The 68,753-nt window shown below is 37.4% G+C and overlaps 1 long non-coding RNA gene across 1 annotated transcript; it reads right to left on the reverse strand.

Moving 5' to 3' along the window:
* Positions 1–45,041: 45,041 nt before the first annotated feature.
* On the reverse strand, positions 45,042–59,736 carry LOC119471129. The gene is made up of 3 exons (XR_005200128.1): positions 59,725–59,736; positions 55,760–55,772; positions 45,042–45,111 (listed from the first exon to the last, which is right to left on the reverse strand). It is a non-coding gene; the product is annotated as an uncharacterized LOC119471129 (long non-coding RNA).
* Between the last annotated feature and the right edge of the window lie 9,017 nt (positions 59,737–68,753).

Genomic DNA, 68,753 nt, shown 5'->3' on the forward strand with positions numbered 1-68,753 from the left:
AAGAAACCCCACATATATTCACCGTAGAATATACCTGATATCTCCATGTGACCACTTCATGGCAGAAGGAAATGAATGGTAAAATATGTAATTAGTCTGCATGGCAGGACTCTTCACCATCTATAATGAGTCATTCATGAATCCTTGACCTAATCTAAGAAATCTACTGAGCAGTGTTTAATAATAGTGCTGTTATACAGTAAGCAGAATTAGTTCTTGAAATGCCCTTCTTACTCTGTGGTATCCTGGCTCACTTCTGATCATCATGTTACTGGCTTTTCTTCACCCTTGGTACATTTGCTACCAATTATTTGGCCAAAACCCAGTGACTTCATTCTTTACTTTTGCTCAAGTTATTGAACCTGTGCTTTCTCACCATATTCTAATGTGTATTCTCTCTCTTTATACACATGCTCCTGAGCTAATCACTTATTAAAGAACATCTAGTCATGGTACCAGCCTCTCATACATGAACACTGCTCTTACAAACATCCCTACTGGTAGGTGACCCATTCGTAATTTTTATACACCATTCTACTGTTGGGGAAATATTAGGCACAGGTTTTAAAGTATATAGGGTAATTTCTTGGTCAAGAGGACTGAAGTTTAAGTCTGGCAGGGGAAGGTAGAGGTCCCAGTTCTGTATCTTATCAAAGAGCCAAGCATTTTCTCATTTATCCTTTTACACTTTTGTAGTCAATCCAATCCTAAAGCATACCTATCATGTGAATAAATATATATACGTCTAATAAGTGGTCTAGGGCAATCATTGTCATTTGGGAATTAGGGGCTTGGCAATGAGTGATGTGTATGAATCATAGGAAAAGTTCCCCTCAACACCACAATCTTCATATCAAGGTTGTAAGACCCTGATATTGAGCAGTGATCCCCAAATGTGAAATGTTTATCTGAAGCATATTCTAAAAGCCGATTTCTATACTCCAGCCAAAATATAATCAATCGAAATCTCTGAGTGAGAGGCCCAGATACTGGCATTTTTAAAAGCTCCCTAGATGATTCTGAAGATCAGCCAGGTTTGGGAATTACTAGGATATAGCATCTGGTCTCAAAGCAAAAAGAGAATTAGAACTCAGCAAGCATATGCTCCAATTGTACAGGCAGTTGCTTATCACCCTTTGCTTGCTTTGAATCAAAAATAACTCAAGCGTTTCTTTATTTGGGGTTTGAGCAGAATGCATTAGCAGAGCACCCACCCTGCAGAAACAACACATTCAAAGGTCCTTCATGGATGGATTAACTTTAATAGGAAAGCTGTTCTCAAGGCAGGTGACCAGCTGGATAAACCTGCCACCACACCACTTTACCAATTATCACCATGCCCTATTAAAAAAGTCAGGGCAAGTCAGTTTCCCATTTGAATGAGGCAGTAAAATTCCTCATGCTGTGTGCATTAATTCCACTTAGGTGTTCTTGGTTATATACTAAAGCCAAAATATAAAAAATAGGATAGCCTGTTCAATATAAAAAAATATTCAAGCAAATCAGGCTGTTTTTGTGATGTGGATTCAACCACTGGTGGATATTTTTATTTTTCCCATTTTTGTTTTAGTTATGCACAGCCTCTGAGAAATAAAAACATTTTTCACAACTTGAAAAATGACTGAACATATATAAATGTGCATTAATGAAGTAATAAGATAATTAAAATTTCATTTATAAATAAAAAGATATTTATGTGTGCTTTTGTAAAGTATCTATGTACTGTGAAGCACATAAGGCCTCTCACCCCCTGGGGTTGTTCCTTATTGCCTCTCTGGCCGCTTGACTTGGTCCTATGGCAGTTTCAGCACCTACAGACAGTCTTTAGCCACTGATATCTCTTCCAGCTCTGCCCTACTCCACCTACAATGCAGACCTAGCTGCTGGCAATTTTTTTCACAGGCTCCTGAAGCCTCAGTTTTCAACACCACTGAAACTCTTCCTTAGAGATATGTTTAAAACAGCAAGGCAATTAAGAGCCCAATTCTTTACATCTCTCAACTATGATAACCTCCCAAACTGTAATAATCTCCTCTATTCTTATCCCCAATCTGTTCAATGATATCCATCCTTTTTTCTGTGCACTGTGGAATCCTAGCTCCTCCCTAAATTATTTATTCATTTGCTGGCCATAGCTAAAACCAGGCTTTCTCTGGAAAACATAGCTCCCCTGAGTTATCTCCAATAAAATGTAACCATTCTCTCACTGTCCATAGACCCTCAAATCAGAAAATGAAATAGAGTTCCCCTCATTTTTTAAATCTGTTTCTATAATTCCTCTTCTTCCTTCCTTTAAATCTAAGATTTTTATAATTTCATTGAGCAATCTTGGTCCCTCCTGATTTCTGATCTTTACAAACTTGTGGTCACTCCTCCATATTCTTTAAACACTTACATACCATGATTCATTCCATGTATCCATCTTAATTCTGCCATCAATATGAGTGATTTCAATGCCCATAAGAACATACACTGACTTGATCATTATTTGACCTCAACGCTGATGATCTCCATTCAAGCCTGTCTTCAGTTTGGTCATCCATTCCTGTCATCAACTAAAATGGTTCTATCTTTGTAATATTGATTTTTAACAATGATTCCAATTTCATTGAATCTTTTGGTTCTTTGTCCACCGTGTCACTTTTAATCTTTGACTTCATTGAAATTTTGAGTTCATATTTCCTCTTATCTTTCACCTTTATTTATGCCCATCAAGGGCTACCTTTCACAGTTTATCCAGATTTGATGCTTGATCTTCTGAAAAACAAATTTTATAAACTCGGATACTCTCATACTCTTTTACATCAGCCTAGCAAAACCCCAACACTGAAATCATTCTAAAGCCTACCTTCTCCACTTGTAATATGCAGTAAATATGAAAAAATACACAGCTATGAAGGATTGTGTCATTACAATTCACGGTGACAAACCTCTAGCGGTGAGCACTAGTGGTTGATCACCATGAATTTGTAATGACACAATCCTTCATAGTGAGCACCCAGAATGAGCACTCAGAAATGCCCACCAGTGAGCACCCAGAAATGCCCACTAATCATTTACGTTTTACTTGTTCATCAACGTATCCTGCAGACTGCAATTCTATTCCAAGACTTTACAACTCTATTCAAGCCCCTTACTCAACAAAAGGAGACCCTTTTCTCTCAACAGTAATCTGGTCTCTGACTTTATGAAAACTCATAAATTGACAAGTATAATCTATAGCAATATTCTATATCCAAAACCTCAAATGTATTTTGATTCCCAATCATCACATAGCTTCCTGTCTTGGAAGAAGAGGTATCCCTTACCCTTTATTAAAGTAATCACTTAATCACTGCCCTTGACCTCATTTTCACCTGCTTCCCCTAGGATTAATATCTATTGATGTTCTCTTCCCTTTTATATAATTAATTCATTTTATTCTATATAAATGTTCAATGGTTTTCCATTAAAAAGTAAAAACATAATCCCTCATTTGATCTTGCTTCTATTTATGTCAAACTTTCTTGACTGGCTAAGCCTCCTGAACCGCTCACCCTTTACCTAGGATAAAGGCTTCTTGCCGTTAAGTCCCCAGCATCATAAGAAGGTTGAGCTTTCCCACCTACTTTCTACTTCTGATTGACTGCTGCAAATATTTTCTTAGGTTCCGGCTCTTAACCTTTCCCTGTTTTCTTAGACTTAATATTTCACATATCCCAAATTGACAAGTTGAGCTTTGGGTTTTATAATCTACATAGTCTGCACAAACAAATTATTGCTTTTGCTTCCCAGTTTGCTTCTCTACTGTCTGGAATCTAGTACTCTGACAGAATCTAGGACCTGCATTCGTGCTGAAGGATGGAACATATACTACCATCCATTCTTGTATATTACCATCTCCTGAAAATGTTTGCTTTTGCCACATATCGCTTTCATTGTTTCCAACCTAAAGCAATCTGGTCTTATCCCCCATGCTCAAGAAAAATTGCCCCCAATGGTCTATCAAATTGTCAAAACCAATTTGCTCCTAACTTATTAGGCTTACTAGTGTGAGCCACATAAAATGATCATTTTTGTAGTTTAAAATATTTGAATATTGTCATTTGACTTTGCTGATCATACCTTCTTTCTTAAAACTCCCTTAGTCACAATAAAAATGCACTCTACTTCCCCTTTTATTTTTTCCTTATTTTCTTATGTTTCCTTTATGGCCTAAACTTGCTCTGCCTTCCTCTAAGCTCACTCTGAATAGTATTCTTGTTGACCTAATTAATGAAACCATGTTTCCAACTGCTACATAAATGTTGAAGTATAAAGATTATTTATACAGTTATCTATCTATCTATCTATCTATCTATCTATCATCTATCTATCTATCTATATCATCTCTCTCTCTCTCTCTCTCTCTGTCTCTCTAATCTATCTACCATTCTCCAGAACTCACAACTTTCTCACAAATTGTAGTCTAGGTATCTCTCTCTCTAATGGCCCAAAGGCATACCAACTTCAAATGTCTAAAAATAAATTCATTATCTTACCAACAAACTATTCTCCCTCCTGAAAGTTAGCTTTTCTGGTGGCACTATTATCTCACATGACACAATAAACATGAGCCACCTTTTACTTCATTTGCCACACCCTAAATTTCACCAGAAACTGAATATTGCCAACATTGCTTTAATAGTTTTTAATAACTAATGCTATTTTTGTCTGAACTAGAGAGGGTATATTAGGAATGGGGAGGAAGAACGGACTTCTTTTCCATTTCTAATTACTCTCCATTTTCTAAGACTCTATTTCCTTAATATGCTATTATAATCAATCAATCTTTTTAGAAAGAAATATGTAGCCCAAAATTTCATAATTATAGTCTAAAAATTCAACTTAAGCTTACCTACAGTATACTTTTAAAGTAATGAAAGTATATAAAACATTTTAGAATGATTTGCATCAAGAAGTTGTAATTCATTTCTTATATATATAATTGCATTTTAGGTTTTGGGGTACACGTGAAGAACATGCAAGTTGTAATTCATTTCTAAAGAGCTTTGGCCTATCAAAGATTAGGTTTCCAATGCCTGGATAACTTACCCAAGTTAGGGTTGTCAGTTCAGCAAACAAAAAACAGAACTACTGGTTAAGTTTAAATTTAAAGTCCCAATATTTTTAGCACAATTATGTCACATGTGGTATTTGTCATATATATTAAAAAACCCACTGTGTATTTGAAATTTGAATTTAACTGGGCAATTTGGTTTTATCTGACAAGTCTAACCCAAGTGAAATCTTTCATTGTCATAAGAGGTAATTTATGCATCTCTAACATGGTACCTATAAATTAAAGAAACAAACCTAAGTATACAAATTCAACATCTACAAAATATAATGTATTTCTTTGTAATAATCTTAATTTCTGCAAGGTAGAATAATAATTTAAGTCAATTTAGGGTCCTCTCCACTTCTCTCATTTGCATTAAAGTTCTGGGGTTTGACATAACCCAAAGACATAAGGAGGCCATCTGAGCTAGGTCATTGTTGACTCACGCCTACATCTGCTAAGGGCTCCCCATTCTATGTCTGGACTATACTCAGAAGTCACACTGATCACCATTTGTATGCAGATTATTTTGTGTCTAACTCTCTCTCAGGTCAATTCTTTGTCCTTCTTGTACACAGTGCATTTTTCTATTCCTATGCCAAGGCTGATTCATAGAAAACTCAGAGACACTAGCTATTTCATTCCACTCACAGGAACATGGAATTTATTAGACTACTTCCGTGTTGAGACCCAGGAGAGCTCTGTGTGGCTGACTCAGACCATTTGCTTAGATATAGCATACAGCCATTACTAATCTAGGTCTTCCTACCTTCCTGTACTTTTCTTAGGAAAGGGCACAGATTTTCTCAGCATTGAGAAATCTCTAAACCCCCCTGAGTTTCTGTTGTCCCTCTCTTCCAGACTGACCCAAAGTTAGAAAAGCACAGTCCTCTTATCCAAATCTCTGTATCTTTCCTTCCTATATTTCCCCATCCTCTAGAAATGCAATTTAGTCTCAAGTACACTGGGGGAATAATCCAGAAACTTTTCCCTTACTTAACAAACAGTCTCTCAAATATATAGTTTATGCACTGAGTACATCCAGGTCCCTCAGACCAAGACGTTTATGCCTAATTTTCCTGTACTTTCTGAAATTGTAATTATTCTCTGAGAAAATCAGTTTGAATGCACAGCTAAAAGAATATAAAATATTTATAGGGACAAAGAGTATGAAGATAGAGAGAAAGAGAAGCAGAACAGGAATACAAAGCTATATGAATAATATACAGGCATATATATTTAAATGTATCATTTTAAAAACATATAAATGGGTATATCTATACATACACAAATAGAATGGGTGTGTGTGCATATATATGTAGGTAAATATGTGTTTGTATATATGTCTGTATATATGTATAAATATGTATATATTATAATGATATATATAGTATATATATATATAATGATTTTGTGTGTGTGTGTGTGTGTGTGTGTGTGAAATGATTCTAGAATAAACCCTCATGTTTTTGGGTTATCTTCCAATTAGAGGATAACATTTGGTTGACTGTATTTTTCTGCTTCCAAAGATTTAGAATGCCATGCTCTTGGTGTCTTAATTCCATTAGTACGTGGTATAGAGAGTCTGCCTTATTACTGTGTTCACTGAAGCGGGAAAATTCACCCCAGAGTCATCAGAATGGGTCCATGAGTAGTTAACACTCAAGAAAGCAGAATTTACTTAACTGGAATAGATAGTAAGCAGTTATATGCAGCTGATACCATGGGATTATAATACACAAAAATACAAACATGAATACCACAAGAAGAGATTTAAATGACCATGTTTTGTTTTCTCCTATCGTATGTTCATATTCTAACCAACTGAAAATGAAAGAGAATTGTTATTTCTGAATTGTGTCTAGTTAACAAGCATTATTATCACTCTTGTATTTTTCTGTTCCTAGAGTGCAATTCAAACAAAATTGGGCTTGGTATGTTGGATGCTTGCCTCACAGAACTATTTATGTTAGAAAGTCACAAAATCCCCTGGACTGCCATCTGCACTTTGCAACAACTCTTTCTAATTTCCTTTTACTTGCTCCACATTTCTTGTGATAGTCTATTTTTTGTCCCCAAAGTAACTTCTATAAGAATGCATCGGCATTCAGCCTGCTGCAAGCAATCTTTCAGTTCCCTAAGTGGTGGAAAAACATTTACTCTAGGTTACATGCAGTGTTATGACTACCATCATATTTAGCTTTTGTTCTAACATTTGAATTTATAATAAAAATTTTATTTGTTTTAGGATATGTGTAAGAAAAATAATAAAGTAGGAATATTGGGGATCTGGGAAAAACAGTGAGAGATGGTGAAGACTAGGGAAGCTCCAGCACTTTTTTAAATAGCTAAAATGTTTGATGAATCAAGGATACCCAGGTGCGGTGGCTCAGGCCTGTAATCCCAGCACTTTGAGAGGCTGAGGTGGGCAGACCATGAGGTCAGCAGTTCGAGATCAGCCTGATCAACATGGTGAAGCCTTGTCTCTACTAAAAACACAAAATTTAGCTGGGTGTGGTGGCATGTACCTGTAATCCAGCTACTCAAGAGGCTAAGGCAGGAGAATCGCTTGAACCCGGGAGGAGGAGGTTGCAGTGAGCCAAGATTGCACCATTGCACTCCAGCCTAGATGACAGAGCAAAACTTCATCTCAAAAATAAAATAAAATAAAATAAAATAAAATAAAATAAATCAAGGACTAGCTGTAATCATATCCTTGACTCAGTTTCATACCCTGCTATTTACAATGTAATTTTGAGTAGGATAATAAATGTGTGTCTACATTCTCTTTAAATAATATGTGGCATATAATTTACGGGTAATACATATTTATCCAGTGAATTATTTAGTACACAGAAGATAAAGCATGATTCAGTAAAATAAAAACTTTCACCATGACTGTTAATATGAGCCAAAACAAGCAATGGCAATCAGAGTATATGTTATAATTTCAGTAAAGTGTGACAAGTACAATTTTGACTAAAAAAAAAGCCTTCTGAATGTTAATGGTTTATTACATCATTTTCCCATTAAGACTTATAGGCCTGGAGAGAAAAATCAATCAAAAGCAAAAGCTATCTAATATTATTTCATTTTTAACTTATTTCATGTTAATATATGTGTGTATATGCTCTTGAGTAGTAAATTGATGCTAAACACATGTTGGCACACATATACATGCACCTGCATGCATGAACTTAAATTCATTCTTTAGTTTTGTATCGTGAACATATAAAGTCAAAGATTCATGGGATAGGAACCTGAAAGGTAAACTTAGTATGGGCAGAGAAGAGGAAGAAAATGCGTATTATACATAGAAAGGTAGACTGAAAGAAAATGAGAACTATGCCCTTATATAGTAAACTTGTAACAGACAAACACACACACACACACACACACACACACACACACACACACACGTACAATCCACCCTTGTGAGAGTAGGCATATAAGAGAAGGGTTTTATAAGTCTGATTTGGAGGAAATACTTTTAAGAGGCAATAAGAAGAGAAATATTAAACTCCCTAAGAGTAAGAAAATAAACATGTCAGGTTTCCCTCTCCCTCAGCTAAATTAGCAAGAGTTCAGCAATGAGAAATCACAGGTTGAGTGAACAGGTTAAGTAGCTGGTGATAATCACATGGTCTGTAGATTATTAGAAATATGTGAAGACATCAGTGTGGTGGAAGTGGTTCTGTTTAAAAAGGTTTTATACGCAGCCCTAAAATGTATACAAAGACTAGTCCCGGGAAATGGGTAATCAACATACCCTGTTGAAGATGTGGGCCAGAACTTGCCTTGAAACCTGTTCAAGTTACTGTTTTCAGTAGAATTTCAGGAAAGAGGCAGGACTTATATATGAATTGTAAAGCTGAATGCCTCCCCAGAACCCATTTCCATCATTCAGCTTGCAACAGGCTTGTATATGTGGACTCAAGGTGTATTCATTTTCTATTCCTGCTGTCAAAATTACTACAAATTTCATGACCTAAAACAATGCAAATTTATTGTTCTACAGTTCTGTAGGTTCTACAGTTCTACACAATGTAAAAGTCCAATGTGATCTCACTGAACTAAAATCAAGATGTCACCAGATCTGCATTCCTTTTTGGAGGCTCTAAAGGAAAATTCATTTCCTCCTTTTTCCACTTCTAGAGGATCTGTACATTCCTTGGCCTATCGTCCACATCCCTTTCCTTTGTCTTCATAGCCAGCAATCGCCGTCTCCCTGACCCGTCTTCATCGGTCATCTCTCTCTGATCACAGCCTGGAAATGCTCCCTACTCTTAAAGATGAATGTGATTAGATTGGCTCCACCTGGATAATCCAGAATAATCTCAACTAAAGGTTCTTTATCTTATTCACATCTGTAGAATTCCTTTGCCATGTAAGGTAACATTATCACAGTGTCTAGGGATAAAAACGTGGACATCTTTGGAGGCTATAATTCTTCCTATACCATAAGAATATGGAGTATCAATATAAATGAAGCAAATGGGCTTTCAGAAACAAGAGTGAGAAAAAAATGTTCAAGGCACAGTAGCACAACTATGCAGGGTTTAACACAGTCAGTGTTGATTACCAGTCTTCCTACATCTGTGTGATAAAAGATAGGAAATATTGGTATTTAAGATGTTTCTAGAAATGCTGGAGGAAAATACAATCACATGAAACTAATTACCCATATAAATTCAATGAAATAATTTGCACTGAAACAGATGCTACACAAAGCAAGGGAAAAGGAGAAATACTTTCAAATACCTACTTGCAGAGATCCAAGAAAGTCAGTAAGATTAATTCAATCCACAGTCCAGAGCCTTGCAGATACACATATATACCCACAGAGAGACATAAAACTTATCACTTTTTTTATATAATATTTTTAGGATATATATTTATTTGTAAATTTATTGTTAATTGACAAATAACTGGGTATACTTATAGGTAAAATGTGATGTTTTGATCTATGTATACATTGTAGAAAAGTTCAGTCCAGCTAATTAACATATCTGTCATCTCACCAATTTATCATTTTTTGTGGTGAGAACATTAGAAATTTTTAGCAGCTTTGGCCTAGTGCAGTGGCTCACTCCTGTAATCCCAACACTTCAGGAGGCTGAGGTGGATAAATGCCTTGAGGTTGCGGTTCGAGACCAGCCTAACCAACATGTTGAAACCCCGTCTCTACTAAAAATACAAACATCAGGCAGGCGTGGTGGTGGGTGCCTGTAATCCCAGCTATTCAGGAGGCTGAGGCAGAAGAGTCACTTAAACTTGGGAGGTGGAGGTTGTAGTGAGCCGAGATCACGCCACTGCACTCCAGCCTGGGCAACAAAGCCAGACTTCATCTCAAAAAAAAAAAAATTAAAAAATCAATTTTGATATATAGAATACATTATTGTTAACTGTGGGTACCATACACTGTGATAGATTACTAAAATTTATTGCTCCAACCTATCTAAGATTTTGTACCGTTTAATCAGTTTATCTCATTTCTTCCCTTGCCTCCCAGTCTCTGGCCACCACCTTTCTATTCTCTGTTTCTGTAAGATCAACTTTTTTATATTCCACATATAACTGAGATCCTACAGTATTTTTGTCTTTCTGTGCCCAGATTTCGCTTAGCATAATGTTCTCCAGTTCCACCTATGTTGTCATAAGTGACAAAATTTTCTTCCTTTTTTTTGACTGAAATGTATTCCATTGTGTATATACATACCACATTTTCTTTATGCACTCATCTACTGATGGGTACTTAGGTTGCTTTCACTCTGTTGCTATTGTGAATAATGCTGCAGTGAACATGGGAGTGCAGACAGCTCTTCAACATACCGATTTCAGTGCCCTTAAATATAAGCCCAGAAGTACATTTACTGGATTATACGATAATTATATTTTTTGTTTTTTAAGGACACTCCATACTATTTTCTAAAATGGCTATACTAATTTACATTCCCATCAACAGCATACAAAGATTTTCTTTTCTCCACATCCTCAACAACACTTTTTACATTTTGTCTTTTTGAAAATAGTCATTTTAAAAGGTGTATGGCAGTATGTCATTGTGGTTTTAATGTGCCTTTTCATGATGATTAGAGATGTTGAGCATTTTGTCGCATACGTGTCAGCCATTTGTATATCTTCTTTTGAGAAATGCCTATACAGATGTTTTGCTTATTTTATAATTGGTTTATTATTTTGTTGCTATTGAGTTGCTTGAGTTCCTTATATATTTTGGATATTAGCTCTTCATCAGATGCCTGGGTTTTAAATATTTTCTCCCAACCTATGTGTTATCTCTTTATTCTGTTAATCGTTTCCTTTACTGTGCAGAAGCTTTTTAGTTTGTTATATTATAAAGCTACTGTAATCAAAACAACATGAAACTGGCATGAAAACAGGCACATTGATCAGTGGAATGGGACAGAAAGTCCAGAAATAAACACAGGTATTGGTCAACTGACTTTTGACAAGAGTGATAAAAACACAAAATGATAAAAGGACAGTCTTTTTAATGAATGAAGCTGGTTATCCAGATATCCATGGTAGTTTAATAGGAATAACATTGATCTAAAAATTGCTTTAGCAGTATGGCCATTTAAACAATATTGATTCTTCCTATCCATGAACATGGAATGTTTTTCCATTTGTTTTTGTCATCTCTGATTTCATAGAACAGTGTTTTGCAGCTCTTTTTGTAGAAATCTTTCACCTCCTGGGTTAGCTGTATTCCTAGGTATTTTATTATTTGTGCCAATTGTGACTATGATTGCATTTATGATGTAGCTCTTGGATTGACTGTTGGTGTACATAAGTGTTAGTGACTTTGGTACATTGATTTTGTACCCTAAGACTTTGCTGAAGTTGTTCATCAGCTTAAGAAGCTTTGGTGCTGAGACTATGAGGTTTTCTAGACATAGAATCATGTTATCTGCAAAAAAGGATAGTTCAATTTCCTCTCTTCCTATTTACATTTTCTTTCTGTCTCTTACCTGACTGCCCTGGCCAGGACTTCCAATACTGTGTTGAACAGGCATGGTGAGAGAGGCCATCTTTGTCTTGTGCTGGCCTTCAAGAGGAATGCTTCCAGCTTTTGCCCATTCAAGATGATGTTGGCTGTGGTTCTGTCATAGATGGCTCTGATTATTATATTTTGAGGTATGTTCCTTCAATACATAGTTAGTTGAGAGTTTTCAGCATGAAGGGGTATTGAATTTTATTAAAAGCCTTTTTTGCATCTATTGAGAAAATCATGTGGGTTTTGTCTTTAGTTCTATTTATGTGATGAATCACATTTAATGATTTACATGTGTTCAATCAACCTTACATCCTAGGGATAAAGCCTACTTCATTGTGGTGAATAAGCTTTTTGATGTGCTGCTAATTCAGTTTGCCAGTATTTTGTTTAGAATTTTTGCATTGATACTCATCAAGGACATTGGCCTGAAGTTTTCTTTTATTGTTGTGTCTCTGCCAGGTATTGGTGTCAGGATGATGCTGGCCTCATTCTTCACAGAACTAGAATAAACTGTCTTAAAATTCATATGGAACCAAAAACGAGCCTGAATAGCCAAACAAACAGAACAAAACTGGAGGTATCACGCTACCCAACCTCAAACTATACAACAGGGCTACAGTAACTGAAACAGCATGGTACTAATACAAAAATCAACACATAAACCAAAAGAATAGAAAAGAGAACCCACAAATATGGCTACACACCTTCAACTATATGATTTTTGAAAACCAGACAAAAATTAAGCAATTAGAAAAGAATTCCCTATTCAGTAAATAGTCCTGGGACAACTGGCTAGCCATATGCATAATATTGAAACTAGACTTCTTTCTTACACCATACATAAAAATTAACTTGAAAATGATTAAAGAATTAAATGTAAAACCCCCAATTTTTTTTTTTTTTTTTTGAGACGGAGTTTCACTCATGTTACCCAGGCTGGAGTGCAATGGCGCGATCTTGGCTCACCACAACCTCCGCCTCCTGGGTTCAGGCAATTCTCCTGCCTCAGCCTCCTGAGTAGCTGGGATTACAGGCACGCACCACCATGCCCAGCTAATTTTTTGTATTTTTGGTAGAGACGAGGTTTCACCATGTTGACCAGGATGGTCTCAAGCTCTTAACCTCATGATCCACCCGCCTCGGCCTCCCAAAGTGCTGGGATTACAGGCTTGAGCCACCGCGCCCGGCCATTTTTTTTTTAACTTTTAAGTTCAGGGGTACAAGTGTAGGTTTGTTACATAGGTAAACTTGTGTCATAGGGATTTGTTTTACAGATTATTTACTATAAAAATATCCCTGGCAGACAACCAAGGCAATGTCATTCTGGACATAGGAAAAGGCAAAGATTTCATAAGGAAGAGAGAAAAAACAATGGCAACAAAAACAAAAATTGACAAATGGAATCTAATTAAACTAAGGAGATTCTTCACAGCAAAGGAAACTATCAACAGAACAAACAGACAACCTACAGAACGGGAGAAAGTTTTTTCAAACTATGCACCTGACAAAGGTCTAATATCTAGACTCTATAAGGATACTTAAATTTACAAGATAAAACAACTCCATTACAAAGTAGGCATAGGACATAGCCAGTTTTCAAAAGAAGACATACGCGCAGCTAACAGTTATATCAAAAAACAGCTCAAGATCCCTGATCATTAGAGAAATGCAAATCAAAACCAAAATGAGATACCATCTCACACAAGTAAGAATGGCTATTTACTAAAAAGTTAAAAATTACCAAATGCTGGTGAGGTTGCAGAGAAAAGGGAACCCTTATACGCTGTTAGTGGAAATGTAAATTAGTTCAACCATTGTGGAAGACAATGTGGCAATTTCTTAAATATCTAAAAAGAGAAATACCATTTGATCCAGCAAACCCACCACTGGGTATATGCCCAAAGAAATATAAATAATTACATTATAAAGACACATGTACACATATGTTCCCTTCAGCACTATTCACAATAGCAAAGACATGCAATCACCCTAAATATCCATCAGTGATAGACTGCATATGGTACATATACACCACAAAATATTATGCAGCCATAAAGAAAAGAATGAGATTGTGTTCTTTGCAAGAGCATGGATAGAGCTAGAAGCTGTTTTTCCTTACTGCAAAGTAACACAGTAACAGAAAACCAAATATTGCATGTTCTCAGTTATAAATAGTAGGTAAATGATGAGAACATATGGACACATAGAAGGGAACAGTACACACTGGGGCTTATCAGAGGGTGGAGAGTGGGAGGATGGAGAGGATTAGAAAAAGAAGCACCTAATGGGCACTAGACTTAATACCAGGGTGAAGAAATAATCTGTACAACAAACCCCATGACACAAGTTTACCTATATAACAAATCTGCACATGTTCCCCCGAACTTAAAATTTTAAAAAAACAATAGATATCCACATGCAGAAATATGAAACTGGATCCCATCATATACCACATACAAAAATCAATTTAAGATGAATGAAAGACTTATTAAAATGAGACCTAAAACTGTAAGTTACTAGAAAGAAGGGAAAAAAAAAAGGAGAAAAGCTCCATGATATTGTTCTGGGCAATAATTTCTTGGATAAGACTCCGAAAGCTCAGGCAACAAATACAAAATAGACAAATATAATTATATTACACAAATTTGTATTAATGTTAATTTAATACATATTTGTAAATCATTCTTTCAGATGATATATCTTGATGTGTTCCACAGTACAGAAGTCATAAATTTAAAGGTGGTCTTCAATCTATAAACCATAGCATCCTCATATTTTTAATAAAGCATGAGAAAAGTTAAAGGGATTTCTTACAAGTGTATTTCTTACAAGTATTTTATTACACAATAAAATTTCACCTAATCAAAAAGTGTTACTGGAAATAATTTTGTGATATTCTAGTTTCAAATTGTGGTCATGTTGTTCCAGTTCTCTTGGCTAGCTAGGTATGCCTAAATATGCATTATAGATTAGATAATTGAGGTCATTATGCTAAGAAAACACTATATCTTTTTCAATTGAATTGTCCAAGTAATTGAGGCCAGACATTTCAGTCACCTTAATAATTTAAAGAATTTGTTAACTTACTAAACTTTCTTTGCACAGAAACCATCTAAAGAAAGCAGACACTTGGTCAAGATTTTAACATCAGTTAGTCTTGAGTATTGAGAAATTCGATATGTTTGAGACTATCATGTATGTATATTCACAGGAATGTAATGGAGGAAGGGGACTAACCTTTGTAGGGGGCTTGTCATGTGCCAGGCACATGCTTTGTGCTTTTTATACATTTAAACATTATACCAATCTTGCACAGGATTTATATTGTTATTTTTTCAGAAGCAAAAACTCAAGCATAAGGAATTTAAGGAATTTGCTCAAGATAACATAGGTAGTAAGCAGCAAAACTGAAATTGAAATTTCTATTTGAAGAATGAAGACAAGTGTATTATTTTTAATTAAGTATGCTGCTTCCAAAACTACATCAATTGGAAACATAGACAACTTCTTAGGATCATTTCTCCCTACAATGTCATTAAAACCGTAACCACTTCCAAATATATTCATATCCCACATAAGGGTATTTCTGTTAAGGACAGACCACATATACAATGGCTATCTAATAAGATTAAAATACCATATTTTTACTGTACCTTTTCTTTTTAAATTTATTTTTATTTATTTTTAATTTAGTGGGTACATAATAGGTGTGCACGTTTATGGGATACACGAGATGTTTTGATACAGGCATGCAATGTGAAATTGGCACATGATAGAGAATGGCGTATCCATCCCCTCAAGCATTTATCTCTTGAGTTACAAACAATCTAATTATACCCTAACTTACTTTAAAACCAAGGTGGATCATCTGAAATCAGGACTTTGAGACCAGCCTAGTCAACATGGTGAAACCCTGCCTCTACTAAAAATACAAAAATCAATCAGGCATGGTGGCAGGTGACTATAATCCCAGCTTCTTGAGAGGCTGAGGCAGGAGAATCACTTGGACCTGGGAGGCAGAGGCTGCAATGAGCCAAGCTCATGCCATTGCACCCCAGCCTGGGTTACAAGAGAGAAATTTTGCTCAAAAAAAATACAATTAAGTTATTATTGAATATAGTCACCCAGATATGTTATCAAATAGTGGGTCTTACTCATTTTCTCTATTTTTTGTACCCATTAACCAACCCCACCTCCCCACCAACTCCCCAACTATCCTTCTCAGCCTCTGGTTACCATCCTTCTACCATCTCTATGTTTAGATATGCAAATATTTACCATTGTGTTCTGTTAGAAGAAAAACTTTAGCTGAATTAAATTTAAGGGAGTTTAATTGAGCAATGAACAATCTGCTAACTGGGCATCCCTCAGAATCATAGCATAATCAGAGAGACTCCCATGCAACCACATTGTGAAAAAAGATTTATAGACAAAAAAAGGGAAGTGACGTATAGAAATCGGAAGTGAGGTACAGAAACAACTGGATTGGTTACAGCTTCATGTTTGCCTTATTTGAACACAGTTTGAACAGTTGGCTACATTTGATTGCCCAAAACTCAGTGACTGGCACAGATGTGAGCTACGATTGGTTTACACCTCCACTTGTTATACAGTTCGTGAGGTACAAGAAAAACTTCAGGCCAAGCTTATCTAGGTAAGGAGGCAATTTTAGGCTAAACTCTATTTCAGTTTAATTGCCTATAGTATTCAGTATAGTGACACATTGTACAGGTTTGTAGCCTAGGAGCAGTAGGCTACACCATATAACCTAAGTGTGCAGCAGGCTATACCATCTAGGTTTGTGTAAGTATACCCTATGATGTGTGTGCAATGATGAAATTGTCTATTGACACATAGCTCAGAACATATGCCTGTTGTTAGGCAATGCATGACTATATTTTTCTTTCACTCCAGGGTGGCTCATGGGGTGCTCTCATGTGCCTATGAGTAGTTGCCACCTTCCATTATACCCACTGACTTTCCTGTGCTTGGTACCACAGCTGCCACACTAGCCAAAGGGAGAATTAAACTTCCCACCTACTTCCCAGAAAGGTGCTATTACAGGAATGCTTTTTGTTGTCAGTTCTGCTGTTACTTCCTATTGATCTTTCATGGACCTTGCTCTTCATTGGCTCTGGCAGACTTTGCTCCTATCTGCTTCAATGATTACTGTGCAGAATTGGTATGAAGAAATGCCCTTCTTCACTCGGCACTGCCCTGGGGCTCTGCTTCATTAAAGAAACTTTGATGGCACTACTTTTTAGGAGTGACTCTTTATTGAGGTCATTTCTCCTTGAGACATCAGCACTACTCAATGATAAAAACAGTTCCTCTCAGCTTGACTAAGCTTTAGACATAGTCTATCAGACAATGGACCCCTGATCTCCCTTTTTGTAAAGTATTTACTTTAGAAAATTTGCAATTGTAAATTCTTTCTCTTCCCTTTTGAAATATATGTCAATCTCTTCCCAGCTATTTGCCAGTTTTAGAGTCAAGGAAATGTCTTTCTCGAGAACCTGGGAGCCATCTCTTAGAAATGTAAAGACCGCACCACTGTATTTCAGTCTCTTTGAGAAGACAGGAACCTAACTTTGATGGGTAACAATTAGCAAACACAGATGGCCTATTTACAGAGAAAAACGTTTGCAAACTCAGGACTAATTCAATGTGATCAAACGATCTCATTGATCAATCTATCCCCTAATGTCAACTAGTACTTTTCCACTAGCTCATCCCAGTGCTTAAAAACCCTTCTAATTTTTGTTTCAGTGAAGGTCAGTCCCTCCCTTCTATTACAATAGTCATGAATTCAGTCTTCTTTGGCTGGGCACAGTGGCTCATGCCTGTAATCTCAGCACTTTGGGAGGCTGAGTTAGGCGGATCACCTAAAGATCAGGAGTTCGAGACCCGCCCGGTGAACATGATGAAGCCCCATCTCTACTAAAGCCACAAAAATTAGCTGGATGTGGAGGTGCATGCCTGTAGTTACAGCTACTCAAGATGCTGAGGCAGGAGAATTGCTGCTGAATGATCAGGCTGGTGGTCGTTGAAGGCTGGGGTTATTGTGGCAATTTTTAAAAATAAGACAATGGAGTTTGCCATATCAATTAACTCTTTCTTTTGTGAAAGACTTCTCTGGGGCATTTGATGCTGTTAAAAGCATTTTACCTGCAGTAGAACTTCTTTCAAAATTGAAGTCATGTCTCTCAAACCCTATCACTGCTTTATCAACTAAATGTATGTGTTATCCTAAGTCCTTTGTTGTCATTTCATCAATGTGTACAGCATCTCCACTAGGAGTAGGCTTCATCTGAAGAAACCACTTTCTTTGCTAATTCATCAGAAGCAATTCATCCATTTACGTTTTATCACAAGTCTGCAGCAATTCTGTCACATCTTCAGGCTCCACTTCTAAATCTTGTTCTCTTGCTAGCCCTAGATGGCATCTTCTTTCATTATAAAGCCGTTTTGTCTACAAGTAAAATCCGTTGTTAGTGTAGCTACCTTCATCAATTATCTTGGCTAGATATTTTGAATAATTTGCTGAAGCTTCTATTTCAACACTTACCCCATCACCTTGTACTTTCGTGTTATGAAGATGGGTTATTTTCTTAAACCTCATGAACTAACCTTTGCTACCTTCAAACCTTTCTCCTACAGCTTCCTCACCTTTTACAGCTTCCACAGAATTGAGGAATTGGTGCCTTGCTCCAGATTAGGCTTTGGCTAAAGGGAATATTGTGGCTGGTTTGATCTTCTATCCAGACCACTAAAATAGCCTCCTATCAGCAATTTCACTGAAACAGCAACGGCTGTTTCATTTATCATTTGTCTGTTCCACTTTATCATTTGTCTGTTCACTGAAGGAACACTTTAAATGTTTATTACAGAAGATTTCATTTGCCACCACAATTTTCCTAATAGTTTGGCACTAGTTTTTGGCCTATCTCACTTTTGACATGTTTTTCTCACTAAGCTTAATCATGTCTAGCTTCTGATTGTATGTGAGAGATGTGTGACGATTCCATTCCCATAAATAGAGGCCACTGTAGGGTTATTCACCCACCCAATTCCATGATTGTTGTGCCTCACGAAATAGGGAGGACTGAGGTGAGAGAGAGAGACGTGGGGGAACAGCTGGTCAGTGGAGCAGTCAGAACATACACAACATTTATTGAATAAGCTCTCCGTCTTACATGGGCACAGTTCATGGAGCCCCAAAACAATTACAATAGTAACATCAAAGATCACTGACCACAGATCACCAAAACAGATAGAATAATCTTTTTAAAAGTCTGAAATATTGCAAGAATTATGAAAATGTGACACGGAGATATGAAGTAGGTACATGCTATTGGAAAAATGGTCCTGATAGACTGGCTGGATGCCATGCCATGCCAGGGTTGCCATTTTGCCATTGCCTCCATTTAAAGAACAAAGTATCTGTGAAGCACAACAAAGTGAAGCACAATGAAATGAAGTATGCCTGTATGTTGCTCAACATTCAAACCAATTTCTACCTGGCACACAGTATGCACATTCAAGGCAAGCCTAGACAATGGAAATTTATCCTATGAATGTGGCTGAGACTTTCACTCTGGGAACACTGCTATAAAAGTAAAGAGAAGATCTGAATTAGCAGAAAATTCAGTAAACCTCAATACAGGAAGACTTGCAAATAATGTTTAATTTTATATCACAATATAGTCTAAATTTTTTTTATTATTGACCAACCCCATTATTATACAAAGAGGGGACAGACAAGAATCTACTGGCTTGAAAAGACAAAATTACAGAGATGGCTGCAGACACGTGAGATAAATAAATGTCTTTCTCCTCCAACCTGTAACATGAGGTTACACTCATTCAGAATTGTCTATAAAAAATACTCTATCACCTCTGTACCGTATCTACCAAATATTTGTGGAACATAACGCTCTGTAAATAAAACAGCATTCAGAGATGCCATGACACGAGAGGCACTTAATTCTTGTGACACCTCATGGTGCCTTTAACATTATTCATGTCCAAATACTTTTTATAATAATCATCTGTTATGAAATCACTTCTTAGTCGTTCAAGTGATAAAGAGATACATGCAAATGAGTTGCATTGCACCATACTTTGGACTTGAAATGGCAAATTTGCCAGTGGTTTATGGTAAGCATAACTCAGCATCCCTTCATTAAAACATTATCATCAATAAATATAAAACACTTGAGTAACTCAAAACCACTTTTGAGTCTGCAGAGAAAACTCTATTGTTATCGCTTTGAATATGTTTGTACTTTAATTTATCTGTAGATTCAGAGAAACAGGTGAGGCAGTGGCTGTCAGGAACGAGGCAGTGGCTGTCAGGAACTAGCCAGTTTTCTTTTCCACAGGAAATATAGCCTGGCAACTTCAATACAAACAGAGGCCTCCAATTAAATCTGTCTATTACTGAGGAAGGTAATTTTTCAGCCAAGCCCGGACTAAGAAGAGAAAAAGGCAAACAAGAAAAGAATAAAAAATAGTAGGGAGAAAACTACACAGTCCTTAACTGTGTCTGCACATCCAAACCACCCAGGGAACTTCCAGATAATACCAGTGCTGAGGCTCTGTCCTCGGGGATTTGAAATTGATTGGTTTAGGTGGAATTTGTGTCATATTTTCCAAAACTCTCCAGATAATTTTAATGTGGAAGTAGTTGGAAAAACTACTGAAATGGAAGATGTTCATGAGCCATGGGCTAACACTTGTTTGACTTTCTATTAATTTACGGGAATATTACTTGCTAAGATTTCTTAGATAGTGAAATTTTATGAATGTCACCGTACCTTCAAAGAATATATTAGCAAAATCAGAGTTGAGGCTTTAAGTGTCAACAGCAACAATGACAGTGCCTCTCTCACTTACCTAATTTGAATATTTGAACACAATATTAAGTATATGTTAATAACTACATTGATGAACTAATTAAGTAAAGTAATAAGCAAATCATATTAATAGGTAAATTACAAGCAAGTCTATGATTCTTAATCTGCTTCATTCCAAGGGAAACATATGACCCAGGTTAAAGAAACATAAGAGAAACTACTGAAAATGTGAATCTAAATACAGAGATACTTTACCTCCCTGGTTACCTGTACTTCTAGATATTTTATTTTGTTTTTGCCAACTGTGAATGGTATTGCATTCTTGATTTGACTCTCAGCTTGGATGTTATTGGTGCATAGAAATGCTAGCGATTTTTGTACATTGATTTCTGTATCCTGAAACTTTGCTGAAGCTGTTGATGAGTTCTAGGAGCCTTTGGACAGAGAATTTGGAGTTTTCTAGGTATAGAATGATAATATCTGCAAACGGAGATAGTCTGACTTCTTCATTACCAGTCTGAATGCCCTTTATTTCTTTCTCCTGCCTGATTGCTCTGGCTAGGGCTTCCAGTATTATGCTGAATAGGAGTGGTGAAAGTGGACATACTTAATTTGTTTTAGTTTTTAAGAGGAATGCTTCCAGCATTTGCCCATTCCGTATGATGTTGGCTGTGGGTTTGTTATAGATGGCTCTCATTATTTTGAGGTATGTTCCTACAATGCCCAGTTTGTTGAGGGTTTGTAACATGCAGTGATGTCGACTTTTATAGAAAAAAAATTTTGTCTTTGAAAGAAAATGAAAGACAATTAGTGGCCCAAACCTGTCCTTCTTCACCTGCAGTTGTTATCACTGTGCAGATAATGAACTTGCATATTATATAAACCAGATGTAGTCACAGAATTGGATGTTTATTTGGTCAAGCTTGGTTTAGTCTTACTATTTTGAGAAAAACATCTATTCCCACCAGCTGTCTAAGTGTGAAATATGCTCCGTGTGTATGGTGAAAAACCTCACAGATGGCCATGCCCTAGAGCCCAGAACCTGCGGTTATGTTTCATTACCTAGCAAACGGAATCTAAACTTGCACATGTTTTAAGATAATTAAGGTTAGTAATCAGATGGCCTGAGACAGGGAGATTGCCCTAAGATATCCAGGTGGGTGCAAGGGCATCACAAGGGACATTTTAAGTCAAAAAGGAAAGCAGGAGGCATGAGCCAGAGTGACGCAGTGTGAGAGTCAAAAAACCATTGCTGGCTTTGAAGATACAAGGGAGCTATAATCCCAGGCATGAGAAACTAGAAAAAGGCAAGGAAATGAATTCTCCCTTAGAGACACCAGAAACACAGTGCTGCTGGCATTGATTTTATCCTAGTGAGACTCATTTTGAACTTCTAACCTCCAGAACTACAAGACGATAAATTCGTGTTGTTTTAAACCACAACTGTTCGGTGATTTGGTACAGCAAAAGAGAAAACTAATACAGTGTGCATACACTTGGGACCTAAATCATCTTGAGCCCAGATTTGACCTCAGTTGGGCTTCAGTCCATAATATTCTTGACTGTCAGCCATGTGGTTAACTGTTCACAACTTGGTCACTCATTGGATACTTTGCCAAATTTTTCTCAGCCTTTGACTTTTGCTGTTCTGTTGACTTCAATTTCATTCCTTTTCTTGCCTGTAAACACATATAAATTACTACCTGGCTTAAAAAACTTCCCTTTCAGTTTGACCTAGCCTCCAAGAACACCCTTACCTAAGATACCCCTACAGGTATCCTGTGAGCACATACCTGATCTGTTTCAACTTCCCAAGTAAAACCCGCCTACCATATCTCAAGTATCTGTTTATGATAACTATTGTGAGTAAATTTTATATACTAAATAAAGCTATAATTTGTCAACAAAACATTCAATAGATGATAAATCTAAAAATTTGTTCATTTCCTGTTCACTGTCTAACAGAACTAAATGTAGCTGTCCTAAGATAAAGGAAATAAATCTGCCATCTGCTGGAATCAAATGAAAACTACAAGCAGAGGCCTTAAATTTAGAGTTGACACTACATTGCTATAACATTTAATTATAAAAGCAAAATTTTGTCAGCTTTTACCATTTTATGAAAAAAAATAACAAACAATATTTTGTTTTTGCATCAGTTGTTGAGACTCTGGAAATTCAATTCCCTTATCTCCTAATTGCTGAATATTAATTATATTAGCAGAAACTGAGTTAAGTTCTGAGATACGTAAATAAATTATGTTTATAATCCCATAATGTGAGAAGTTTTTTCAGGGTTGTTTCTGTTATTATTGCTCAAATCAATATCTAAAATAAATTTTTAAATGATATCTCGCTGTGTATAACCACCCATATGTATGCTGTGCCCAAGCACTTAAATGCACACAAACACACACACAGAGACACACAGACACACACACACACAGAAACATTTTTCTTCCATGTATCCTAAGTATCCTAAATCAAAACTGCAAAACTGCTGACTTAAAGAGGAAAGAATAATTTGAACATTATTGGGTAATAAAGATCAGCCTCTGATAAATAAATTATATCGTAATGGCAAAATCAATCCTTTTTTGACATTTATGTGTTTTTAGTTTTCACTGTCACTTTAGGAATACAATGCCGCTACAGTTACATTTATAATATTTAATTATTTAATTCACTTTGATTAACCTTTTATTGCCTTATTTTCTGTATACTTTCTTCCTCTGAAAACACACACACACACACACACACACACACACACATATACACACACACACAAATACACACACTATTTCTGTAGTTTAGGGTGGAGCTTCCAGCCAAGAGAAGATGTCGATTCTAATTATAATTTGACCTCTGTCCACCAAGTGACCGGGACTTGATGGTACACATCTGAAGGGGCTACACGATCATATTTTGATTAGTGCAGGAGTTAAGTTGCTCAGCATGCAAAGAGCTCATGACAGTGAATAAAATCAGCCCCTGTCATCTAGAAGCCTAGATCTCACACTGTAAAAATTTTCTAAAATTTCCAAAAGTGGGCATAAGTAAAGAGAGACCTGAAAATACTGAGGAAAGTTGTGAGAAATTAAAACTGGAAACCATTCTCAAGTGAGGTAAAACCCTAGTGACACAAGTGTCGCCCAGTTGCAGATGCACAGAAAAGCAAGCCACCTAATTGAGATATCTAAAATGTGAAGGCTGATTTGTGACAGCAGTTAGCATTACTGTCAGGAACAAACAGAGAGATTGTAAATCAAAAGGGACTCCAAGTTAATACTACAGCGGAAAGGGTAAGACATCTGGCTATTATGACTCTCAAAACTTTGGATACTTTATAAATACCCTTATTACCTAGTTTTGATTAGCAGAAAAACTTTAAAACCAAAAAGGATAATCTCCTTGTGTCCCTTCTTTGCCTTCTCCTACCTCTTGAACATCCCTTCTCCTCCCTCTTGAACATCCCTTCATGAACAAGTACCACAGCAGAGAGCTTAGGTATGAGTAGGTGGCTTCCTATGTCACAGCCAATCTAGCAAAGAGAGGAGCCTCAGGAAATATAAAGGATACTGACATGTTCATGTTAAAGTTAAATCTGGACAAAAGCACATTGTATCTCTGGGTCACATTATTAAAAAAAAAAAAAAGGAAGAAAGTATAAACATAAACCACAAAAAGTATCACTTAATTCCTTGAGTGATTTATTTGGTAGGCTTCTATTCTGAATCTTTATTTTCTTTAATAAAACATAATAAACCACTAATGTGAGTATACACTGGCAAAAGTACTTCAAAAAAAGTATTTGCCATTATCTACTACGTATGAAGATATGTCTGTCTTATATCCCAACAATTCCACTTCTGGGTATATCCGAAGAAAGTAAGCATAATCATATCTAAGAGATATGTGCCAGAAAGTTCAGAGCAGCATAGTTTATAGTAGCTGTGATGGTCAATATTAATTGTCAACTTGGTTTAATTAAAGGATGCAAAGTATTGTTTCTGGGTGTTTTTGTGAGGGTGTTGCCAAAGGAGATTAACATTTGAGTCAGTGGACTGGAAGACGCAGACCCACCCTTAATCTGGGTATGTCTGCCTCTTTGACAGCTGCCGGTATGGCTAGAAAAGACAGGCAGAAGGTTGAAAGAGCAAGCGTGCTGAGCCCCCTGGCCTTTATCTTTCTCCCTTGCTGAATGCTTCCTGCCCTCCACCATCAGAGTTCTTCCAAGTTCTTCAGCTTTGGACTCTTGGACTTACACCAGTGGTTTGCCCGGGGATCTCGGGCCTTTGGACACAGGCTGAAGCCAGCACTATTGGCTTCCCCGCTTTTCAGGTTTGGGGACTCCAGGCTGGATTCCTTGCTTCTCAGCTTCCAGATGGCCTATTGTGGGACTTCACCTTGTGATCATGTGAGTCAATACTCCTTAATAAACTCCCCTTCATATATACATCTATCCTATTAGTGCTGTCCTGCTAGAGAACTCTGAATAATACAGTAACCAACAATGAGAAACATTCCAAACGTCCATCAACTACAGCAATCAACACAAGAAGCGACAATATAGATTACCTGCATAGACAAAATATTTAAGGGGGGAAAAGATTATAGATCCATATACATAAAGCAAGGCAGAGAAGAGTACATTCTGTATGCTTGTATTCAGGTAAAATTCAAAAGCAAGCAAAACTAACATTATCATTTAAGAGGGTATATATAAATGGTAATACAAACAAAACAGCCAGTATTTTCTTATTGCATTTTAGGTTTTGGAGTACATGTGAAAAACATGCAAGATTGCTACATAGGTACACACATGGCAGTGTGATTTGCTGCCTTCCTCCCCATTATCTATATCTGGCATTTCTCCCCATGCTATCTCTCCCCAACTCCCCACCCCCCGCTGTCCCTCCTCTATATGTTTTTATTGTAAAATTCAGGATAGCGGTTATATCCAGAAGGGAGGGAAGAAATGAGATAGGTCAAGGGACTCAGGGCTTCTGTGTTCTAGTACTATGCTATTTCTTGATAGAAAGTATTTACGAAGACATTTATGCAGCCAACAAACATATGAAAAAAAAGCTCATCATCACTGGCCATTAGAGAAATGCAAATCAAACCACATTGAGATACGGCCTCATGCTAATTAGAATGATGATCATTAAAAAATCAAGTGATAACAGATGCTGGAGAGGATGTGGAGAAATAGGAATGCTTTTGCACTATTGGTGGGAGTATAAATTAGTTCAACCATTGTGGAAGACAGTGTGGCAATTCTTCAAGGATCTAGAAATAGAAATTCCATTTGACCCAGCAATGCCATTACTGGGCATATATCCAAAGGATTATAAATCATTCTATTATAAAGACACATGCACACGTATGTTAACTGCGGCACTGTTCACAACAGCAAAGACTTGGAACCAACCCAAATGCCCATCAACGATAGAATGGATAAAGAAAATGTGGTACATATAAACCATGGAATACTATGCAGCCATAAAAAGGATGAGTTCATGTCCTTTGCAGGAACATGGATGAAGCTGGAAACCATCGTTCTGAGCAAACTGACCCAAGAACAGAAAACCAAACACTGCATGTTCTCACTCATAAGTCGGTGTTGAGCAATGAGAATACATGGACACAGGGAGGAAAACATCACACACCAGGGTCTGGGGGGTTGGGGGCTAGGTGAAGAATAGCAGGGGGTGGGGGGATTGGGGAGGGATAGCATTTGGAGAAATAGACCTAATGTACATGACGGGGCAATGGATGCAGCAAACCTCCACCATGGCACGTGTAGACCTATGTAACAAACCTGCATCATCTGCACATGTACCCCAGAACTTAAAGTTTCATTTAAAAAAATGGATTATAACCTATTGAATAAAATAGTAACCCATGAACCTACAGAAATATTAATTAATGAATGAAGAAAAAGTTATTTTTTATAGTACAGTGCCAGATAAGAAATATAAAAGAAATAATGCAGGGAGGAAATTATCACTGTTGAGAAAAAAGTAACAGTAAGAAGTTTGATGAGAAGCATGATAGTCTCAGAGAATCTCTCAACAAATGGTTAATTAACTTTAAAGATAAATAGAGTAAAATTACAAAGGGAAAATTCTGGCAGTTACCATCAGAACTAAGTTTTCAAAGTTATAAAATAAAATGTCCTATACTAGAAAAGAGGCATAACTATAAGGGAAATGTTCATATTGGATAGATTAAATAGGGAAGTATAATTGGTTAGGTTTATAGAAATAAAGGAAAATATCTAAATATGCAAATACAGAAAGAGAATATATGTTTTTTTTCAATTACATATTGGACACTTATAAAAATTATAATTTAAGCCACAAGGAAAACTTTAGTAAATTCCAAATGAACAAAAACAAGGACTATATCTTCTAATAAAATGGAAAAGGGCTGGAACTCAAAACCTTTTGATATACGCACTCAGAGAAGAAGCCTGCCTTAAACATGTTACTTGCTGGCCAGAGAGGAAAATGAGTTAATTACTAATTTAAAAGTTACAACAAGAATAAAAGAAATCTTTGGAGATAGAAGTAAGGAATCATAAACTTAGAAATGAGAATAACAAAAACAGTAACAGAAAACAATTTTAGAATTATAAGATAATATTTGTAAATATAAATCTACATTAATTTATTTGAAAGCCTTCAACATTAAAACAGTAAGCTACCTTAGAGATTGGAAAACTCACTAAAAAAATTGTGGTATTATCCCTAAGCAATTTAAAAACTAGTAAGGATATGAAATACTGAGGTTAAATAATAGTATCAACTATGATAAATGCTGGAAAATGTGAAGTGAGACAGATCAGTCCCAGGTCATGTCCTCTATTGAGCATGTTAGACTTGTCAGGTAATTTAATCTAGAAATTTGCATCCTGTAACAAGAAATAGTGAAGCACACCATATTCGTCTGTTCGCTCTCTCTCTACCCTATCTCTGTAATGGGGTATTTATATGCAATAACTGATCATTGTAATGGCAGAAACGATGTAGGAGAGAGAATGTGATCAATCCCAGTATCTATAATTAGCGTTCATATGGGCTTAGCTATGTCAAGAAAGCCCAGGAGAGGGCACAGCTGGTAGTGCTAATTACAGCTAAGGATCAAGCAATTAAAATAAAATGATCAGTCTCATAGAGGCCAAAGTGTAAGGATAACACTGGCAAAGTATATTTAACGTAACATTCGGGAGGTCTTTTCTGGGAAGAATAGGAATAGAAGCTAGGCTTCTGTTGCGGGCTCACAGAAGTGCTGAAAGGATATTGTTTATTTAATTTCCAAATTTTTATGGGTGCAAAATTTGGGAATTTATCTTGGACAAAGGAACACACGGATCTTTCCAGGAAATGAGTAATATATGTCTGAATAATTATTCTCGATACCTTATTTTCCCTTTTTACATTTGGCCTAATGCTAGTCTGGGCAAAGGACTCTGCACTAAAATTTGATTAGAAATTTCTTCTGGCCGGGCGCGGTGGCTCAAGCCTGTAATCCCAGCACTTTGGGAGGCCGAGGCGGGTGGATCACGAGGTCAAGAGATCAAGACCATCCTGGTCAACATGGTGAAACCCCGTCTCTACTAAAACTACAAAAAATTAGCTGGGCATGGTGGCGCGTGCCTGTAGTCCCAGCTACTCAGGAGGCTGAGGCAGGAGAATTGCCTGAACCCAGGAGGCGGAGGTTGCGGTGAGCCGAGATCGCGCCATTGCACTCCAGCCTGGGTAACAAGAGCGAAACTCCGTCTCAAAAAAAAAAAAAAAGAAAAGAAATTTCTTCTGAATTTCAGAAGCAAGAAATGAAGTCCTAAACTTATAATCTGAAGTTCAAGTGATAACTTTTCCTTCCTAAAACTCCACTCATAAACATAGGATTAAAGTCACAAGAAGGCTGACAAAAATTCTAGCATACTCCTTTTTCTGATTTCTAGATTCAGGTAAATATATAAGTCTCAGAATAAGTCAAAATTAATTTAACTTAATTAATTGACAGCATGTGCACTTTTGGTGATGCAGACCAGTGAGAATAAGACACACAATATAAAAATTAATGTAGCCCTGAAGCCCAGTTTGAACCTTACTCTACATATTTCCCCTCTGAAAGTCCCCAGATGGCACTGATATGCTCTGGAGGTCTCTCACAGTCAGGTCCCTATCTATTGATTAAGACGTTCTAAACAAATATAGCACATTAATTTACCATCTTCTTGAGGACTTGACAATGGTTCAAATACTATTATAGATGATTTGTGTATGTTGTAAGTAATCCCGATGACAATCCTGCAAGTTAAGATTTATGTTAGTATTTCCCATGTTAAGTGGGAATAGGTTTCCAGGTTAAGTGGGAAATAGGTTAAGTGGACTGACTTCATAAATAGTAGATCTGGAGTCAGTCTCAGGTCAACTAGACTACAGCTATCATACCATGATGGTCCTCTATTGCTGGCCTTATTGGAACCCCATGGAAGTGGGGGAAAAATAGGTTGTGAATTGTGTCCAACAAAGGGACAGTAGTTTCAGAAAGCAGGTGGTCAGTAAAGATGTTCATAGGGCGTGGTCAAGAGAATTTTGGAAAAGAAAATCACCCAAGTGTCACTTCCCAGTGAACTAGCCTGCATTTCAAACTCCTGAAAATCACCCCACTTTCTTAACAGACCAAAAGGAAACTGTGTTTGGGTAACTGCATTTGTTAATAACCCAAAGATGGCCTTTCTCATTCACTTTTAAAAAATATTTTTCTGTGGGTATATAGTAGGTATATATATATTATGGGATACATGAGATGATTTGATACAGGCATGCAATGTAAAATAAGCACAACATGGAGAACAGGGGTATGCATCCCCTCAAGTGTTTATCCTTTGAGTTACAAATAATCCAATTACATTCTTTACATGGAGGGGGGTTGTTGGAAGCTGGGGATGGTTAATGCGTACAAAAATAGAAAGAATCAATAATGCCTATATTTAATAGTGCAATAGGATGACTATAGTCAATAATAACTTGATTGCATATTTTTAAATAATTTTCTCATTCACTTTTTTGTGCTCCTTTGGATAACATTTCCTGCATCAGAAAGGGTTTAAAGGAAGCCAAAATGCCACAGGGATCACCTACAGGGGCTTCAGTCTAGAGGCAAAAATACGGAGAGTATTATACCAGAGTATAAGCTCTGCAGTGGGACAAACAGAAGGCTACAACTGATGACCAGGATCATGTTGGGGAGTGAGGGGAGGGAGAGCGAAGGTGGGGGAGACTTCAACAGAGATGAAATCAACAATACCCAAAGCTAGTGTAAAATTAGGGAAGGGGAGTCTAGACCTTTGAATGGATCTCTCCACATAAATAATGCTACTCCTAGAGCACTGAAGACAAGAATCTTCCTATGTTCAGTAAACTGAGAAGAGTGGAAAGGCACTTTTCCTCCTGAACACACACACTCATCACCAAAACACAAGGCGAATGACATATGGCTGCTGGGAGTTCTCTGCTTTAAGTCCCAGGGGATAACAACTTCTCTTTCAAAGCTCAGTTTGTGTAAAGGTTTCTGCTTCTTGTTGTGCTAATCAATCCTTCAAGTTAGTGTCTATATATCATTATAACAGAGCTATTCTAAACTGAATTCGATGTAGTGACATGTTTATGACGATTTAGTTTAAGGAACGTTACGGAAGGTGTGTTTATTTTGTACTGCTATTAGCAGACTGGATAGCCACAAATCTCAAGATAATTCTTTCTAAGCAAGACAGGGAACTCAAAAGCTATAAACGGAGAATATGAACAACTTGACTATAGAAACGTTTTTGATATTCTGTATGTCAAAATATGCTTCATAAAACAAATGAAAGTTCTCATAAGTAGAAAGAAAATACTTGTAAAACATACAGTATACAAAGAATAAATGTCCCCAGTAGGCAAGGATAGCTGACAAATTACCTTTTAAACAATACCCAATCAAAATTTGACAAAGTATTCAAACAGATAAATTTCTGAAGAAGTAAAGCAATCAGTAAATAAGTATACTAAAAGAAACTCAACCACAATAGTTATAGCCAAGGATATGCAAAATAAAATAGGGGAAAAACATTTTACCCATTAGACAATCTTGACAGAGGACAGCAGAATTAACACTATGCTAATTTCTGGCCTAGTGTTTAAGAGAATGGGCCGGTTATACATTAGCCTCTCTGAACACTGAGCTACCATGTGGAAGTTCATCCCTCTGCTGAAAAGATCACATGGAGAGGGCCTGAAGGAGAACAGCTCAGCCAAGCCAGCCTTTCATCTTCCCCACCATGATGTCAGATGTTTGAGTGAAAAATATGTGGATCCTCCAGACCCAACCAGCTACCAGCTGCATACCAGCAGGTGACCCCAGCAAAAAAGTTGCCCAGCCAAGCACTGCCTGAGTCTCTGGCCCAGAAAACAGTGACTCTCTCTTTATAGATCTGCTCAGTTTTTGAAGTAGTTTGTTACACAATTACAAATAACCAGCATAGATGCCGACCACTAAACAGCAGGTAACTTATGAGAGTCCTTCTAAGATATCTGGGATAAAATAGGCAAGAGTGGCCAGAAGAAAATTCAGAGCAAATGGTATCAATTTCAAAAAAGGACAGCGTATAATGAAGGGGCAAGGGGTCAATAATATCAGTAATATGAGATATAAAACAAGTTTATTACATGCAGTAATTAGAAACTCACTAGTAACTTCCATGAGAATGGTTTCAGTGGAGGAATAGCAGTAAGCTGAAGAGTGAATAAAAAACACAGCAACACAGCAATTCCATTTATAAGTATGTACCACAGACACAATTTCTACATACAAAAACGTATGTAATAATTGTGTTAATCATAGGGAAAAACACACAAACAACCCAAATGTTCACTGACAGAAGAACAGATATATAACTTGTTATATTCAGCAAAAAAATTAAGTAACTACGGCCACATGCAACATCATGGGTGAATCTCAGGTACATAAGCAAGTCTCAGAAGATGATACATAGTATAATCTTTGTGTAATGCTAAGAATTAAACAACGTAAAATAGGTCACATGTATGTATGTGTGTGCATAATATATATGTGAATATAGGCATGTATGTTTATAACCAAAAAAAAAAAGCCATAAAATGGCAAGCAGAATTCAGGATCATGGTCACCTTCCAGGGAAAACCAAAGCTGGGGTAGAGGGGAGAGACAATTTAAAATGCAATGATGCTAGTAATGTTCTACTTCTTGCATAGATGATGGGTTTGTATTTTGCATCTACGTCTCATATATTCTTGTCTATGCATCAAATATAACATCAAAACATTTACAAAATATCTTGTTTAATGAAACAACTGGGATAAAATAAAGACAATGTGTTAGAGTCCACCCTTTAGGGAAGTTTTGCTATGATATGAAAAAGGAAGATAGACTAACAGTAAAAGAGATAAATACACTAAGCACAGTGACTCATGCCTGTTAAGTGAGCACTCTGAGAGCAGAACGAGGAGGATCCCTTGAGGTCAGGAGTTGAGATCAGCCATTGTGAGACCCGTCTCTACAGAAAATAAAAATTTTAAAAAGGAGAAGAGAAATGAATTGTTAACATACATTTTAGGAGGCAAAAAAACATGAGCATATTCCTAGACATATGGGGAAAGTCATTACTGAAATATACATAAATGTAAATGTGTGAAGAAAGAACCACAGATTTCATGTCAACACTGACTAAAAACGCATTTGGAGATTCTGCTGACACATCGCTTCCCACTGAAACTGGAGGTGCTAAATTGCGACTGGCTACCATTTGGATATTATTTGTAAATACATCCTTGTTACCGATTTTTTATTTAATAAATCTGCAGATTCTTCAATAAAGGGCATTTTTTCCATTATGATTTACCTGACAGGAAAATGCTAAGCATTCAATACTTACAAACCTGCATTGAACTTTTTACGGGCAGGCAGAAATTTTCTGAACATAAGTTGTAAGTTGAAAAGAATGAATTGTTTTCCATAAAGGATTTAGTTCAAATATTTACTAAAGAAACCAACATTTGTCAATTATCAGGGATATGTTTTAGCTTCTAAGCAGGCCTCAGAGTTTTCAATCTTTAGGAACTGCAGGAAGGTGCATTAGGCAGAAACCAAGTCTTTCCCCAAAAATCTGGTGTAAAGACCTTTTCGATATCTATATTGAACTTTATGGTAGTACATGAAGTGAAAATACATGGCTACTGAGGACTGAGCCATCAACCCTGCCTGGAAAGCTATTAGGTAACTCATTATTTTATAATTTAATGCAAAACATAAATAAACATATATGTGTATATATATATATATATATATATATATGCTCTTGGTGCTAGCATTCATTTATATATAATGAATACACATATACACATATGTATATGTATATTTTTATACATATTCATATACATATACATTATGTATATGAAGATTTATATATAAATGAATACTAGCACCAAGTGTATTTTTGAATTTGTTCAGTGACTGTTCTGTCCTTGGTGCTTTGCTTGAGGCAGAGCAACATGTCCTTGAATAGTGGATTTCAAATTCAAGGAGAGATGACTCTGACGATGTAACCAGCTATTAAAGCAAGAGTTGAAGAAGAGGTGAAATCTCAGAAGCTTGAGGTTAGGAATTTTATTTTATCTACACTTTTTATCATCTACCTATTTTTTTTCTTTAGAAAAGGAGAGACTTTTTTTTCCCCTGAAGTTTAAAACAATAGGCCAGGGCAGCTTATGGCTTGATAATGGGCCAGCGATAAAAATCCCATTGATTGACATGAAAATTCCATTGATTGCTATTATTCTCTTGAGTCTAGGACCAAAATAGAGCTTCTGTTGATGTTTGGGTCTATGCAGAATATGAGGTTATCTGCTGAGGTGCTCGGGATGATGTGACTGGCCAAGGGAAATGCAAGCAATGAGACTATCGCCATTATAATAAAGAAGAAAAAATATCAGTAGGTCAAAAGGCACAAGACCAGGGTGGAAAGAACATTTGAGCAAGGGTTTATGAAGAGTTTCTCAGAAAGCTACAGTTTAGCTTTATGAGAAAATGAAGATTTACAAACTTGCACTCAAGAATGAAAGTGCCAGTAGTAAGGGAGCGGATTGTGCCAGCGTGCTGTTCCTGCACTCTTGGAGTCTCATAACGTTGACAGGTAAATATAAATGAGACATAAAAAGCTTTCTGTCCATGTTGACTTTTTCCTGAATTGAAAGGGTCAGAATCGGCATGCTCCATGTCTCATGGTTATTTCTGTATTAATTTTAGTTGCATGTATATTACATCATCAAGACTTAACTTAATTTGGGTTCTGGAGTTTGCAAGGGCACAAGCCTACAGCTGTCTCCATCAGCTGCAGTGTTTTTGGCAGGAAAAAATAACACTCTGCATCTCGTTGTTGAAACAATATCTTAAGGACACAGAAATGTGAACCATTGCCTGAAAAGATGCTCTACTTTATTGGCAACATTATGTCATGGCTAACATGCATAAATCATCCATAATAATGCCAGCAAAAGGAACTCCTTCCTCAAGATTTAAGATAGGAGCCCGAAATGGGAATAAATCGCTCTCTAGCATGCTCTCAAACATGTCCTTACATTTATAACAAAATTGCTCCAGTCAGTGTAGCCTTCTGGGAGCTAATCTCTGTGTGAGGCAGCTCATGATCCACCCATAGTACTTCCTCCAGTTTCCATTCCTGCCACTAAATGGAGTAAAGGACCCTAAAAATAGCAAAGAAAACCAGACTTCAGGTCTGGTTGCAAACTAGTTCTGTCTACGGATGACTGTTTAATAAGCCTTGAATTGCTACCTTTCTCAGAAATGTTTTAAAGCCTCATTTTCATACTCCAAAAGATAAATCTAATCTAAACAAGCATATTTCTTAACAATTTTAAAGTACCGTTTCTACTTTCACATTTTAAAATAGGATACGACCTGCAAATTAAAACATAGTCCTCTATTTATCATGTTGCGGTAGAGAGAAGTACAAAATTCACCCAGGGACCAAACAGTCCTACCCCTGTTAAAATGTAATCACGATATGCCCTTAGAGCAACATGGAATTTTAGTGTGAGGAGAACTAATTTTTTCTCCCAGAGTAAAAAATTTTTAGTGTGTTTTTTTGTTTTGTTTTACCATAATTAAGAAAGTTTTCTGAAGAAGAGAAAAAAAAGATGTCTTTTTAAAAATCTTAGCTTCAAGAATATCCTGACTTTCTAATATTAAGAAATGTCCCACCAAAAATTTTCTCTTTATTTTGATATTATTTTCATTTGCTTTTCCTTTTCCTCCTACTAGTAAAAAATGCAGGAACTCATAAGGATGACTGGTCACTCAAAAGCTTTCTCAGTATAGGTTGACTTTCCTCAACCATAAAGGCTAATTTAAAATCCAATCTTATTCAATATTGTATCATTGTGTGGTAGTGTGTCAATTATCAACTTATTGCCTCTCCATTCCATGTGCCCTCTTTAATACATATACTGTGATAAGCAATGGAGTTCCTTTTTTTATTGCATTTTAGGTTTTGGGGTACATTTGAAGAACATGGTACACACATGGCAGTGTGGTTTGCTGCCTTCCTCCCCTTCACCTATATCTGGCATTTCTCCCCATGCTCTCTCTCCCTAACTCCCCACCCCCCACTGTCCCTCCCTTATTTACCCCCAACAGACCCCAGTGTGTAGTGCTCCCCTCCCTGTGTCCATGTGTTCTCATTGTTCAACACCCACCTATGAGTGAGAACATGTGGTGTTTGATTTTCTGTTCTTGTGTCAGTTTGCTGAGAATGATGGTTTCCAGGTTCATCCATTTACCTACAAAGGACACAAATTCATCGTTTTTGATGGCTGCATAATATTCCGTGGTGTATATGTGCCACATTTTCCCTGTCCAGTCTATCATTAGTGGGCATTTGGGTTGGTTCCAGGTCTTTGCTATTGTAAACAGTGCTGCAATGAACATTCGTGTGCACGTGTCCTTATAGTAGAACGATTTATAATCCTTTGGATATATACCCAGTAATGGGGTGGCTGGGTCAAATGGAATTTCTATTCCTAGGTCCTTGAGGAATCGCCACACTGTCTTCCACAATTAAGCATCTCCCCTTTGAAGTGAACATGATGTTAGCTCATGCAGAGGCTGCTGGAGGGACATAACCAAAGGACGAGCCTCTTCTGCATTTTCCAAGGTGGGCAGGGGCTAAGTGGTGTGAATGTGAGGACATCCTATGGAGCACTGCTCAGCCATACATCCAAAACACAAATCCTCTGCAACCTGGCAGCCTCGACATTTTGATAACACATAGAAAGCAGAGCTCCCAGGCAGTAGTCATAATCTCAAGGCCTCCTGTCTCAGCTGGCATCCATATACTCCCACATGACTCAATATGCCATAAAGGCCTCTTGCCTCCACTAACACCTAGATTTCCACTGCACACCTATACCACCAATTTCTGGGCATCTGCAACACCACCTGCATTCTGGAGTGTTGACTATTTTCCACCTCACAACTGCAGCCCAGCCCAGTCAAATTAATCAACTTCTCTGCTAACTAGTAAACTAAACCATACCTTTTCCATTGGAGTCTGAGCCTCTTCCAATTTGTACTTCCCTAGGTACTCTCCTGCAGCCTTATGGTGTATTGCATACAGTTTTCTTATATCCCATAGTTACTCTTTTATCATAGTTAATAATTGTTATATTAAACTTTCCTGTTTAACTTACTCTATGGTTTCTATCTCCTGATTGGACCCGGACTGCTACATGTAGCAGGCTTGAAACATAGTAGGACCACAGCAACAGGCTAACACTGCCTCTGGGAGTTCTGTTTATCCACTTGTTTTCTATTTATCATCCATTTTTATGTCATAATTTTTTTCCTGAGCTTTGCAATTTTCCCCTAGCTTGACTTCTCCTACCTACTCTACCACCAAGCAGTCTCATATATTGTATAAAGATTAAGTTTACTAGAACACAACTCTGACATCACACCCACGCAAATGCTAATTTTTATTGAGGGCATATGAGACAAATACTATTTCAAATGATTTAAATGTAGCATTATTACATTTCACAACACTTCGAAAGATGGATATTTCAATTTTTAAAATGTGCAAAAGGGGGCTCAGAGAAGTTAAAAACTTGGCCAATATCACATAGTTATTAATTAATGGAACTAGGACCATATATATATTTTACTCTAAGGCGGTGCTCATTACATCCATAATTTAAGCAACTTTCTGTTTTAAAAGCATTTATTAGTATCCTATTGCTCACCGGGCCAAAGGCTATTGTTATCTTGATTATAAAGCCTCTGATCTCTCTCTCTCTATCCTCTTACAGCACTTTTAGTAGATATCTAATAATACACATTAATTAGTCCTGAATTACACCTGTATATGCTATGTACTTTGAATTCTAAGGTGAAAAATTTTTTTAAATATATTTGACAAAAAAATAAAGATAGCTGATGAAACTAACCACAAAGTTGCATATCAATTAATACAGTTTTAAACACATTACTAATTCAGGTCAAGGAAAGGGAAGAAGTAGATATGCTAGCACTGTGGCTGTTATAATGAAGTACTTTATTTTCTGAATTCCAACAACTTGAGAAAAACATATCTATATCTGTAAACAGGTAGATATTAACATGATATAACAAAGTACGCATTCTTAGGAAGGAAGAAAAACTGCATTTCCTTCTACTATTAGACCATACAATACAGTAGGATTTTGTTTACTCTCTATCAGTCCGATCCACTACCTAGTACAATGTCAGGCAAAGAGTTGTTGCCCAGCAAATGATAGATAACATAAATCATATTTAGAGTCATAAAACAAGTATCCATAAAACTAAAGTTATTCAAGTAATATAAATTATGTTCTCTGATTGCAATGACATTAAATAAAAAATCAATTATGAAAAGATTTTTGAAGATTTAACAAATATTTGAAAATTAAATTATATCCTTATCAACAACCCATGGGTCAAAGCAGAAAGCAAGGACAAAACTATAAAGTATTTTGAACTAAATAAAAGATAAATGTATATTAAAATTTGTGGGATTTCACTAAAGTAGTAGAAAGGAAAAACTTACAGCAATAAATAACTATATTAGAAAATATGAAAAGTTCCAAATAAAATCGCTCAGCTTTTACATTAAGAACCAAGAAATGAAGAGCAAATTAAACCCACAGAAGCAGAAGAAACGTAGTTGAAAGTTTTAGATTGAATATAAATAGAGCAGAAAATAGGAAAACAATAGAGAAAAAAATTAATGAAATGAAAAGGTGGCTCTTTGAGAATATCAATAAAATTGAGAACCTGAAGGCACACAGATGAAGAAAATGGACATAAAACAATTACCAATATCAGGAAGAAGAGAGGTTGCATCACTACAGGCTCTTCAAACATTAAAATAAATGAATATTTTGAACTACTTTATGCCATTTCAACTTAGATAAAATGGTAAATTTGTTAAAAGACACAAATTATCAAACTCATACAAGAAGAAGTGATCATCTAAAAGCCCTATACCTATTAAAGAAATATAATTTGTTGTTAAAAAATCTTCCCCTCCAGGCCCAAATAGCTTTGCTAACAAGTTATACCTAATATGTAATAAAGAAATAATGCAAATTCTACACAAACTCTTTATAAAACTAAAGAGGAGAAAATATCTCTTAACTCATCCTATGAAGCCAGAAGTATCTTGATACTAACACTTGATAATGACATTAAAACATCAGACCAATATTTTTCATAAACAAAACTGCAAACATTGTAAATATAATTTTAGAAAATTGAATCCAAACATATTTTTAAAACATGACATGTCATGACCAAGTGGAGTGTATAAATTGGTTTGACATTTTACAACTAGTCAATGTCATATATTAACAATCTAAAAATAAAGACAAAGCATATGAACATCTTAACAGTTGCAGAAAAAGCAATTGATAATATTTAGTATCTGTTCCTGATTTTTATAAAACCTTCAGGAAACTAGAAAAAGAAGTGACAGTTTTCAAGTTGATTACAGGTGTCTGCAAAAAACTTACAGCTAACATGATGTTAAACTTGCAATACTAATTGTTTCCCCACCAAGGTTAGGAACAAGTAGAAGTGTTCATTATAACTGTTTCTATTTAATATTGGACCAGATATACTAGCAGATTCAATAAAGCAGGACAATGAAATAAAAACTACCCAGATTACACCCATCTTTAATTATTGAAAAAACAATCATCTATCTACAATATCTGATAATGTCTACAAATAAATGACTAGAACCAATAAGTGAATTTAGAAAGGTTACAGGATATACAATTAAAATGTAAAAATTAATTGTACTTACATATTATGGCAATAAAGAATGAAAAAATATAATTAACAATACAATACCATTTCCAATAGCATCAAACATATAAAACCCTTAAGGATAAATCTGACAAAATATGTGTATACTAAAAATTACAAGAAGTTCAGAAAAATTAAGGAAGACAAATAAATGAAGAGATATACTTTGCTCGTGGATCTAAAGAATTAAAAATTTTAAGATGCCATCTCTCCGCAAATTGGTCTATAGAATCGACATACTCCAAATCAAAATCTAAGTATGCTTGAAAAAACTTAGCTGATTAAATTCACAGACTCTGCCTCAAAAAAAAAAGTACAGTAAATAAGACAATGTGATATGAACAAAAACATACAAAAGAACTGATAAATGAAACAAAATATAGAGTCCAGAAATACAACCACACATGTATAGACAACTGATTTCCAACAAGGGTACAAAGGCAATTCAACAGAGAAAAAATGAATTTTTTACACAAATATTGTTTAAAACAATTGGATATCCACATGCAAATGCATGAACTTTTATTCTAACTTCACACCACACAATACAAAATTAACACAAAGAATATAGACCTAAAAAAAAGTAAAACTATAATATTTCTAGAAGAAATCATAGGAGAAAAATCTTTTGTGACCTAGCATTTGGAAAAATATTTCATAGCTATAACATCAAAGGCACTATTAATTTTCAAAATATATAAATTTGACTTCAAAGTTACATGGGTCTGCTTTTAGTGTATATCAACCTATCTCAATAAAACTGTTAAAAGTAAATTAGAAAAATAATATAAGTTTGACAACTTTTTATTTTACTAAAGTCACGAAAATAAAACAATTTTATGTTATGATTATTTCATAAATAAATGATCCCGTAATAATAAATGATCATATTTCGAATAAAATTAACATGTTTATTTTAAACTTATGCCCTTGTATTTATTTTCTCAATTTTTTTGAGGACAAACAAAACAATTCACTATGTAGTAAATTTCCCTGGACTGATAGTGGCAAATTACTGACTTTCAGAATTAGTCAGTATGTCCCTTAGTTTTCTTTTATTAAACTGTGTTTATTATGTTTATTGTAACTGAAGAGTTAATAGAGGCTTGAAAAATAAATAAACGGTATTATCTTGTGAAAATTTTGCTGCTGGCACTAGTATTGTTCCTTGCTGTAATCAATGCTTAATATTTACAAATCATTGAAGCAATACTTTTGGTGGAATGCAAACTGTTTCCAAAAAAGCAGTATTAATTGTTCTAAAGAAACAAAGTATCTCTCATTATAATATACCTTCGGTAATACCTTTCCAATTTGTGCAGTGTGCTTTTTCTAGCTTTGCTATTTAGTATGCATCAATTAAAAAGTTTAAGTGACAATCTACTGATTGAAACTTAAGCATAATCCTAAGGATGAGAAATACAATAGAAAAAACTTACATTAAAAATCCCCAAATAAACCTGTTTGCCATTTAGGAAAACTTATGAATAAGCTTGACAAGATTCCAAGTCTGTACATTGTTTGGACTTTCCTACTGAGATTTAAAAGCCGTTCAATAGAGCCCTTGGCTGATTTATTTTTGGTTAAACTATAACAACTGGATAACTAATGCAGTAGTTTAAACCAAAACAATAATAAAATTTGAATATTTTCCTAATTCATCCTATAGATGCTGGTTTTTAAAAAAAGTGTCCAAGGGGTGTTTTGGGTTAGTCTTTTGAGATCTTATTTTAAGAAAGTATTTTTGAAGTGGGCTCTGGGGAAAATATATCACAACCAGGACAGAAACTCTAAAGAGCTATCTCAGCTCATAGTTAAATGGTCAAGATGCTCCATAAACTTAAAGAACTGAAGGCAGCCTTTGATCAATGGAGCAGAGGACTGAGTCAACTTGCAGTTTTAAACAGACCAATAGAGCAAAGAGAAAACTAATTAAAAAATCCAAGTTCAGCAAAGCTCCTGATTTTCTCCCAATTTATGCACAGGGGGTGTGAGAATAACAGCTAAACATAGTTTATTAATAGTCTGTAACTTTGAGTTTAAATGCCACATGTCCTCAGAAAAGTGAAGAATGAGGACATTCTAATTAGAATGAGAGAAGTGGAAGAGCAAAACATTATTCCAGATTTTGTCAGTTCCCTATGGACATAAAAACATGCGATGAAGCACAGCTAATTAAAAGGTAAATCAGCTTCACCCTAAAAAATAAGCCAAATTCAGCACTCTTTAAAGAACCAAGGTTTAAATTTCTGAAGATAGCTGTGATTGTAAAAGTATATTTGAATACTCTTTTCACTAAAATGGTCATACATCTCCTACAAACCAATGAACATTTGCACTTAAGTGGCATAAACTCAGTAATCAAGGAGGTGTATGTAAAACAACTTGTCATATACTCTTTGAGGAGCACTGTGACTCCTAGAGGTCTCTTTATGGCAGCTTTTTTCTGTGTTTTTCTCTGTCATCAACATCAACTGCCAGCAAAAAATATTGCTTTTTTTAAATAGCTTAGTCATGATTGGCTAGCATAAAGCACTAAGGTAGTAACAACTACATCAACAATGTGTGTGTAAGTACACACTTTCATATATACATATTTAAACATACAGTTATGTCCATAATGACAAATTCATATACTAAGACAGGAATCTCAAGATTTAAGAGAAAAAAATTACATTATCTTAATTCATTTTATATTGTGTGACTCTTGCTTATGTGTTCAAACTTACAGTTTAAGAATTTCCATTATAAAAATATGCTGTATTAATTGTTTAATTGTGGGTTCATTCTTATTCTATTCAATGGAAGAGGTAAGGGCTATACAGTTTATTTGTTTGCATGAATAATCATATTCTTACTTATTGGGGAGAGACTGGGCAAACCAAAAAAAGGACAAACATTATAAATTACACACAGCTTGGTACTCAGGGTGTAGGAAACAGTGTTTGTTTTGTGTAAAGAACAAAATTTGAGGAATTATACAAAAGATAACTGATAGGGTTTGGCTGTGTCCCCACCCAAATCTCACCTTGAATTGTAGTTCCCATAATTTCCACGTGTTGTAAGAGGGACCCAGTAGGAGATAATTGAATCATGGAGATGGTTTCCCCCTTACTGTTCTCATGGTAGTAAGTCTCACGAGATCTGATGGTTTTATAAGGGGCTTCTGTTTTTGCTTCTCTCTCATTCTCTCTTGCCACCACCATGTAAGAACTGGCTTTTGTCTTCTGCCATGATTGTGAGGCTTCCCCAGCCATACAGAACTGTGAATCTATTAAACCTCTTTTCCTTCCCAATCTCAGGTAAGTTTTTATCACCAGCTTGAAAATGGACTAATACAATAACAGACAAGGAAATCAGAGAAAGGTAATCTCAAATAAAGATAAGTGTTGCTAAAAAAGACATCATACAAATATACCACAGTAACAGATATATAGCAATTTCACAACCAATGAAAAGAAAAATATACTATATGCCCGGAAAGTACTAGAAATTTATCAACTAAACAACATTATTATTTTATAAAAATTTACTTGATACTTTAGCAGAAAGTGCTACATTTCTGATATTTTTAATTGATTTTTCATTATGGTTTTGATGCTATATTTTTGTAAATAACAATAATTTATATTTCTTTACCTTAATGAGAGGATCATTTTAATAACAGAATTGAATAAGGGTATGTAAAAATGATTGAAGAAGAAATCACAACAGTGATTTTCAAGAATGAATCAACAGTACTTGCAGACTTACTGGAACAAAGTCAGTTTTGATGGAGGAGACAGAGGAGTGAAAAATGATTGTAAGGTTCCATAACTGAGAAAACAGTAGAATATTCATAAAAATAGGGAGGTCAAACGAAGACATGTTAGGGGAAAGGCAAACTATAGTAGAACTATGAAATATCTTATTAGAATCATCCACAAGGGAGATACAAGTTCAGCATTTGAGCTTTGTTGAAAGTCATTTATGAAGACGTATATTTGAAGTAAAGGATATGTTTAGATTCCCCATATAAAATGTGGAGAGAGACGATCAGTATGTTATGGAGACTGTATAAATTGTTTTCCTACTGGGATACTGTTGAGAATAAAGTGAGACACTCAAAAACTATGCCTGGAAAAAAATAATAAATCTGAGTGTCCCTTACAAAATGGAACATATAATTCTAAGGTTCGTAGAACTAAAGTAGGTGATGAGATCTGGTTCCAGCAGAGAGAATAGCCACATTCCTCTCACATCTTCCCTCTAACACCTAAAAGCCCTTGCACATAACAGAACGAACAAACATAGGAAACTCTGAAAGGTGGAAAGAAGACAGCAGACTGCTAAGAACCTCAGGATTTGAGGACAATAAGTAACAGTGAACCCCTGGGTTTTCTTATTACTTCAAATGAATTCCTGAAAGGGCACTCCTGAAGCCTCCAAGCTTAAACTGCCATAGGCACAAACAAATAATAATAAAAGGTATTAGAAAAGCTCGTTTCCCTAGCCAAAGACCCAAGAAACAATAACCTAATAACAGAAAACCTTTTTGGCAATACGAGCCCAACTCCTGCCAAACACCAATGGAAAAATCTCACTGTGTCAGTGGTGTGATGAGGGAGCTGATCTTCCCTGCAATTCTCCTGCCCCACAGGTCTAAACAACCTGCTCTGATTCCCCAGCCCAATGTCCAAGCAGGAAACTAATGTTCCATTCCCTGCCGGGAAGAACCAGGACATGCTCCCATTCTCTAGCTGAATGGTAGTCACTGGCTGAACAGGGAACTGAGCGTCTGTTCCCTGCTTGGTGGAATCAGGCAATTCTCTAATTTCTCTGCCAGGGAAATAGTCATGGTCTGAGCTGGAAGCTGATCTTCCATCCCTCATCCATCCAAATAAGGCAGTGATAAGATTTTCCTGCCAGGTTAGTGGCAGTGGGGTCCAGCAGTACGGTGTGCCTACATACCTATCTGGAAGCATCCAAACGTAAGGAGGCACTGTGATATGAGGCACGTCAACACTGGCTTCACTCTTCCCACCCACTCAGTTTAAGGCCTAGCAAGGAGGCAAACATCAGCAAGGACTCACTCTGAACCCACAAGGTTGAATGAGGTGGTACAGGTTGTAAATCTTCTGCATTCTATTTTCCCTCCCTCCTTGATGTCATCAACTCATAGTTGATGACTGAAGCAAAGTAATAACACAATCTGATAGACAAATGGATGATATTCAAAAGTAAGTATTCTGCATTTCACTTGAAGTGGCAAACTGTTGCTACCAGGAGGCTTTCATAAGTTATATACTTAGAACTTATCTGGTCTGTATACATGTATGCTATAACAACTACTGTAAAAATTATACAAAATGACACTGATGCAAAACAAGTTCCTGGCTTCACCCAGGAAGGAACTCAAGAGCAAGCCAGTGGTGGAAGAAGAGTTTTATTGAGGCAGCAGCAATATTACAGCTCCCTGGTTGAACCTACACAACAGGGCTACCCCATAGGTAGTGCACTTGGAGTACTGGCCTAGAGGTACGTTTTTGGTCATATTTATACCCACTTTTAATGACCTGCTAATTCGGTGGTGGGACATCCAGAAATAGCTAGAAAATGAGTGGTAACTTTCAGGTTTTGACAAGGTAATGAGCGGTAACCTCTGAGTATTGCCATGGCAATGGTAAACTGTCCTGGCACTGGTGGGCATGTCTTACGGAGAGGTGCTTTTGGTACCTCTTCCTGGTTCAGACCAGTCTTCAACCTGGTCTGCAGTCAAGTCCCCCCTGCTCCCTAGTTCATTGCCTTCTCAGAGATTCGATACACCTTAATCTTAAGGGTGCTGCAGAAGGGCAGAGCTCCAACTTCTGTAACTCTTCCCTGGCAATTTTTTGGGTGAAGGCCCTGCCCAGCATTGAAGGAATAAAAATCTCTGAATACTTGATCTCAGAGGCCCAAAGACAGGGTGCTTTCATTCTCTGGGTCAGAAGATGAAATGGGTTGGAAACCTTGTGCCAGCATTGTCTTTACATACAACTGTTTTGATCTAGAATACACAAACTTTACTAAGAGGTAAAACAAGCAAGGACCAAAAATTAATAACAACAAGGCATCTATCAAAGGTTCCAGGATTGGTAAAAACCAGGTAAGACTTGGGAGGACATTTTTATAGTCAAGCAGATATAGTCTGGCTCTATGTAATCAGGTAGCTTGCCCACAGATCTTTTTAATAGTGACCTCAGCCTATCCAGAGTTGTTACATATGCACAGCAGGTTTTATTAACAACTGCACAGACCCCACCTTGTTCAGCTAGTAAACAATCCAATGCTAGTCTGTTATTGAGGAATACATTTGCCAAAGAGTCTAGGAATTCTTGAATTCTCTTCAATGCCTGACCTGTGTTGGTAGCTAATGATTCCAGGCTTTGAGTCAAGTTCTTTAGGGTTGACACATGGTACACAAAGCCACCCCTGGGGGGCTGCTAATCCTATTGCCTCCCTGATTCCCACCGGAATTAATCCTATTGCTTATTTATTTCTGAATTCCTAACTCTCATGTGGTTCTAGATGGTTAGCCCTTAATGGGTAATGGTGGCCAACAGACATTCACCCCATTCCAAGTTGGAAAGCTATTCCTCAAAGAACAGGTGCTCCCCTGGGCATTAGGAGTGGTTACAGGGGTAGCTTCTTGCCACTCATGGCCATAAACAGAAATGAGCCCGGTTGGGGCACAAATAGAGGCACTATGGGGTGTGATGTCTATCCTTTGCTGCCAAGTTGGGTCCATAGAGATATACTTCCCATGTTCCAATGCAGGTGGTCGAACAACCCTTGTTTCCCAGGAGGGGTGTGGTAATCCCACCTTTCCAGATTAGGCAGTTGTTTTTCCCCTGTATGTTCTGATCCGGGAGAAAGCAACATATACAGTTTCCGTTCTCACAAATGAAATCCCATTTACCTTGCTATAGCCTTGAAAACTTGGCAACTAGAACTGGATCAGGGCATTGCAGAGAAACTTCTGCTTTTGTGTCATTAACACAACATGGGCTGCAAAAGACAGAATCATTGGTGCACTGGAGATATGTATACTCAACTTCCTAGGTACATATAGTAGTAGCAATGTGTAATAGTGGAAATGTGCTTAATGTGGAATCCATTAAGCAGGGAACAGTTCCACCTAACAAATACAGGTCTAAGTACTTTGAAAACACTATGGTTAGTTAGGAGGTCTGGAGAAATGGTGGTGAGATTTTCCAGATGAGCCAGAAGGTGGAAATCTCCATCCTGGGGATGTTGATGACAAATCCAGCAACTATGAAGAGGGTACCCTGACGCTATAATTTTTGAAGTATATACTATATGAATTTGTTCCTACCCCCAATATAAGAGGTTAATTGGGAGAGCAAACAGGATTAACAGTGGGCCTTAGAATGCCTGCTATGCCCAAAAAGGAAAAAAGAGGTGTTTCCTAGGAGGAGATGGTTGACCAAAACAATTGGGAAAAAAAAAAAAGCCTTCCAATCAGGAAGAAGAAAAAAGGATTCCCACCCACTGAATCTGGTTATTATATCTAAGTGTTATTTATTTATTATTTTTTACTTTAAGCTCTCAGGTATATGTTCAGATCTTGCAGGATTGTGACATAGAAATACACATGCCATGGTGGTTTGCTGTCTGCTAATGTTATCCCTCCCCAATATCCCCACCCCCACTATCCCTCCCCTAGCCCCGCATCTCTCAACAGACCCCAGTGTGTGATGTTTCCCTCCCCGTGTCCATGTGTTCTCATTGTTCAACACCCACTTATGAGTGAGAACATGTGGTCTTTGGTTTTCTGTTCTTGTGTCAGCTTGCTGAGAATGATGGTGTCCAGATTCATCCATGTCCCTGCAAAGGACAAGAACTCACCCTTTTTATGGCTGTATAGTATTCCAGGGTGCATATGTGCCACATTTTCTTTATCCACTCTATCATTGATGGGCATTTGGGTTGGTTCCAAGTCTTTGCTATTGTAAAGAGTGCTTCAATGAACATATATGTACATGTGTCATTATAATAGGACGATTTATAATCTTTTGGATATATACCCAGGAATGGGATTGCTGGATCAAATGGTATTTCTATTTCTAGATCCTTGAAGATTCACCACACTGTCTTCCACAATGGTTGAACTAATTTATACTTCCACTAACAGTGTAAAAACTTTCCTATTTCTCCACATCCTCTCTAGCATCTGTTGTCTCCAGATAATTTTAATGCTTGCCATTCTAACTGTCATGAGATGGTATCTCAATGTGGTTTTGATTTGCATTTCCCTAATGACCAGTGATGGTGAGCATTTTTTCATATTTTTTGGCCACATAAATGTCTTCTATTGAAGAAGTGTCTGTTTATATCCTTTGCCCACTTTTTGATGGGGTTGTTTTTTATTGTAAATCTGTTTTCATTATTTGTAGATTCTGGATATTAGCCCTTTGTCAGAGGGGTAGCTTGTGAAAATTTTTTCCCTTTCTGTTGGTTGCTGGTTCACTCTAATGATTGTTTCTTTTGCTGTACAGAAGCTCTTAAGTTTAATTAGATCCCATTTGTCTATTTTGGCTTCTGATGCCATTTCTTTCAGTGTTTTAGTCATGAAGTTCTTGCCTATACCTATGTCCTGAATGATATTGCCTAGGTTTTCTTCTAGGATTTTAATGGGCTTAGGTCTTATGTTTAAATCTTTAATCCATCTGCACTTAATTTCTGTATAAGGTGTAAGGAAGGGGTCCAGTTTCAGCTTTCTGCACATGGCTAGCCAGTTTTCCCAACATTAGTTATTAAACAGGGAATCCTTTTCCCATTGCTTGTTTTTGTCAGATTTGTCAAAGATCAGATGGTTGTAGATGTGTGGCATTACTTCTGAGGCCTCTGTTCTGTTTCATTTGTCTATATCTCTGCTTTGGTACCAGTACCATGCTGTTTTGATTACTGTAGTCTTATAGTATAGTTCAGAGTCAGGTAGCATGATGTCTCCAGCTTTGTTCTTTTTGCTTAGGATTGTTCTGGCTATATGGGCCCTTTTTTGGTTCCATATGAAGTGTAACATGGTTTTTTCCAGTTCTGTGAAGAAGGTCATTGATAGCTTGATAGGGATAGCATTGAATCTGTAAATTACTTTGGGAAGTATGGTATTTTCACAATATTGATTCTTCCTAACCATGAACATGGATTTTTTTTTCCATCTGTTTGTGTCCTCTCTTATTTCCTTGAGCAGTGGTTTGTAGTTCTCCTTGAAGAGGTCCTTCATGCCCTTTGTTAGTTGTATTCCTAGGTATTTTATTCTCTTTGTAACAATTGTGAATGGGAGTTCACTCATGATTTGGCTCTCTGATTGTCTGTTATTGGTGTATAGAAATGCTTGTGATTTTTGCACATTGATTTTGTATCCTGAGACTTTGCTGAAGTTGCTTATCATCTTAAGGAGATTTTGGGCTGAGATGATGGGGTCTTCTAAATATACAATCATGTCATCTGCAAATAGAGACAATTTTACTTCTTCTTTACCTAATTGAATGCACTTTATTTCTTTTTCTTGCCTGAATGCTTTGGCTAGAACTTCCACTACTATGTTGAATAGGAATGGCGAGAGAGAGCACACTTGTCTAGTGCCCGTTTTCAAAAGGAATGCTTCCAGTTTCTGCCCATTCACTATGATATTGGCTGTGGTTTTGTCATAAATAGCATTTATTATTTTGAGATATGTTTTATCAATACCTAGTTCATGTGAGTGTTTAGCATAAAGGGCTACTGAATTTTGTTGAAGGTCTTCTCTGTATCTATTGAGATAATCATGTGGTTTTTGTCTTTGGTTTGGTTTATGTGATGGATTACCTTTATAGATTTGCATATGTTGAACCAGTCTTGCATCTGTGGGATGAAGCCTACTTGATCGTGATGGTTAAGCTTTTTGATGTGCTGTTGCATCGTGTCTGCCAGTATTTATGATCATCATGCATATTGGCCTGAAATTTTCCTTTCTAGTTGTGTCTCTGCCAGGTTTTGGTATCAGGATGTTCATCTCATAAAATGAGTTAGGAAGGATTCTCTCTTTTTGTATCGTTTGGAATAGTTTCAGAAGGAATGGTACCAGCTCCTCTTTGTACATCTGGTAGAATTTAACTGTGAACTCATCTGGTCCTGGATTTTTTTGATTGGTAGGCTATTAATTGCTGCCTCAACTTCAGATTGGGGCATTTAATTCATTTACATTTAAGGTTAATATTGTTATGTATTAATTTGATCCTGCCATTTTGATACTAGCTGGTTGCTTTGCCCATTAGTTGATGCAGTTTCCTCATTGTGTCAACTGTCTATACCATTTGGTATGATTTTGCAGTGGCTGGTACTATTTGGTCCTTTCCATGCTTAGTGTTTCCTTCAGGAGCACTTGTAAGGCAGGCCTGGTGGTGATGAAATCTGAGTACTTGCTTGTCCATAAAGGATTTTATTTTTCCTTCACTTATGAAACTTAGTTTGGCTGGATATGAAATTCCAGGTTGAAAAATTCTTTGTTTTAAGGATGTTGAATATTGGTCCCCACTCTCTTCTGGCTTGTAGGGTTTCTGCTGAGAGATACACTGTGAATCTGATGGGCTTCCCTTTATGGGTAACCTGACCTCTGTTTCTGACTGCCCTTAGCATTTTTTCCTTCATTTCAACCCTGCTGAATCTGATGATATGTGCCTTGGGGTTACTCTTCTTGAGGAATATCTTTGTGGTGTTCTCTGCATTTCCTGGATTTGAATATTAGCCTACCTTCCTAGGTTGGGAAAGTTCTCCTTGATAATTCATCAAGCTCATTCTCCATCGAGTTTTGTTCCCTTCCTGGTGTGGAGTTGTGATCCCTTGGAGGAGGAAAGGCATTCTGGTTTTGGTGATTTCATCCTCTTTGCACTGGTTTCTTTCCATCTTTGTGGATTTATGTACCTTTGGTCTTTGAAGTTGGTGACTTTCGGATGGGGTCTTTGAATGGACATCCTTTCTATTGATATTGAAGCTATTGCTTTCTGTTTTTTAGTTTTCCTTCTAACAGTCAGGCACCTCTGCTTCAGGACTGTTGGAGGTCCACTCCAGACCCTGCTTGCCTGGGGATCACCCGTGGGGGCTGCAGAACAGCAAGAATTGCTGCCTGTTCCTTCCTCTGGTAACTTTGCCCCAGAAGGGTACCAGCCTGATGTCAACCAGAGCTCTCCTGTATCAGGTGTCTCTTTGGATGTACCAGAGTCAGGGAGCCGCTTGAGGAGGCAGTTTGTCCATTATCAGAGCTCAAGTGCTGTGCTTGGAGCTCTGTTGCTCCCTTTGGAGCTGCTGGACAGGGACGTTTAAGTCTGCTGTAGCAGAACTCACAACCGCCCCTTTTCCCAGGTGCTCTGTCCTGGGAAGGTGGGGCTTTATAAGTCCCTGATGTGCTGCTGCCTTTTTTCAGAGATGACCTGCCCAGCAAGGAGGGAGTCTAGTCACAGTCTGCCCGCAGAGGTATTGCTGAGCTGCAGCTGGCTCCACCAGCTTCTGTGTAAACTTCCTTGCAATTTTGTTTACATGGGTAAAGTTAGAACTTCCTCAGAAAAGATGGATGGCCTCAGTAATGGCAGACTGCCTTGGTAATGGTGGACTGCCTCAGTAATGGCAGACAACCTTCCCCTCACTGAGCTCAACTGTCCCAGGTTGAGCTCAAACTGGCTGCAAAACTCTCAAGCCAGTGGGTGTCATTTTGCTGGTTTGTGGGGTGGGACCTGCTGAGCCAGATCACTTAGCTCCCTGCCTTCAGTCCCCTTTTTTTCAGGGGAATGGGTGGCCCTGTCTCGCAGGCATTCCAGGTACCAATTAAAATGGCCATCCAGATTTGTGCTGGAAACCTGTGGTGCTTATCGGCCTGGCAGGAATCTCCTGGTCTGTGGTCTGTAAACACTATGGGAGAAGTGCAGTATCTGAACCAGAGTGTGGAGTGCCCAGAAAAGTCCCTGATGGCCTCCACTGGGTGAGGGAGTGGGTTCTCTGGCCCAGTTATGCTTCCCAGGTAAGGCAGCACCCCATTCTGCCTCGGTTTGCCCTCCTTGGGCTACACCCACTGTCCAACCAGTCCCATTGAGATGAACCTGGTACCTCAGTTGGAAATGCAGAGATCCCTCATCTTCTGCATCACTCTTGCTGGGAACTGCACTCTGGAGCTGTTCCTATTCAGCCACCTTGGTGGAAGTCCTCATGTTAATTCTTTTAAATAGGTAGCAGAGGTCTTCCAAAGATTCACAGATGTAAGTGGTGGTGACCTTCCTTTGTGACTGCAACTCATAAGAAACAGGTTTTGCCTGGGTATGTGTAACTAACTAATTATTCCCTGAAGATTGACAGCAGGGTGGAGGCAGTAATTAACCAGATTTAGAGGCCCTTCCATTTTTGTTATGACTGACTGTGGGGGGATCCTTCTTTCTAAGTTTTTAGTAAGACTAAGTTTCTGGTTTAATGGGAGAATATCTTCCCTTGTGGGAGGAAACAATATTTTATTTCCATATGAGTGAAGGGCCGTTTGAGCCTGGCATAAGTTGATGATATCAGTGAGCATTCTCTATATCTCATCATCAAACAGGAGGTCTAAAGTTAAAAAAAAAAACCTTCCATTAGTCATTTCAAATGGGCTAAGCCTTAAGGTTCCTTTTGGAGCCATCCTCATGTGCAACAAGTCTATCAGTAAGAGGAAAAACTTAGGCGTCTGAGGTTTTCTGACAGAGTTTTACTAGCATTCTTTTGAGAACATGATTGACTTTTTCTACCTTCCTGTAGAATTAAGATCTCCAGGAAGAGTAAAGATGATAGGTAATGTCTAAGGCTGAGGAAACCTGCTGGAGGAGATTCTGTTATCACTTTGAAGACTTTTTGATCATCCAAACCTTCAGATGATCTCTCTAAGTAAGGACTTGGACACTTTTAACATCTTCCCTGTCCCTGTGGGGAGAACTTCTATCCACTTGGTGAAAGTGTCTATAAATATACTAGCAAGTATTTTAGTCCTCAGTAAGGTGACATATGGGTGAAATCTGTTCTGCAGTCTTTCCCAGGGTATATTCCTTGGTGTCGTACAGGTTTGAGTAGGGGTGGGGGTATGGGGTTCAAAGTTCACAGGCCCTGGTGACCCTCTTTACAGTCTCATATAGTTTCTTTCTAAAGAAGATTTAAGAAACCAATTTGAATAGAGAATTCTCTCCCAAATATGAGGAGTCACAGACATACTTAATTATTTCCCATTGCTCAGCCTTGGGGACAAAGAGTCTGTTGCTTTCTAGCAACCAGTCTGAAGGATCCTTTTGTAAGCCTTTCTGTTCTGGCCATTTTACTTCCTCAAGGGGATAGTATGGTGCCGCGGACATGGGTGGAACACTAGGTATTAGTGCAGCAGCCTACAGTACTGCTGTTTCTTTAGCTTCAGCATTGATTGCTCTGTCTGTCAGAACATTTTCTCTGATTGAGGTGTCTCCTTCTTGGTGTCCCCTGCAGTGAATAACTGCTATCTCTTTTGGAGATATACACCGTCAAAAAGTTCCACGATCTCAGAGCATCTTGTATGCAGGAGCCTTTGGCTATTAATAGTTCCCTTTCTTTCCATATGGCAGCATGAGCATGGAACACCAGAAACCCATATTTGGAATCAGTAAATATATTGACTCCTGAGTCTTTTCCCAATTAGAAGGACCTAATTAGAGCAATTAATTCCACTTTTTGAGCAGAACTTTATGGAGGCAAAGCTTTGGCTTCAATGACTTCTTGTTGGCTAACCACAGCATAACCTGCCGTTCTGACTCCCTCATGAATAAAACTACTTCCATCTGTAAACCCCTCAACATTAGGACTATGCAAGGGCTCACGTTTGAGATCAGGCCTGCTACAGTAAGCTGTTCTATGGATTCTACACAGGAATGAATGAATTAGGGATCTTATCCTTGGGACTTGTGAAGTCTGGCAACAGTGTAAGAGTTTAAAACTCAACATACGTTAAGAGTAACCTCTTAGTGTCAAGCAAAATGGCCTAATATGTAAGTAACTATCCCCCTTCAGCCACTGGTGTCCCTTTGCTTCTAGGAGCCCCTATAGTTGATGGGGGGTTATGATATCTAATTGTTGTCCCAAGGTAAAATTACTGTCTTCTTCTACTAATATACAGTGGTGATAGCCACAGTTTGGAAGCATTCTGGCCACTCAGCTGCCACTTGGTCTAGCTGTTTAGAAAAGTAAACCACTGGTCTGGGATTATCCGTGAGTGTTTGAGTTAGAACACCAAAGCCATCCCTTGTTTTTCTATGTTTGGATACTCCAAAGCAGCAGCTGCTCCAAGCTTTTCTTTTAGGGTTAAGAATGCCTTCTAACAGGTTATGTCCCAATTCAAAGGGTTATGATTTCTCCCTTTTACAGCTTCATAGAGTGGTTTTGCTATGAACCCAAATCCAGGAATTCAAATCCAGCAGAATCCAGCCATTCCTAAAAAAGCTCTTAACTGTTTTTTAGTCTGGGGGTCCTGGAGTGCCAGGATGGTCTCTTTTTATTCTTGGGCCATGGTCCTTGTCCCAGGGATGAGCACATACCCCAAATATTCAAATTTCTGTAAAGAGATCTTAGCCTTGTAAGGAAACATCTGATACACTTGCTTTCCTAGAAAAATCAGGATCTGCATTGTGTTCCTATCAGTCTTCCCTAAAAGGGCTGGAAATTAATAGGTAATCCACATATTATAAGAGGGATCCATTAGTTAACTATGATTCTGTTAACTCCGTCGTTAATGCATGGTGAAAGACTGTCCCCAAAACCTTGAGGAAGGACTTCCCAGGTAAGCTAAGATGTAGTATAAGTGTCTGTATCAGTCTGTTCAAAATAAAAAATATACTGGGATTCTGGGGTAACAGTGTACCAAAGAAAGCATATTTTATGTATAACATAGGAACCAATGAGCATCTTCAGGGACTTGAGTCAGTCCTGTGTCAGGATTAGGAACCATTGGGTAGACTGAGACTACTGCCTCATTAATTGCCCTTAGATCTTGAACAAGTCTATATTCCTCATTTGGTTTCTTTACCGGCAAAATAGGGGTGTTCATGGCGACTGATAGGATTGTAGTAATCTGTACTTAAAGAACTTTGCTATCAGGGGCTGGACGCCCCTCTGAGCCTCAGGTCTCAGTGGATACTGTCTTTACCATGGCTAATTAACAACGGATTTTAAAATAACCTGGACTGGGGATACATTAATAGCTCTACCAGGAGCTTCTAGGCCCTAAGCAGAGAGGTCTGCTTGAGAAGCACAATGTCATGAAAGGGAGGTCTTCTCTTTATCTGTTTTTTTTTCAGGTGTACAAGTCTTTAGTCTTCCTGGTTAAGTTTGTAAGTATTGTTTTTGATACTATTTTAATGGAATTATCGTTTTTTTTTTTTTTTCCTTTGAGACAGAGTCTCACTCCAGTCACCCATGCTGGAATGCAGTGGTGTGATCTTAGCTCACTGCAGCCTCAACTTTATGAGCTCACGTGATTATCCCACCTCAGCCCCCTTAGTAGCTGGTAGTACAGGTGCATGCCACCATGCCCAGCTCACATCTTCTGTGTATTTTTGTAGAGACAGTGTTCACCATGTTGCCAAAGCTGGTCTTGAGCTCCAAGGCCCAAGCAATTCACCTACCTTGACTTCTTAAAGTGCTAGGATTACGGCCATGAGCCACAGTGCCTGGCCACATTTCTATTTGTGATAAGGCCTGTACTTAGAACTAGGAGAAATGCTCCTTTCTGGCCCATTGCCTTTTCATGAGGCTCTTCAAATTGAACTGCAGCCTGTAATTGGGAAAGTTAAGTCTCTTCCCAGTAAAGGAATAACGTGCTCATGCAAAAGCAAAAATCTGTGGAAAAACATATGGTACCCCATGGTATAACCAAAAGTGTGAGTGAATCTCCTAATTTTCGTCTGGCCATCAATCCCTGTTATGGTACAAGAGCAGGAAGACAGTAGCCTTAAGAAATGGGCCAGAACTGAGTAGGCTACACTCATATCGAATAAGAACTCAATATTATTTCCTGCCACATCAAAGCTTGCCGAGGGCCTTCTGGAGATGAAAGGGTGTCCAGTGGAAGTCACAGAGAACGTTGGGCCCCATCAGTCCTCTATTCTCTGGGCCATTATGGATTTGGGTGACTGAGACTCCTTTTTAAGCCTGAGGGAGTTCTTCCAGTGGTCCTCGCTTATAGAAGGCACACTAATTTCGTTCTAAGGAGCGGTCATCGCAGTTGCTGATCTTACTGCATTTTCTCAGCATGGTGACCCTGAGGCAGCAGGGGGCTTAAAGCAGCTGCTAATAATTGCGCTTTTGGGCCAATACTTTCAGTTTTCACCTCGGCTTTTGTGCTTTCTCTGTTGTTATAAACCCCACAGGTCATGTTTAAGAGTTGGCTCACAGAAGTTTGAGGCCTCATTGCTGCCTTTTATAACTTCCTTCTAATATCAGGGACAGATAGGGTAATAAAATGCACACCCAGGAGAGCTCACCATTCTGGGGAGTCTGGGTCTAGATTAGAATATTTCCCAAGCGCCTCAACCAAGCAGATCTGGAACAGAGTGGGATTTTCATCTTTCCTCTGAGTTATTTATCTTACCTTGTCATAATTAACTGGCTTAACTGAACATTTATTCAAACCTTCTATTAAACAAGTGAGCCTATGATTTCTGTGTTCAAGATCTTAGGAACTCCTCTAATAATCTCATTGAGTGTCTAGCTCTGGAACTGTGTCTCCTTCTACACCACAAAATCGTGTGGCCTTGATTACGAGCAGCCACGCTATCTGCATAGTCACGAGCAGTTCCTAGAATCCTTTGTTTTTCCAAACAAGGTACAGCACGTGGGTAATAATATTTGCATGTCACTCCAAGCTAAATCAAAAGGCATGGTCAACTTAACAAATTCCTCTACAAACTTCCCTGAAGCCTCTAAAAAGCAGCCAACCTTTCCCTTGTATAAAGTCAAATTGGACATGGAAAAAGGCATATCCATACTCTGATTGTTCCCCCATCTCTGTCAGTTACTTCCCACAATAGATACAGGTTTTATTTTGGGGGCTGATATGGGGCCCTACTCCTAGTAGTGCTGGTTGGGCTTACATCCTTGGGCAGTAAGGGATGCAGGACAGAGTTTGCTGGATAAGGGGGAGGGATGCATGGTGACCTTGGGGTGGAATCTTGCACTATAAAACTGACAGGGCCCTACTCAGAACTGGAGAACTGAGGAGGCTTTGAGGGGGTACAGGGCTTCTAGGGGTAGCAGCTAGGAGGGTGTCATCTAGGATATCTGGCATAGCTTTTTGGTGCCTAGGAGTATCATAAGCCAGACATATTTTACAGATGTCTCTGAGATCAGTATCCTGAAAAAGGGCCATAAAAGCCTACACATAAGGAACATCTCCCTGTATTCCTTCCTTTCTATAGAACAAGCCTAATCGTTAAGTAACATTATAAGGTAAACAACCATGTCCTGGCCAAATCTTTCGGTTCACCAATTTGTATTGGACCCAATAATGTTGCAACAGAAAATGAATTTTTTCTTCTTCTTATTGTCTACTTTGAATATTCTCCAAATGCCTAAAAGACACCCTAGTGGCGAGTCCTTCAGGTTGCTCTCTGCAGTCCCCATGTCTAATAAAGATATCTACGGGAAGGTCTGAGTTAGCCTTAGTCTGGTGCATGCCTAGTTATTTTTCCTTTTTAAATTCTCACTTTCTGCTAAGAAAGTGTAAACAGCAAAGGGTTGTAAAAGGGGATTATGGACAATGAATGGATAGAATGATGAGCCTGAATTCCACAAAGAAAGAGGGAAGCATCTTAATTTGGTCAGAGAGGAGCTAAACAGAAGGTGATTGTGAAAGGGACGAAGAAAGGAGTGAGAAGTGCTGCCCAAGGGGAGACCTCAGAGACCCTAACTCACCAGAGAACCTGCTCAGCAGCAGAAATGCAGAAAAGATGTTTAGGCAGCTGCTGTCTACCACCAGGTAATTGTCCGTCAATCAGGCCAGTGTTTGATGCTCCTAGTCCCTTTGACTAAGATGGGCTTGAGCAACACAGAAGGAAAGACGTGGGAAGCGGCCCCAATGGCTAACAGAAAAATAATAACTTCTAATTTCAAGGCAGAAAGCAAGAGACCAAGATTGCAGGCTGTAACTCACAATCCTAGAAAGAATGTCAGTGCGGAAAACTCCAGAGCATCTGGGAGGTTGGCAACAGTACCAATGCCGGAAAATCCAGAGTACCCATGTATCAACAAACAAGGATGCCCTCACCAAGTGCCCAAACCCCCAGGAAACCTGGGGGGCAGCTAACAGTGAGCCAAAGGCCAAGCTGGAGTCACAGATCAATGTGACTCTGGCATCCCAGAGTCAATACAAAAGTGGACCTCCCACAATCAAGAACATGGAAACAATGGATGTAGCCTCCTCGCTGGAAAATTCTACTCATGGGAGACAAGAGAGGACATTGCAAGATCAAAGAGTCTATTTTCTTAAATATGGAGCCCCTATAAGAATAAACATACAAATTTTAAAACTAGGTGATGTGAAAATAATGAAGGCAGTAAAGAAAAGCATAACCATCAAATAATCATAGAGCTGGGGAACGGTAAAAGCCAAGGTCCAGGACTCCTCTGAGAATAGAAAGATGGCATTTCATCTCAGTCTGTGGAATGAAGAAAGGGATGAAAGAGGAAGAAAGGAGGGAAGCAAAATATCCTGAAAATAGCTGTCTCATTTTGTGAGGTGTACAGAACAAGATGCTTTTCCTCTGCTCATGTCCAGTTTCTTTGGGGATTACATGTACTTAACGGTTTGCTTATGGTTCACTGCCTGGTGGCCCTTTCTCTAGAAAGAAAAAAATAAAATAAGTAAAATTAAGCTCTTGGGAAACCCCTAATGGTGCATCAGAACTACACTTTAGTGTTCCAGTAATTAGCAGTAATTATTTCTGCATAGTTTTGGCTCGAGGCTCCTGCCTTTCTGGTTGTCAGAGGCTGCAGCCTGAGAAGTCCTGTTCTGTAGTGTAAGTAACCGAGAACTTCTTTTTTTTTTTTTTTTTTTNTTTTTGAGACAGAGTCTCACTCATCACCAGGCGCCAGGCTGGAGTGCAATGGCACAACCTCGGCTCACTGCAACCTCCGTCTCCCGGGTTCAAGCAATTCTCCTGTCTTAGCCTCCCGAGGAGCTGGGACTACAGGCACGCACTACCACACCCAGCTAATTTTTTTGTATTTTTAGTAAAGATGGGGTTTCACCATTTTGGCCAGGATGGTCTTGATCTCTTGACCTCGTCATCTGCCCGCCTCGGCCTCCCAAAATCCTGGGATTACAGGTGTGAGCCACCGCGCCCGGCCAGCAACAGAAAACTTCTGGGTGAAACATACATTCACCTCCTTCTGTGGGTGAAACATATATTCTTTACCTACATTATGAAATGATGAAGCATCACTATAGTGACTCTCCTCACCAGAAAGGCTATTATGTATCAGTCAGACTTACACTTTCAGGCTGTGGCTTCCTTCCTGGCTATTTGGAATAATGATCAAATATTTGTATCTATTTCTTCCTTTCTCATAATTTTATTTCACTATGACGTGGAACTTTGAAGGGAGACTCATCAATTGGATCAAAACTGTCAAAATGACCTTATTAAAATTTTATCTTCTATTGCTAGTCAGAAAAAAATTTTCAGTCTCCATTAATTTGTACTAAGTAATGTTATAGCCAGCTTTTTTTCTTTCAAACTGGATTACCCAGTGATAATCTGCTTTTCTTTATTTTCTTATAAGGCTGCTCACCTTTCCTCTAGATTATATTAAAATTCTCTGTAATTTTGATACTTAACTGATCTAGTGATGCTGGAAATAAAAGATGATCCAGGCTTCATATTCCTGGATATCAACTGTCTAGTAAAATTCTTATGAGAGACTTTAAGATTTAAAGAATTTTAAGGCTTCACAAACAGGAGAATGTAGAGGATAATCTTTAAATATATACACACATATGTCTCTTTGAGATGAGTTTAACGGAAGTATCTCATGGCCGTTTTAATGGGACTCCTTGTCCTTATGAGAACAATAAAATCTCCCAAGCTACTAGCAGTCATATTAGTTTTTTTTCTTTCTTTCTTCCTTTCTTTTGTTTGTTTATTATTTTTAAAAAAGAACTGAATGGAAACTTTCTTTTAATTTTCATTTTAGGTTTAGGCGTACCTGTGCAGATTTGTTACAGGTAAACTTGTGTCACCAGGGTTTCCTATAGAGATGACTCCATCACTCAGGCACTAAACCTGGTACCCAATAGTTATTTTTTCTGCTCTTCTCCCTCCCCCCACCCTTCACTTTCTGGTAGGCCCCAGTGTCTGTTGTTTCCCTCATTGTGTCTATGTGTCAGTTATGGATACATTCATTACTAAACATTGCCAAGTAATTTGAACAGGGAATATTTAAAATAAAGAAATATTAACTTTGTTTAATAAATTAACTAAGAAGTAATAAAAGAAAACCTCCAAATATTCTAGGATATATACCCAAGGAAGGAACAAACTTAGAAGCGGAGGGAGGGGCCTTCTCCCTGGGGTGGAGATTCAGAACTCATTGGAGAAGGTAAAATTGCAGCCCACTGGATGACAGAGATTTCTGGGTTTTCCTAGGCCAGAGTTTTCTCAAAGTTATCAGGTTAAGGATAAAAACAGAAAATCGTCTGCTGGGGCACCCACAAAACTTTCCACAGAACTATACACTATGATTGCTATTGAACTTCTTGGAAAGTTAGGTCAGGCACTAACTAGCCTTACCAGGAAGCTACCCAAGAGCTGCCCACAGGTAACTCAACCAAAGGCCATCACTGGGAAGGTTCAGGAAGGTAGATGGAGGGCCCTTGGAATTTGCCTTGTAGGAGACAGCTGTGGTGCCCACAAGAATTCAATGAACAACTGGCATGCCACTGACCTTGCTTCTAGGAAGCCATGGGTAGTATTTGTGAAACTAATAAAACCAAAACTACCTGCTGAACTCATCAAAGATGAGGTTCCCCTTCGTGGATCTAGGGTATTATGTCCTACATGCTACTGTAGATCCACACAAACAAGAAGCAGCACAGCACATGACACAGGAAGAGAAGCCCCTTCCTCCTTCTATGTCCCTCTAGAGTCCTTTACTGACAAGGTTGGCGCCATGCCGGCTGACAAGGAAGATATGTTCCACTAACACAAACAGGGCAATGAAGGGTAGATTTGGAGCTAAGAGGCAATAAATTTATAACTAGGAAAATTTCATACACCAGTACCCAAATGAACAAACTAGTAATACATTCACCTTCACTTAAGGTGTCAAGATTCATCTATGTACTGTCTGAAAAAATATAAGCCTCCTAGAAAATAATCATGTATAAATTTCACAGCATTGTAATGCGACGTTTTCTAGAAGAACCATAACATTTCGTTTACCTTTACATAAGAGTAAAAGACGAAATAATGTTCTTTTCACAATGCAATTCTTGAAATAGTTGTTTTATACAATCAGCATACTGGATGTCTTAAAGCATCACTACATATATCTACTAAAAAAAAATTCTAATTATCTGGCAAAAACAATCAACATCTTCTGAACAGTTTTTGTGGGCCAGTAAGTCTATAGCTATTTGCAAGTGTACGGTGAGGATTAACTCCATCAAGTCTGGAATTCACCTGAATTGTTTCAATAAAATACCTGCAAGGCACTGATCTTTGGCCCTGAAACATAGCAATTTCTGGTATTGCTTTTTAACCACGAGTTTATGTAGTTTCAGGGTCATTCATACTATTTTGTCAGCATTGTTTATTGGTAATAGTGAGATTGATGATTTATACCTGATCTTGGTGAAACCCCTGGAGACCAGAGTGGAGAAGAATGGTACTGCAATATAAGAGATACTTAAGTAACAAGTTAACAAGCTGGTTAAATAACTGACCAAGTGGCTATTAGAAATTCTGGCCGAGACGATATTTTGGGCTCCCTGATTTCAAGGTATTCTGTGGTCATCTGCTTCCTGATCTGAGGGAAAATGTGTTCCTGACACGGACCTAACAGAGGAAGGGCAATTGGAGATTGCATCTGGTCTTCCTGGATGCCTGGCTGGGAGATAGCCTTGGCTATCATGCATATCCTTATTTTAATAATGTTGCTATAGTGTACCTTTTTTGGAAACAAACTGTAAATTTATAAGCATTGTCATTTTGGGCTTTAAGTCTTCCTTAGCAACTGGACCCTGTCTAACTGCCATTGTTAGCACAGCAAGGCAGGCTTAAAGTGTAATAATTGCATGGCCTCACAAGGTAAGTAGGAAAATGTTCCAAATGTAGAATAGGTTTCAGACCAGAGAGAACCACTTGGGCAACCGTTTTGTAAAGACTTTATTTATGAGAGCCTCAGAAATTTCCTATTTGCCACCTCTCCTCTTATATTGCTTGACATTTCTTTAGATTTGACAACTATTAACAGAATCCTACATCCCATCTTATTGCCTTTAATATTTCCAAGCCAGTAAGCTTTTGTCATTTTTATAATGAAATCTAAACGATGAAATGTGTTGGCTCTGGGCTGTATTTTCTTTTTACTTGTCTGAAAAGCCAACTATTGAGAACAGTTTGCAACAAATGACACATTTCTCATTTCAATTTTTCATGTAGTATAGGATATTAACATCATTGTACCTTCTTGTTGATTACTGAGGTGCCCACTGGATTTGCATGGTTTTTGCATAACACCATCCCCTCCTGATAAAAGACATTAGCTCCCCCTGCATGGAAATATGTCTTTCATTTTGCAATTGTTTCTTAAAGCTCTGCTTGTGAATGTTTTATGTATATTATAATAAAGAGTAAAGTATTGGACATTTTTTAATATATTGTTCTTTAATAATATTTATTTTCTTTAAAAAACAAAAATACAAACTAAGATTTTGCACAGGATTTGAATAGTAATTATGCTTATATTTTTACCTGATTAATGTATTTGTAATATTACTAGTAATGTTGTAGTAATTTTCTACTAATCAGGTAAGCTAGCCAAAGACATGTTTTAATTTATAAAATTTCCAAATGTTAAATCCATAAGTTGAGATGAAACATCAATCCACTCCACCTCACCTGCTATTTCTGATATAATGACCTTGGGGAAGAGAGCAGTGGAATTCTAGCCCCACTTGGATGGACAGCATCTCGCAGGAGAAGCAGCAAGATCAATTAAAGGAGAGTGGCCACAGCGTACTGCTTTCTTGTCCAGATGATGATTTGGGTCACAACTTAATGCCTCTCCACTGCCTTAATAAAATAAAACCAAGCAACCTAATATGGGGACCCAGAAGCAGCATTAGTCCAAGAAAAACAGTTAACATCACCTCCTTCTCCAGCCACATCTCATGCCTTTGGGACCTGAAGGGTCAAATTAGGGTGGAAGCAATCAGGCTATTTCTGCTTTTTCCCATTTTTGCTGGTAAACAGGCCCCCTTCCTTCTTTTCAATTGTTAAAGCTATTTAATTTAGCTGAACCATGAGGGTGCAAGCTAGAAAATTGAAATAGGCTATCTATAAATTAAGCGAGCCCAGAAGCTATACCCAGCACATTTCAAACTGTTACTCTAAATGAAGTTCTTACTATAAAATATTTCTATTTTATTAAATTATAAAGATGATGTCTACCTTGCAGAAAGTGAATGTATCCTGGCACGGTTTACTAACTTAAAGTATATGGTAAAGTCATCAAGACAGTCCTAATTATAGGTAAGTATAAAAGTTTGTATAAAAATGCCTTCAAAATAATTGCAGAAATCTTTCATCCATAACTTCATCTTTGTTCAACAGAAATAGTCACTCAGAAAATAACCCTTCTGTATGACTTTCCTGCAGCCTTGCAGAAATACAAAGCTTAATTGATAGGATTCGAAGTCGCCAAATATAGATATTCTTAGTGGAAGGCATTTCTTCAATTACCATATTTAGCTTACAAACCTTTGTCATTGAGCATAAATGTAAAAAGAAAACAGGGGAAATTAGCAAACGGAAAAATTAGCTTTAACTTCAGATTGGACCAATCTGGGTATAAACTCCAGCTTATATATACATGAGTAAGTTACCTGAGTCTTCTGAACTTCAGTTTTCTCAACTAAACAAATAAAAATAATATTGGATTATTTAAAGAATCTAAGTGATGTCTAATATGTAGCCCACAATATTGGGCATATTAAAATAATTGCTGATACTGCTAAGTTTATTATTAGGGTTTATCTGAATTTTAGGCATATCTCTGCATTTTTCCTCAGTAGGCCTCAGTTTGATCGTGTATCAAATGCCAGCTTGATTTAGAGGTATAATCATGGTTCTAGCCAGCACTGACATCCTTTGAATCAATGACATTTTTCTATTATTAAAACTCAATAGGACAGAGGTCATTTTTTTTTTAACTGTGACTTGAGCTTTTCTGTGTTCTGTGAAGGCAGTGTTGTGGTATTGCTTCCCTGAGCTCACAGGCATCTTATTTCAGCTCTTAGAATACCTCTAATTAAGAAAGGCTGGAATGGTCAGTGTGACTATTAAAGACATTCACATTTAAGTATCAATAGGAGAAAGATAAATATGCTCAATTATTCATCAAACATTAGTATTATGATGGCTTCAAAAGAGGATATTCACATTTTGTACATTTTTCTATAAACTAATGTGATTTTAAATCACACAAATCCTATTGGGGTATATTAGGTTGTAGATAAGCACAGAAAGGGCAAATAGTGGATTTGTTACTGTTGGAATTTCAAAACTAGTAAAAGTAATCAATAATGTTGGAGAAAATGCCTAAATATTCGGGTGGAGGAGCCATTAATGATTGTCAGGTTCCCACCATATACCATACAAAAAGAAATTTCATGTGGATTAATGATTTAGATGTTTTGGTAAGAAAAAAAAAGACCCCCCAAAATAGAAAAGTATAATTTTCGGGTTTACAATGAGAAAGTCTTTTCTTAACATATTACCAAAATCAAATAATAAAGAATAAGACTACCAAATTTGACCACCATTATAAATAAAATTACTCTACGGTAGAAGATACTCTCAAAAAAGTTTAAAAAGACATGACAAATTGTGAGAATATGTTTCAAGTACCAAACAAAAAGTCAGTATCATTTTGCATAAGGTTGTGACAGCATTTGGAAAACATCACTCTCATGAACTCAGAGATATCCTAATTCAGTGCCAACCCAAACCACTCCTGTTTCCACACAGAATTTCTAAGGAACTCTTACTCAAGGAGCCAAAAAGAATTTAAATCAAACTACCATTTATTAACCCCTAACGCTTATGCAAGGGATTAATACTCCAACTGCACTAAAAGTTGCTTTAGAACACAAGCTTGGGTTTCAGGGTCTCATAGAGCCTCTTACTCTTCCTATCCTCACCTTTTAACCTCGCCTCCCTTCCTACGTAAATTATGAAGAGCATTCTCAGGAATGCATAGAAGCAAGACAATCAAGCTTTAATAATATTCCTAACTTGGTTGATCAATTCCTCCTCCATGGAATTTAAGCAGAAATGGCAACAAAATTGATTGTCTTGGCCTCAGTGTCTAACACTAGAAGCTTTAAAAAGAGAAGGGAGCATGGGTCTCTATGCTTACAAGATAACTATAATCCTACTTATGATTAACTGTAGTCCAGTGAATTACAAACTCTGAGTAGATAATATTAACAAATGTTTCCTCCTTGGAGAGAAATGATTGACAAAAATAGACAACACTAGTAAGACATGATAATTCTCTGTGCTATGAGAAGTACTAAGCTTAAATCCAAGAATCTATTTTGAGAAATACATAAGCATTTCTGTTCTCACTAAATTCTGAGGCTACTCTTAATCAGAAAGTATAGTTACTTTAGAAAATGGCCTAGAACTAGAAACCTGTCTCTGCCATGATTACCCATGTGACCACAAATGTATATCTGAAATCATTACGCTCATCTACTCACCTGTTAAGTTGAAATACTTACCTTTTTGAATTTGTAGCAAGCATTAATGAGATGCCCAAAGGAAACTATTTTATGCTACCTCACACAATAGTGTTTCTCACTAAGAAATAATCCAAATTCTAGGTTGGTTTAGTCCAGTGCTTAGTACATAGTTTAAAAAATCAGTAAATTTTGTATATCTTGGGCCGGGCGCGGTGGCTCAAGCCTGTAATCCCAGCACTTTGGGAGGCTGAGGCGGGTGGATCACGAGGTCAAGAGATCGAGACCATCCTGGTCAACATGGTGAAACCCCGTCTCTACTAAAAATACAAAAAATCAGCTGGGCATGGTGGCGCGTGCCTGTAATCCCAGCTACTCAGGAGGCTGAGGCAGGTGAATTGCCTGAACCCAGGAGGCGGAGGTTGCGGTGAGCCGAGATCGCGCCATTGCACTCCAGCCTGGGCAACAAGAGCGAAACTCCGTCTCAAAAAAAAAAAAATTTTTGTATATCTTAGTCCTCTATCATTCTTAACAAAATATCCATTTCTCAGCAATATATTTTGATTACCACATTAGCCAAACCATTATATTAAGTTACAGACGACCCAAAGTCCAAAGCTAATACTAACACATCCCTGCAGGCCACTGGCCGGACACTGAAGTCTTCTTGGAGAAAACTGGATTGCGTGGTTTTCTTTAGACAAGCTAGCTTTCAAATAATTCTAACAGCACACACCATAAGAGAGCTTTTCCTGTCTTCTATTTCCCATACAGATGTTAAACAGGAAGGTATGATTGCATTTAACTTGTAGGTATTATTTGCATGGAACAAAAATGTAAGTCTCCTCAGCTTCAGTCTACCTCACTATATAATATTTGCTCTCATTGGCTAAGGCTTTTGCAGGAAGAGGTATATAAAGGGTGTAAGACTGGCTTAACCAATTTATCCACCCACATTCCACTACCAGGCACTGGCAAAACTACATAAAACCATTGTCCAAAGTCACCTTATAAGTCTCCCTGTGCTACTGAGATTTCTAATATGCTATTTAAGAGAAACTGCTTTGGTGTCATATTTAAATATAATTTTATATCCAAACCTTGATCTTAGTTACAACTAAACCATAGAGTTGATGAACCCAGGTAGAACAAAAAGAAGAAGCCATTCTCTGTTATAACTCACGTGATACTGCATTCTCACAAGTAACAAAAAAACATGGTGGCTCTTTTATTTAATATGTGACTGCATATCTGAGTCAAATGAAACAGCAATCCCTCACAATGCAATAAGGGCTAAGCATGTTATATGACATGGACATAGTGCTATTTTTATCTAAAAGGAATATAAAGATGGCTAATTCACAGTTTTCTGGGCTTTAACAGTTCATTTCCTTTCAGTTACTACAGAAACTTAAAATCTGAAAAGTCGAACTGTCAGTTAAGCAACACATTCTTTTCTTCTTCCACCATAACTATTCTATACTAAATGCATCTCACGTAGCAATGCTCTTTTCTTCCCCCTCCAGAGAATCTGGCAGCAGCCACAAAACTTAGCCTTACAAGTGTCTGTGGGTGTCTCTGAGCAGCAGTCAAGTCCTCTGAGAGAACAGTAAAGTCACTGATACGTTCCGGAAAATCAGTCTAGCAGCTCATCAAAAATTTGGCATAAAGAAAATTAATTTTTGAAATCTTTAAAGACTTTCTTTAAATTCAATTTTTGAAGACCAAAAGGGAAATCATAGTTTAAAAATCTCATATAAATGAGTTCCATGGTCCATTAAAATCTTTTGCTGTTATATGATTTTTTTAATAGTGAAATACATTGCTTATGAATACATTTCCACTCTTTGGGTCCCTTAAATAAAAGAGCAGTAAAGAATGAAGTAGGAAAAGGGAACTATTATAACACTTGTCAGGTACTGATGCTTTGCCAGGAAGATCATAATTCATTATATACATTATTTCTTTCAATCTTCACCACGATCTTGAAAAATATGGAGGCAGGAGAGTATAGTGGTTAGGACAGAAGATTTGCGATCAGTTTCATTTGGGTTCATATTCACTCTCTAGCCAAGTAACAAATTACTTTTCCTTTCTGAGTCTCAGTTTTCTCCTTTGCAAATGGCATTGAAAATATGTCAAAAAGCTGTTTTGAGTATTGAAATAGATCATGATAATAAAATTCTTAGTAAACTGACATGCACATAGCAAATACTCAATATATGGGAGCAAAATTAAAAGTAAGTACTGTTGTTCATTTTACAGAATCAAGAAGTGAGGCTCAGAAGTGAAGTAACTTGTCCACACCACAAGGGTAGATAGTAATGAGGCTATAGTTTAATTTGCATCTCCCAAGCCTCCAAAGTCCATAGTCTTCAATTACAAGATTTCTCTAAGAATCATTGCATAACTTTTCATATGAAAATCAAGAGAAATGCTCGATTCTCCTTGGGAAAAGAGAAAATTCTGTACAACTCTTTCTTTCTTATTTACATATGAGGTGAATAACGCAGGTATGTACTGTCCTTACCATCCATATTTCACAGGAATGATTTGGGTCTTTCCTGAAGAGCGGGGAGGTAACAGATGAATGAAATTGAAATGTCATAGAGTACAATTTTTTAAAAACCCACCTAAATGTCACAGGAGCTGTGAGCAGATAGTTTCCTTTAGAAGGAATATGGACAAGACAAAACTGTGATTGTCATATTCAGTTCACAGATGCTTAGAGGTTAATGACTTACCCATGGTCATGCAGCTGTTAAGAGACAATAAGAGAATTGAAAAGGCATAATGTATCTTGCATTCAAAGTTACACGTGTTTTTTTACAATGACAGAAATAATATATTTACTATGTACAATGTGGCATTTTGAAGTATAGATACATGGTGGAATGGCTAAATCTAGAAAATTATGCATTGTTACACATAGTTATTGTTTCTGTGGTGAGAATACTCGCCTTTTCTCCAAATTCTCACCAACACGTGTGATCTTTTGTCTTTTTGATAAAGACCATTATGACCTGTGTCTGATGACAGCTGATTATGGTTTTAAACTGCATTTATTTGATGATCAGTGATGTTGAATATTTTTTTGTATATTTGGGGATCATATGTGTATCTTCTTTTGAGAAGTATCTATTCATGTCCTTTGTCCATTTTTCTCAGATTATTTGTCTTGCTGTTGAGTTGTCTGAGTTCCATATATAATTTGGATATTAACCCCTTTCCAAATATATAGTTCGCAAATATTTTCTCCTGTTTTATAGGTTGTCTCTTCACTCTGTTTTTTTGTTTGTTTGTTTGTGGGTTTTTTTTTTTTTTTTTTTTTTTTTTTTTTTTTTT

Source organism: Cebus imitator, unplaced genomic scaffold, assembly GCF_001604975.1.
Source record: "Cebus imitator isolate Cc_AM_T3 unplaced genomic scaffold, Cebus_imitator-1.0 Scaffold51, whole genome shotgun sequence".
Taxonomy (NCBI): domain Eukaryota; kingdom Metazoa; phylum Chordata; class Mammalia; order Primates; family Cebidae; genus Cebus; species Cebus imitator.